The sequence below is a fragment of the Podarcis pityusensis genome (genome assembly GCF_964106645.2).
Source record: "Podarcis pityusensis genome assembly, chromosome: 3".
Lineage (NCBI taxonomy): Eukaryota > Metazoa > Chordata > Lepidosauria > Squamata > Lacertidae > Podarcis > Podarcis pityusensis.
Genome location: NC_138026.1, coordinates 48,443,347 through 48,515,435, shown reverse-complemented (window position 1 = coordinate 48,515,435; position 72,089 = coordinate 48,443,347). Strand labels below are relative to the sequence as shown.

General features: G+C 42.0%; 1 long non-coding RNA gene across 1 annotated transcript; it reads left to right on the top strand.

Annotated features, from left to right (window-relative positions):
* The first annotated feature begins 15,582 nt into the window (after positions 1–15,582).
* LOC308474030 lies at positions 15,583–25,803 on the top strand. The gene is made up of 3 exons (XR_013984466.1): positions 15,583–15,662; positions 17,243–17,299; positions 25,538–25,803. It is a non-coding gene; the product is annotated as an uncharacterized lncRNA (long non-coding RNA).
* The last annotated feature ends 46,286 nt before the right edge of the window (positions 25,804–72,089 follow it).

Sequence of the window (72,089 nt, the reverse complement as noted above, 5' to 3'; positions counted from 1 at the left end):
CTTTCCGCCCAGTGGAAGCATCCTTTAGTGTAACTCTGCTCTGGCAATGCTACTGTTGTTTGAAGCAAAGTGTGAATCCAGTCCCATATCTGCTGCCAGAGCCTGCTCCATGGGTTCCAATTCTGGGGTTCTAAAATATGATGTTCTGGCTGGGGAAGGAAGCTCACAGACCCACTGCCCCAGCACTAACTCTACCTGGTGATACTCTGAGTTTTTCCACAATGCCCACCGCCACTTCCTCACTGAGTATCATAACCCACTTTCGGTTGTTACCCATTACCATGTGCCACCATTTTAAATCTATAGTGGATGTCTTTGTTTAGCAAGGACACCAAGCCTTTGACCATTTCAAAGCTGTTTTCACTTTTGTCCATTAGCTTTGCAAACTCTGCTGCTCAGACCTTTTATCCTTCTCAAGTTCCTAGTCCTTGGTGAATAGACACTATTTGATAGAATTGAGATATACTCTATATAAAACGGTCCAACAGGGCTGATCACGACAGTGCAGCATCAGTGATCCCTAAAACCCCCAAAGCAGAAAGGGTGCATAAAAGGATAACCACGGTTGTCAACTTGTCTCATAAAAGAAAGTGTGAACAACATGAGCATTAAATAATGATTTCTGACAGTCCAAGGCATTTTGTTTAAGACAAAGAATTCATCTTTAAAGTTTATAACACTGTTTCCCCATACTTCCTCTCCCTGCCATAACAGGGCTAAACATGCCATCAATCAGAAAACCAACACAGCAAGACCTTGGGAGAAATCACTCTATAGAGGTGACCAATGATTTGACAGATTCATTAACATTAGCACCTGCTGTCACTGTGAGGATCACTTTTTTTTTTAATAGATACAATTTAACGAGGATGGAATTGCTACCATCAGATTATTCTTTATGTGTCCAATATATGGATCATTACATAATGATAATTTTATGGATAATAATAATTTTGCCTCAGATGTTGCTTTTATTCTTGTTGGTACAGTATTTAATATTGTTTTACTAGTCATGTGTACTTCAAAAACATCTGCAGTACAGATGAATGAATATGCCAATTTTGGTTTCTTGTTTTTCTCATCTTAAGTTCAGTTCTCCACAACTGTTTGAGATGCAACTTTGTCTATTATACACATTTTTTCAAAATATTTTCACTAGGATATCCAGTCCATTGAACCCACTGTTGGTCTCATCTGCTAAATCTGCCAGGACCTGTCTCCACATGCAGAGGAACTCCCTAACTCACCAAGCATTTGAGACCCATCGGCTACTCTCACCTGGTTTATGGAGGTTTCTGCACATACTGTAGAGGGAAGTGAGGGGCAGATCGGGCTTATCAACCTGGGAAGGTAGCTTATCTAGGAGAATAAGACTCTGATCCTAAACCTCTGCTGCCTTGTGGGATATCTTTGGGTAAAGAAAAGGCTAAGGAGTAAACTCTAAAAAAATCTGGAGTGGAATCCCTAAAACAGTTGGATAATCTAGGACTGATCCCAGTTTTATAGCAAGTATGTTTTTGCTTATCATCCATTATACAAAACATGTCTTATAATACCTGCAGCTCATTGTGGTCTTTAGGATATCATGTATTCTCCCTGTATCCACTCATTTCAAAGCAGAGAAACATATCTGTTGCTTGACACCCGCAGATGAGATTTATTTATCTGTAACCTTCTCAAATCAGCTTTCCAACCTCCAGAAGATGTTTGCACTTGTGTGATATTGGAGGATGTATCAGAGGAAAAATTTCGCAAAACAAAGCCATAAACCATGGAAGGAAAAACGACAAAGATTTTTCCACACTGTGCAATGATGGTGATGTCCATGTGTCCATTGTGTCTGTTCATAGTTTCAACTAAGAGGTTATTATCTGAGCCAAACATGGCTCATAAGCATACTGAGGTTTATTTAAAGCATTAAATGCAGAAAAATCCTTCCTCCGCCTTCACACTTAAAAATATTGTTTATATTGTTTATTCCATCTCCAGGCTGTAATTTTCTAGATGCCTTGGTGCTTATTTTCCCCCTAGTCAACAGCATCATTCAACTGTATTATCAAATAAATATAAGACAAAACCACAAAAACTTCATACAACTGAGTTAAATGTATGAAATGCTATATTTTGATATTCCAATGGAATCTTAGTAAGATGTAAAGCACATATGAGAAACACAACTATGTACTCAAGAAATAACACCTTATAGCAAAAAACACAAAAAGGGCAAATTAAGGTTGCAAAGGCAACTGCCAATGTATTAGCTTTTTCAAAAAACTTTCAAGTTGTTGACTTAACAACCTCAGTAACGGTCCTTTAAATGTCATTTTAAAACATGCAGTTATCTAGGTTTTCCTAGGAACAGCAAAACCACAAATCTATTATGTATTTAAAATATGCTTTTCAGAGATCCTCTGTGAGAGCTTTAAATTAAAGATATAAATAAGGAACTGGTATTGGAGATATTAATATTGCACAGTTTGAAGTGACTGGATGCATGAAAACTGACTCCCTTTGAAAGGAAGCATTGTTCAGACCGATTAGATATTATTCAAAAACTTTATTTGCAGAACTTTATTCATAACAGAATTAAAACATCAAATGATACGTCCAAACAGTTTCATAAAACATAGGCTTCTCCAAGCATAGGCTTAGCATCATCTTAGAAATAAAATAACTTGCCACCCCCACAAGCACGCTCGGTAAGGATTAAAGACAGGGCCCTCTCTGTGGCTGGTCCCAGACTTTGAAACTCCCTTTCTAGAGAAATTCACTGGCTCCCTCCTTGTTGTCCTTCTGTTCCATCAGGCTTTTGAGAACAGACTGCATTTAATGAAAGGGCTGGTGCCATGCAATTTATAAACATACAGATGGAATGATAGTTTTAATTCTATCAATGTTGAACTGTTTTTTAAAGACCCCAGCTATGATTTAGCTGTTCTTATTTTTATCTGGAAACCACCTTGAGTCCCTGTCAGGGAAAAAGGTGTGGGTATAGATAAATAAATAAATTTGTACCAGCAGCAGCAGCAGCAGCAACAACAACTGGAGTAGGTAGAAATGACACTCTGCCCTGCCAAGTGCCCTGAAGAAATGAAAATACCCCCTTTCCCAGTCATTAGATTGATCATCCCCTTCCTCAGTGGATCTACACAGATATGCTGAGAAGGTGGGGGGTGTTTGTCCCTGTGGGTTGGCCACACCCACTACTGGCATGTGGTTCCAAGAGAGTTGGCCAACAGTTGGCTTTTGAGGCAGAAGTTCTTAGCCACCCGCAGTATAGAACACCTTATTGTTCAATATGGTAATATTTTCCATTAATACAGCACTATCAGAAGTGGTTTATCTGGTGGGGCGAAGCAAACAAAAAAATGTGAGAGGAGCACTCCAGTAACCTAGGGTTTTTTTTTTAATGAAGTATGTTTGAACATGTATATAGTATAAAAAATTAAGTTACTTCCCTCCTGTCAGGGAACTGACATCGGAGCCAGAGGCGGAGGCTAGGCTCTCAAGCGATGCTGGAGAAGGGCCCAGCAGGGGGAGAGGCGGCTCACCAGCTGGGGAAAGAAATCAGCGTAACACCAGGGATAAAGGGGGGCAGATGGGGGAATCGGTGAGGGGGCTCCAGGACTCCTCGCCGGAGATCAGCGAGGAGAGCACGGGTCCTCCGCTACCCACGCCCTCCCTGCGCAGAAGACTTCCGCGCAGGGAGAGTAGGAGGAGACTTGGAGTCAAACAACTTTTATGCTGGAAAAGGTTTAAGAAATGCCCACTGACGGATTCTGCTAGCGACTGAACAGCCACGAAGTGCAGGGCTGTCCAGACAGAAAAGGTTTAACAAGGCAACCTAGCCAGGAGTGGCACCAACTTGCGCACGAGCAACCCCTACATTTATGACACCTCCAAAGTATGCCTTTTAGCATGAATGATAGTACTTAGAGACGGAAAGATATGTACGTAGGCCGACATGGTTGGGCTCCTAGGGGAGGAGTGAGAGGATGCCTGGAGAGTATATAAACTGCATGAAACCTGTCATTTCTTTGGACTTGCTGTGGACTTGATCACGCAAGTACCTTCTGCTATCCGGAGAGCAGAATAAACTCTTTCTTTGAAGCAACCCCAGTGTCATTTTGACTTCCTCCTGTCCTGGAGCAACGCTGACCCAATCGGTGAATTCCAATAAGGCTACAAGATCTACTTAGTAACAACACACAAAAATAGAAACAAACGCGAATGATACTATTAAACCTGAGTGCAAAAAGCTAAAAAGCCTTGGTTTTTCAGTACATTAAGCAATTAGGATCCCTAATTTAAAAAGGACTATTTTCCTCTCTCATCAATTTAAGCAGATGTAATGCTGCCGCTCTTTCACCTTCCCTTCGGCAAGTACGTGTTAGCAACTGACAATCATCAGACATGCTGAAAAGAGTCCATTTTCATTCTCTTTGCCTTGAACCTATGGTTGCTTTTGGAAGAGAGATGCTTGCATTTGAAGTATGGGTGGTATGAGGTTAAATTCTCCATGTCTAGGCAACGATGTCCTACCAATCCAACTTAGTCATGTTAAAACCTTAATTTTTTTTGGGAATAGATATCAAAGAGGAATAAAAAAATGTTTGCTATATATTTCTTATCAGCAGATGCTGACTGGGAATGCACATCTTTGAGGCTGCATTTGTTCATAGGAACACAGAAATTTCACTCCATGAAATTTAAATTAAATTGTCACAGGTCTAGGTGCTATGATTTGAATTAAATTGGGCTGTTTCCTGGGTTGCATGCTCCATTAAACACATTAATTTTAAAGCGGTTAAAGCAAATAGATATTCTTGCATGATTTTTTTTTTTTAAAAAAAACAGCATTTTCAGCTCAGTCCTATGGATGCCTAGTTAACAGAGTTCCATAGCACTCACTCCTAAATATGAATGCATAACACTTCAGTTTGCACTTCAGTTTGAACTCAGAAACAAATTTCATTCATTTCAATGGGACTTTCTTCCAAGTATAAACATGCTTAGCACAATTCGTATGGCATGTTTATGGATTCATTCCCCAAAGAGATGCACAAGATGGTAGTGTTTATGTCCTCAAATAACATCCCAGTTTCTCCTTGCAGTCTGCCCTCAATTACTTCCTCTTGGAAAAGTATTTTTAGAACAGCAGTCAGTTCCAGACCCTTAATAAAGCACTCCAGACCAAAAATAGATCATCACATGCCTTTGTAATTTTGATCTGTATCCAAATACTGATTGTCACCTGTTTTACTCAAACTGTCACCATGGAGATTGGCACTTGCACATCAAGAGGGCTAAAAGAAAAGGCAGAAAGGAGGTGACATCCTTGGGAGATGATAATTCTGTGAACTCAGTGGGTAAGAATTTGATGTACCGGTACATTGTATTTTCTCCTTTCTCTCCACTTTTCCTTTATGTCAGTTGTTGATGTGTTGATGAATAATTGCATTTTTTAAAAAAATAGCTTATCAATAAGAAGTAAACAAACAAACAAACAAACAAACAAGCAAGCAAGCAAGCAAACAAACTCTGTTCAAATGAATGGCTGTATCTGCTACTCAGAGGCCAACTGATTGTAGATATTAGGGAATAGTCAGTCAAAAGTTCTTCTAAAATGCTATGGACACTTTAGAGTTGGGAACTGCAGGTGCTACAATCCTGTTGTGTCCATGCTCTCACCTTCCACTGCCTCAGACTCAACATTTTACCATGCATTTTGCAATTGAGTACACAAAAGGAATAATTTCCAATGTAGTGACAAATACATTTCATAGCCCAGAACTCTGTGTTATTGCCAAGTTGGGGGGGGGGTGTTTCCCTGTTTTTTAACATTTCACGCATAATGTCAATCAAAGGTGCTGGGCCACCTGATGGTAAATCCTTAAAGTTCTCCTTGACGCCAATTAGTTACTCATTTATTTACTCATTAACAGACTTCAGTCACCTTGTCATGTTCTCAATCAGGATTGATTACTAGGCTCTTTTCCAGTCCTTTGGGAATCCCATAGCTTATGTGTTATGTAAACATCCAAGGGAGCCCAGTCATGGGAGTAGAACTTATTGATCTTTCTAGAAGCAATGTTGGAGAAACCACAGAGCAGAAAGCAACTGCTTTGCCCTAGGCAATTGCACAGGAAGCCTGATATTATAGAGGCGGCTTAGTTGCTACTCCTCTGCAACTACAGTATCGTAACATAGGAGAATGGAAAGTACAGGACAGGAGAATCATATGGAAAGAAGTGTGCTATTAGTACATTACTTCCCCATCTATTGCTTCTGAGCTTGTGTTTGGTTGCACATTTGGGGTTGATGGGGGAGTGGATTCTGCTGGGCAGCTGTTGATGAGTAACAGCAGTTAGAATATCACAAGGTCTTGAAACATGTGGATTGTCCCACTGCCTCCTCATTATGCGCCCATTGACAATAACAATTGTCTCAGAGCTGCCCTGTTACTACCTAGCATCTCAACCAGCCACTAGAACAATGTATTCAATGCTATGTGGACTACTCTAAGACGGCAGTGATTGAGGAAAGCTGCATTTCATCCATTTCCTGCAGTTGTCTTGGAGCCATCCATAAGTAATGGAATCAAAGCCCAGATCACCTCCAAATCAGCTGGTCCAGTTTGAAATTTGGCCAAATCTGGTGCAGACCCAGCAAATTAAATGGTTAGTGGAGTTACATAAAGAAAAAAGATTCAATAAATGACCAGTTGAAAGGCATGAAGACATTCCAGGAAACCTCATAAACCCCTTAATTGCTCTATTTATTATATGATACTTTTTCTTTCTCTGAGAAAAAATGGCTATAAATCCTCTAAGTAAATAATCCAGATTCACAGGGATGACATTTCCCCCCACATAATGGTGCACCTTCAACAAGGTTCTGCACTCATACGGCAGCAGGGTGGCAAAGTGTATATCTATAGTGTTACGGTAAAATCTGGGTGCGGGGCTACTCTGCCACCCAGCTCGTCAGACTAAGTCCGCGGGTCCCTGTGGAAGAAAATGAGCTCAGCCGGAGACAGGAGCAAACTGCAGAAGATCCAAGTTTATTGTGCAACAGGTTCAAGACGAGATTGAACAGCGAGAAAGGGGTGACATGGACTTTTGAAACTTCCCTCCATGTCCCAGAATACAGTGCAAAATACATCCCAGTTACATCATGAATACATTAAGGAGAGGTTGGGTTACACAGATTACATCATGAATACATTAAGGAGAGGTTGGGTTACACCGGATTAACATATGGAGGAGGGAGGGGGGAATATGCAGAGCTGGAGATATGTGCAGATAAGCACTTCCTGAGTGCCGGTGATGGGAAGACAATGGTCCATGTATGCATGGTCTGTCAGCTGGCATCGCCCGGAGGAAGGGCTTGGCAGAGTGATTTGACCGGATTAGGGTCTTCCTGAGTACGTGACGCCTCGCTCGGGGGATCATGGAGGCAGGGGAGTTGTCATGGAGTCCCGAGGAGACTGAGCCGATTGACACCAAAAGCAAGGAAATCGGAGTTGTGGTTGATTTTATACGAATTTCTAAAGATTTTAGTCCATTTTTAGTCCATTTTATATTGGTGATTGAAGTCGGAAACAAAATAGATACATTGTAGCAAGATTTGACACTTTTATGAGTTCACAAGTTTCGGTTCCATTGTTCTCCCAGCGGGGAGCCGTCAAGAGGTTAAATGAGGCGTGCAGGAGCTCGCTGAGCTAGCTCTGCAAAGCGAATGCATGGTTCTGATTGGATAGAACGCAGCCATTGAAGCGAATGGGGGATACAGCTTCGTACGGTCAACCCACAGTAAAGATAGAGCGGGAAAGAGGCATAAGAATTTGGGCTTATTTCGCCCGTAATAGCGGATTGGTGTAGGAAAGGGAAAAGGCACTCTATCTATGGGGCTTGGGGTAGAGTGTGGTGCTTGTGTAATGGTGTGGGGGCTGGGGGGGTCCACGTGGGGTTGGGAGCCCTTGAGGTCATCGCCTCGGACCCTCTGGTTGCCGGTAGAAGGGTGAAGGAAGGCATGCCCCCCCTTTTCCGTATCAATAGATATTATGGAGGGTGGACAACCAGACCATTCCTATCGTGAGACTCAAGTGGCTTTAAAAAAAAAAAGCTGAAAAAATTATACAGTGGTACCTCTGGTTACGTACTAAATTTGTTCTGGAGGTCTGTTCTTAACCTGAAACTGTTCTTAACCTGAAGCACCACTTTAGCTAATGGGGCCTCCCACTGCTGCTGCGCTGCCGTCACACGATTTCTTTTCTCATCCTGAAGCAAAGTTTTTAACCCGAGGTACTATTTCTGGGTTAGCGGAGTCTGTAACCTGAAGTGTATGTAACCTGAAGCATATGTAACCCGAGATACCACTGTAGCACGATTTTCACTACAAACTTTACTTCATGTTAGTATGGAGTAAAGTGTGACTGTGGGTATGGAGTCAGGAGAAGGCAGTTAATCCTATTAATTAAGGAGGAGATCTTGTGTAAATGGCACTACTTTCTTCTCCAAGAAGTTTGCTTACTACACCACATACTTTTCAAAAGCAGCAGCCTATGAAAGAAATTGGAGGTTTCTTTCTGCTACAAAGTACAACTGCTCTTTTACAGCTAGTCATTAGTGGTTAGGCATACAATGAACACATCTGATCTCGCGGCAGTAAATATATGGTGCATAAATGGGGAACTTGCAGAAAGGGTAAATCTGTGCCAACAGTGCAATCAGAATGCTTATGTTTATCACATCCCTTTATATAGCACATTACAAATCGGTCTTCAAACAGTTGAGAATTGGTGAGATGGCAGCCACCATGCAGGCAAAATGGTAAATACTGCATTGTTACATAAGCACCTCAATCTTTGAACAGTGTGCGTTTCCAGATGTCCAGATGCCTTCTCAGGATTCATGTTTCCTTTGGAATCGAGGCACAGTGGAGACTGTTGTATCTTTATGATATATGGTTTCTTTACATATATTTACAAGGCTTGCCCCACAGCTAGTTTTGGGTTATCTGTGCTCAGATTTGATTGGAATGGTGGAAGGCTACCACAGTTACCATTTTCTGTGCCTCTGTTGTTGCCTCCCACAAATTCTTGCTCAGTTGAGGCTTGTGTAAATCATAATCATGATAATTTATACCCCGACAATAGAGCCTAAAGCAAGAATGGCTCACTTGTGGTCCTTCAAATGTTGTTGGATGGGATTTTCCCATCACCCCAGACCATTGACCACATTGGCTGGGGCTGAGGGGGGTTGGGTCACAGGTTAGCTACCCCTACATAGGCATGTGTGCTTCACAAATGTCTCTAAAACACCCTTTTGAGAGATGGAAACATTTGCAGGAGTTAGCTCAAGTGATGTGTACCAACCTGGATGGATTTAAAAGAGAATTACACAAATTCATAGAGGAAGAGGCCTATCAGTGACTATTAACTGTAATGGCTATGCTTCGCCTCCACTGTTAGAGGCTGAATGCTTCTATCTACCAGCTACTAGAGCTCACTGCTGGAGAGCTCACTGTGTGTCAGTGGCCCCAGACAGCCATTACCGGAAAGTCCCTTCTGAAGTTTTTCCTTAAAATAAAAAAATAAGAGCAGGAGAAAGTGAGAAAGTTCCATAGGCTTACTTCATACCAAAGCTGTATCAGTTACTGCCATGGAAACACTTAATCTAGTAACTCTCACAATAGTGTGGGCGGGGTAGGATAATACAGCTTTCCCTGTAAACTAGCAAATAAAAGGAAACCCTATAATTTAACACATTTTGTCATTAAACCCTGTCGTTAACATCGATAAGTCTATTCTTCTACATGAAGCAACCAATCTGGGGTTTGGTCAAGGAGAATGAACTTCTTAATATATACCACCAGTGTGTTTTTCTTGCCACATAGTTTTCGGAACTTGAGAAAACTTGTGTGATAAATACATTATTTTAAGTTGTAAGCATGTGTTTTCTGTAGCTAGTACTACAGTTTGAAAAAGACACATGGGATAGGCCTAGTATTTGTGAGGGCAGCATCATACCATCTCAGCCTGGATGTGGGAGCAAATACGACTGAATTGGTTCCCCAGAAGAGCAACAACACCAACAAACAAGCCCCTTTATATAAAACTACCACACTGGAGGAAAGGTTATTTATTTGTTTTCATTTATTCAAAGGAGGAGGACAAGGCAGGGTGCACAGGGTTAATGGCCAACAAGACCTGCTTAGTAGAGTTGGGCAAGCACCAAAATGTTCTCTCTCTCACACACACACCCCAAGTTATTTGCTGCCCTTCAGAGTTAAAGTTCTTTTGAGTCGGTTTTCTGGGCTTTCCACATCAGTGCTTGCAGGGTACATATCAGCTCTGTACATACTATCCCTGAGTTTGCCCATGATAGGGAAGGAAGAGCTCACTTAAGAACACAAGACGAGCCTGCTGGATCAGGACAGTGGTCCACCCAGTGCAGCATCCTGTTTTCACAGTGGCTAATCAGATGCCTGTGGGAAGCTTACAAGCAGGGCCTGAGCTTTAACAGCATTCACCTCTCCTGATGTTTCCAGAAACTGGTATCTAGGAAGCATTACTGCCTCCAGGTGTAGGTGCACAGCATAGCTGTCATGGTTAGTGTATTTGATAGCCTTATGCTCACCTAGGGTAAGAGAAGTGTGTAGCAAGAAAAGGATGTGTTCGGCAGTGGTGAGAAATGATATGCTGAGCATCTTTTCCCACCAGGAATTATGGGGTCCAATATTGCCAGTGGGCTGCAATGCTCAGAGCACATTTTTCATCAGAAGAGACAGGTTACTGGACATGAACAATAGCTTGGGAATCTTTTCCTGCTGGGGATAATGGGTCTTGTAGACAAGCATCTTCATATTTGGTAAGAAAAAATATTATCAGATATTGTCAGGCTTCGGGGAATCAGATCCCTCCACCAGTGGCAGAAAAGAAGCAGATAAAAAGAAGAGTTATTACCAATTAGTTTATTCAAGAATCACAGTGAGAGACAAAGGAATGTGGTTTTTCTCTAGAAATTGCGTTGCTCCAAGTAAAGTCCCACCCCCTCCATCTCTACTATTCTACGTCACCCCTACGTCGGCTAATCTGAGCTTTCTGTCACTGAGCTTTCTGTTCTACTATCCTCCATGCCCGCCAAGTCTTGGGAGAGGAGGGGTCAGGAATGCTTTCCAAAGACACTGAGTCTGTCAGCTGTCTGCAAACCACTGTTCTAAATCTATGCTGTCCTGTCCTTGGAAAGGTTCAGGAGAAGGGGGCAGCCCCCACCATTCTTCCTCAGTCCAGCCCCTGACCGATATGGTACTGCGTGTCCTACTTTACAATGGACAGTTTTTAAAGGCCTATTAGGGGACTGACCTTTATTTGAAGGGCGATAGTCCTATAGCTGAAAAGGTCATACATTTCAAAGTGTTTGCAGTGGGAGTCCCAATGTAGGTCTGTTTGTTCTCCCAACCGGGCATTAGCATAGAAAAGAAATCCTACCATACTCCTTCCACCCTGGACAGCATGAGGGGCAGGGCTGTGAATGCAGAGGCGGTTCCACCACTCTATTAAGCCCTTCTGCTTCTGAGGCTGATGCTCTGGCAGGGTCAATATTGAAACCATAAGCATTTGATCCACTGGTAGATTCATAACATACAAAGCTGATTTTGGTTCTCATTGATTATAACCATTTTATTGCATCCATGAATGAGATCAGCTAACTTACAGTATTTGTCTTATTTATAGTTTATTAAGCAACAACAACAAAATAACGACAACTTGAACATACAAAGTGCGTGAAGCACATTAATCAAACTTGGTTCTTGTAAAATTGTGAAGAGGGACAGTAGGATAATTTGAACACTAATATGCATCCTGGCAGTTATTTAGAATCTGTTCCCTTTGGGAAAGAAATATGGTAGTACAGAGTATATTGTTATTAAAATTTGGCCTGGCTTTACATGAAAGGATGGGTTAATAAGTTACAAATCTGGGAAGATGCTTCCGCTGACATTTCCATTTATCTCTCAAAGGCAAAAAGTAAGACAAATTGGATGGCTCATACTTGCTTTTTCTGCATCCATTTGGACTAGCGTGTCAAGATGCTTGCTACTCAGGGGTTTAAAATTGATGTTCATTTTTTTTCACCTGATGTTCCAAATGGATGCAGAGAAAATGGGAATTAAATGATTGCTCATATTTTTAAACCATCATCCTATAATTTCAGCTGTTCTCAAAAAGAGGATATATATCTCAGTCTAAAGCTAAAATTTAACAGTCGAGTGCATGGGAGTGGGAAGCAGGCATCACAAGATGACTTGCATTTAGTATGATTTGAGGGGTTTTTTTTTTATTAAAAAGGGGTATTAATTACAAATAAAATTCATAGTAGCATTGTGCATCAACCTACAAACTCTCTTTCAAATCTCACCTCTCTGGGTATTATTAGTTTAATGGATAATTCTCTTTCCATTTGTTTATGTAGAATTCTTATATCTCACTTTATAGCCCCAAGAGGTTCTCAAGGCAGCTTACAAAAAGTGATCACTATTAAAATAACACTAGTATTATTATGATGTATTATTTAATAAATTTCACCCTTCATCTGAGGATCACAGGGCAGTTTACAATATAAATATACATAACACAGTAACTAACAAAAACAACACCCCCAGACACACAGTTTAAAAGACTATAGATGGTTTAATTAGCCAAAAGCCTGTGGGAAAAGGAATATAATATCAGACAGAAACCAGGCAGCAAATGCCACCATCCATGTAACTTCTCCAGCCCACAGCCTCAGCTAAATGTGATTTATCAATGTGTTTTGGTTGTACAGTGGTACCTCAGGTTACATACGCTTCAGGTTACAGACTCCGCTAACCCAGAAATAGTACCTCAGGTTAAGAACTTTGCTTCAGGATGAGAACAGAAATCGTGCTCCAGCGGTGCGGCGACAGGAGGCGGCCCCATTAGCTAAAGTGGTGCTTCAGGTTAAGAACAGTTTCAGGTTAAGAACGGACCTCCGGAACAAATTAAGTACTTAACTCGAGGTACCACTGTATTGTTGAGAAACATGCAATTTTATGTTGGTTTCTATTATCAGATTACTCATGGATCTGGAAAATCTGGATTGATTGTGGGAAAAGTACAGACCCCCACTTGGTTGAGGAGGTTGTTTTCTGGATTCCAGCATAAAAACTGAGACAGAATGAGCTTTGAATCCACATATAGCCAGGTTTCTTCAGGCAGCATTTTTGCCTAATAGGTAACAATAACTTGCCACCAAATTATTTGACTTTTAGGGTGAAATCCAATGCCATCAGGACAGATTTCTGCTCACATAATAAGAGTTCTTCTTCTGCTCCTCCTCCTCCTCCTCCTCCTCAGGAACTATAAGTAAGCCACAACCCACATCTCCCCTGGGTTCTCTAGTGATACATGTCTGTGCAGACCTTCCAAGTGTCCCTATTTTCCAGGGATGTCCCTGATTTAGAGAAGACACCCCAATTTCTTATTTGATCCTGGAATGTCCCATTTTTTTTCTTAGGATGTCCCTATTTTCATTGGAGAAATGTTGGCATGTATGGAGTTATCTGACCCCCGAGCTATCTGAAAGCAATCCTGTATAGGGAAGTTTTTTAAATGTTTAATGTTTTATTGTGTTTTTTTTTTATATGTTGGAAGCTACCCAGAGTGGCTGGGGCAACCCAGTAAGATGTATGGGGTATAAATAGTAAAATTATCATTATGGAATGGGACGTCCCTGGTTTCATCAGAGAAATGCTGGGGGGTATGAAACTCATCCTTAGCAGTTTTAAGCATTCAGAGTTCTTGTTGTTATGCTCTGAATTTTGAACGCTGAACACCCACCTCCCCACCCACTTGCTGGCTGTGTTCCAGAAAGCACAAACAGAGTCAAATTAAAAATAGCTGTAGCGCCAATATGCAACCCAATCTGCTGACAGAATAGCCGTCTGTAGATGTGTCTTGTATCAGTGTCCCGACATGCAAGCGCCAAAGCACCTCTCCACAGGTAAGAAATGAGAAATTTTCAGGGCTGTTGAACACCGCACATTTTCACAGTGGATCAAGACAAAACTATTTAGTCCAGGTGCTCCTGTAATTATGTTACATTGGAAAGCTCAATATTGTTCAATGGGCCTCAAACTCTCATGTCTGAGGTACAGAGACAATGGAGCTATCACTAGAATATTGTGTTGCAGTCATGGAATAAAATACAGGTCAAATGTAGGTGTTTATACTTTTTCTTCTTACTATGTCCGTTAGGAAGATCTAGATGCCAAGGTTTGTACTAAGATGTCTCAGTTCCAAAGGAAGATATTGCAAATAACTAAAAGTTAACGATTCACATAGATTACATTGCTATTGTGTGCTATTAGACTTTTAGACAACAAAACAAGCCAGTAAGATTATCTGTACATAACTATTATTAGAATCATCCTCTGTATGACTCAAAGGGATGCTTGAGAAATTTATTGTTGCAGATTCTGATATGATCTGGTACCCAGTCCAAACTTTCCAGAGTAATGTGCATATCAGAAATTAAGCTACCCATTAGTACTAGAGAAGCTTTTTATTACAATGCTTCACCGTTTTAAATTTTAAAAAGAGAAATGTTTTGTTAATGTGAATATATAACAACAAAATCTCGAGTTAATATCCCCTAGATGTGCTCAGTGAGAAACCAGCCAAATTCTGTATCAGTTCTGTATTGCAGTAGCTATCACCTTTATTTGTTCTGCTTTACACTTCCTTTAACAGCCTATAAAATGTGCATAACAACAAAATAAAAGTCCACACATTTTATTCTTTGAAGACCATTAATGGTTTAACATCTTCCCATATATATATATATATATATTCTTTGCAAGTGTTTGCCTTATATTTCCTTTACTTGCCCATATAGTTAGCACTAACCTTGGTGGTAACTAAAAATAAAAATAACGGCAAGTTATTTCACATGTTTGATTGCATTTTGTGCAGGGGTAATTGACTTATGAATTGGTGTGGAATTCAACTGAATCAAAAATTGACTGTCAGTTAGGCAACTGGATTTTTGAAAGGCTATGTGTAACATTTAAAATAATGGGAGGTTTCTCTATATTCCCCACCCCACCCCTGCTGAAAGCTTCCATATGAAACTACTCTAGGGATGGCTTTACAACTGAAACTGAAACCATTCATAGGATAACATTAAAAACCTGAGGTACTACTTCTTGGCTAAAGTTGTTGCTGTGTGAGTGACAACTTTACAAATTGGCTTCTGAATTGTCTAGACAACTTGAACTTAATCATGGGTTCATAAAAAAAGAAGCAAAAAAGAATATGAGTTAACTGCTTTGGAAAACAGTGTATTGTGATGCTGTGAGCTGCTGCATCCACTTCCAACTTACTTTGTTCCTTGATTCAGAAACTGACCTTGGGGCAAATGTAGGTAAACAAGGAGAAAAGGAGGCCTAGTTAAGAGTGCAGTCAGAGCATCTTTTCTCACCAGGGACTGGGGCAAGGATTACAAAACCTAGAGTTCCCCCCAAGACACTGACATGACAAGCATTGTTTTCATCCAGGAGAAGACCCTCTGAGACAAAGATTCTCTACTAGGATCCTGGGAATCCATGTCATCAGCGTTTGTCCCTGCCACAAGGTACATTTCTGAGCTTTGAGGAATGGGGAGGTGGCAGGAGCAGAAGTGACCTACAGATAACATACAAGAACAAGATGATACATTACATCAGTGTCCTCTGTCAGCCACAAAAGAGCCTTCTCTTCCCAGTGCTAATGGGTGCATTGCTGGTGGTAGTGCTTTAGTTGTGCATCTTCCCTCTGCAGGTATCATGGGTAATGTCACGTGTTCCACAGCCTCGTTGGGATCATACATGAATTGGCAGGCTCAGACAGAGGAGGAGGATGAAGGAGAAGGGGTGTGCATTGTGGGAACTGGGGTTGACTCCAGTTATTATGGAAGGGGGAGTAAGAGCACCAGCTCTCCTCCCTTGCCTCTTCCATAGAGTGTAGAGCCTCACTGGGGTTTGGGAAGGACCTTGACCAGCTTCTGGGAAGGATGAGTAGGAGACAGCAGGGGAGGGCACAGCCTTGTCACTGATGGCCAGGGACCACCTTTGTAGATTGGTACAGACCCACATGACCAAATAAAAATGCAAAGTGAGAGAGTCTCACTAATAAGTTTACCGTGCCTCACCTTTAAAACTTTGACTGGAAGGGCATGGAAATTGTTGGGACATTTCCATTGCTTCTGTCCAGTTCTGAACTTCTTGCTTGGTTCCTGAATTCTTGACCTCTAATGCTAAGCCCGCTGCTGAGCCTTTACTGTTACTTGGCTAAAGAAAGAGCTTTCTCTTACTCATAAATAATAGCCTATGTTGTCATCCTTTAGGTAAGAGGCATGATACGTAGCCAGATTACAATATGCTAGGATGTGTTAATTAGGTTGAAGGTCAGGGAGAAAGTGAGGGGCATTTTATTTTATGTGAAGATTTCTAAACTACTTCACAACAAAAGGTTGACAATGAAGTAAGATGAAATATAAAGTACAAAAGGTTAGAAACCCAGTTAGCTCAAGACAATAAAACTAGTGCATACAGTGCATACAATTATTCCATAAAATGGCCAGATCACACTTCAAGGAAAGTGTGATCTTACTTAAAAATGTCTTTAATGGACACCTAACTATGAAAATGTTAGGGTCTTCATGAATGTAAGTTGCTAACTAATTCTAGAGGACTAAGCCCATAAGAGAACATCTGTTTGATGTAATATACATAGTAAAGGTAAAGGTAAAGGGACCCCTGACCATTAGGTCCAGTTGTGACCGACTCTGGGGTTGTGGCACTCATCTCGCTTTATTGGCCGAGGGAGCCAGCGTACAGCTTCCGGGTCATGTGGCCAACCTGACTAAGCCGCTTCTGGCAAACTAGAGCAGCACACGGAAACACCGTTTACCTTCCTGCTGGAGTGGTACCTATTTATCTACTTGTACTTTGACATGCTTTCGAACTGCTAGGTTGGCAGGAGCAGGGACCGAGCAACGGGAGCTCACCCTGTTGCGGGGATTCGAACCGCCGACCTTCTGATCGGCAAGTCCTAGGCTCTGTGGTTTAACCCACAGCGCCACCCACGTCCTTTGTAATACACATATGGAACAGCAAATACCAACTACACTTTATGCATTGTTTGCTTACATTTTTGCTTTGCACATTTTTCCAGAGCAACACGGAGATTTCTTGAATCAAGAGACTAGAGATACTTAATATGATTGGAACAGTGAGTTTCTTGGACTAAATCACAGCACACCAAGGCATTTTAGTGCTGTTGCTTTGGCTTTTTTAGTTGCCATTTTTATTCTTGGCCTCTTTTACTGTGATATATATCCTGGTACCAATTTTGATGAAGCCAGTGGTATATATGTATGAACAGGGATGCACAGCATATTGACATCCGGGGCCATCAGTTTCTATACAGAGCACCCAGAGATGCTTTGGATGTTTTGGACTGCAACTCCCACCAGCTCCAGCCAGCATGGTCAATGATAGAGAATGATGGGACTGCCATCATTAGTCCTGCCCAACAAATCTAAACAGTGCCATATCGGCTACCTCTGCTTGATCAACTGGATCAGGGACCATGTTTTTATGGCAAAGCTAGCCCTCAAGTGGCACATAAAACACTCATTAATCAGGATTAGAAGTTATTTACATAACATAATTACATGGCTCCAATTTTTTAAATAAATAAAAAATGCGATGAAACTCTCTACTTCAAAAAAAGATTTAAAATACTTTATTAATGGTTTTATACCAAGCACTGTTAAGGGGGAAATATATTTGATTTTCTTAAGTGTGATATAATGTTATATAATTAGCTTCCAATCACAGACAAGGCCCTATTCATCTGGATTAGATGGCATTAGCATAATAGAATTGCTTCTTAAGAAAAAGAAAATGCCGCAAAACACTCAAGGGAGCCTAAATACACCACACAGATATTAATGTAAAATTATAATTAAATTGAAACTATCATAAATTAGCCATACTATCATCATAACATTTCATTAGCCAACATATATTCATTGTAGTGCATGGGCTCAACAAGTTTACACATCACCCACTACAACAATGCCTTGTTTTTCCTGTAACTTCAAAATTATCTTAGAGATGGAATATAGGGTGAAAAGTTGTGTATTATCTCCTTCGGTATCATCATTCCTCTTACCTAGACAGATGCAGTATGACATACAGTGGGATCACAACCTACGCGAACTCCACCTATGTGATCACAGCTTTACCTGAATTGCCCATAGATAGATAGATAGATAGATAGAGGGTAGGACACCCTGAAAAGTACATTAATTGGACCAATGGTTATCTCCTAGAAGTTACTTAAGGTTTTGTTTAAATTGAGCACCATTGCTTTCCTGTCTATTTCCTCCTGAGTTGTTCTTTTATTTTCTTACATAAAGAACTGTAAGAACTTGTTCCCACCAGAGGGGATGCGTCTTCATAACATTTTTAATACAATCAAGATTACTGCAGCATAGTCTCTAATTACGCTAATACTAGCCCTCAGAAGACCTAGTAAATTTACAAAGGAAGCAAGCAAGGAAAAAGGAACTATGGACCACGATTATAACAGCAAGAATGACAGTTACACAAATGAAACCTTACAAGGTTGGCTCCAGAATGCTGGATTCGAACACCGCTGTCATTTCAAACTTCCAAGAGTGTATTGTTTGGCTTCTACTGACCATTATCACCTTGTGTCTATTTAAATATTGTCTGCATGGGAGATATAAAAATAGTCCACAGAGATCTTTGTGATGCTTCAATTTGCAGCTACTCCCATAGCAATAGCTTGCCATTGGAAGACCACAGAAGAGGCTGGCTGCATCTATTTTGGGAAATGGCTCTGTTGCAATGTTTAACACAATAGGGTCACTGTGTAGCACAAGTACTTTGAGACTGTTTGGATGCCCTCCCCAGAATATGAAAATTGGAATCGACAGATGATACGACATCAACTCTCCCATGTTTAATTTTGTAAGGGTGTGATACAAAATGGAAGCTAAAGTTATGGTTGCTTGAGGATACAAGTAAACACTTCAGCAAGTTTTAACTGTAACTCTTTATTGTGCTTGTACAAAAATAAGATTGTACTCTACACAGAATCTACTATTTGTTGTATTTTGGATAATTGTTGTGTTTTTTAAAAACAGTTCCCTCTAGCAAGCTGGAAACTACAGGCAGGATATAGTTGTCTGGAAACTGATGTATGTCAACTACTTTCAGTCAGGTCTGACTATAGTTTGCTTTTAATTCAGTGGATCACTTGTTATTTTATGATCAAGCATGATAGAAACATTCTTTCACATAAATACATTTACATGAAGAATTTTGAGAATGGTAGGGGATTGTATTGGAAAAGGAGATGCTTTCAGGGGACGTAAAATGGACTATAATGTGGAATTCAATTCCTCTATTTAATTATCCTATATTTTTAATAGAAGACATAGCAACAGAGTTCACACACCTGACTTTACTGCACAGACGAATGAGCCCAGCTAAAATGTCATTCAACTCTGGTTAGGACACATGACATTGATAGATGAAACTGAAAATTGCCAATTCAAGTTGACCCTTTCTTGATAAAACATGGCTGCTTTGAGCACAAGTGAGATAACTACCTAAATTAGTCATCATTAGAGTCCAGCAAACTCTGGGAAGCTTGACTTTCGGCTTTGGCACAAACCTGAACTATTTTTATTTGCTCTTCAAAAATAAAGGGGAGAGGGTGCTTAAGCAATACAAGTTATAGCTCTTCTATAGATTTATTCCACAATAAATTTGAGATTTCTTTTTGAAAACTCCTTGGTGTAGTAATCCTATACAGAAATCAACCCCACTGAATTCAGTGAAATTTACTCCAGATAATTTAGGTAATTTACTCCAGTTAATTTACTCCAGGTAATGTATTTAGAATTGTAGCCTAAGATACAAATTTTTAAAACACATTTTCCCCTTCTCCTTTCTTTCAGTGGTGAGCATTGTATAAGGGACTGCTCACTTCATTTCTGTATAAGCCAATGAAGCTTCTGCAGTATTTTGAGAGCTCTTGATGAGGACCAATAAACATCACTGACTTAGCAGATGATGAATGACTCATAACAAAAGGAACTGGTTTCAGACTGTGCATGACAAATTTCTCTCTCTGGGAGACTCAAATCTAGTCTCGCTAGTTTTAATAGGATTTATCACTGTGCAGACATTACTTTCAGCCATTTTCTGTGCTCATAGGCTATTTACCATTATGGTTTGCTAATACTATTTAGAAAACTATTTGGCTACTACTATTGATCATTTATATGGTACATTTTCTATCTGCATTGCAGTGCTTTCCACTCCTCATTGTGTCTGCCCCTCCAGAATAATAAGTGTGATGTAGGTTACTATCATTCCTACATTACAGGCAGTGAACAGAATGTGAGTGATGCTTAGCTTGTATGAATTGATTGCATAGACAAAGTTCATTATAATTACATTTACAAAAAGCAAAAAGAAATCCTACACAAAATACTAAAATTAGTGCTGAGTCAGAAATGTCCCTGGCCCCATTCTTAGGTCATGAAAAAGAGAATTCTGGCTTCAGGGAAAGAGGAAAATTGCAATATTAGGGGTGACTGGGTTTGGGAGCTTCTGCTGCAAAGTGGTAAAGGCTTGTTTCTTCACCTTTCCCTTTTTATACATCTTTCAGGTAGTTTCCCCACTGTAACATGTAGTAGCAGCACTCTCACTTGCTGGATCATTTGCAGGGAAACCAAAATGCTTGTTTACAAAGCTCTTGTACTACCATATGGACCACTTATAAACACCATCTCCAACTCCTCAAAAGTTTCCATCAATGCTGTCTCGGGAAAAATTTACACATCACTTGGGAAGACAGGCAAACTAATGTCAGGGTACTGGAAGAAGCAAAGATCACCAGTATTGAAGCAATAATTCTTCAACATCAACTTCGTGGGACTCGTCATGCTGTTTTGATGCCTGATGATCGTCTTCCAAAGCAACTACTCTATTCCCAACTCAAGAATGGAAAGCGATATACCGGTGGACAACAAAAGAAGTTTAAAGACCCTCTCAAGGCAAATCTAAAAAAAAAAAAAATGTAACGTAAGCACTGATAACTGGGAAACACTAGCCTGTGAGCACTCCAACTGGAGAACAGACTTTACCAAAGGTTTTCATGGACTTTGAAGAAGCACAAACTCAGGGAGAAAATGAGAAATGCGCTAAGAGTAAGGCATGTTTGGCAAAGCCTCACCGTGATCAACTCCCACCTGGAAACCTATGTCCCCACTGTGGAAGGATGTGTGGATCCAGAATTGGCCTCCACAATCACTTATGGACTTGCTGTTTAGCCCATTAATGGAAGACACAATCTCACTTGGCTACGAGTGATCACCATAGAAGAAAGAAGCAGCACTCTGATCAAAGAGCTAATAGTCCACCCAACGACTCCTCTGAAAGGGCACTGAAAGGGCTTCCCCACAAGAATCCTGAGAGCTGTAGTTTGTTAAAGATGCTGAAAGTTGTCAGGAGACCCCTATTCCCCTCACAGAGCTACAATTTTCATAGTGGTTTAAAAATCATCATCACCATAATCATAATCCTCAGTCCCTCTTCACAGAAAACTGGGGGTCTCATAACAAGTCTCAGAACCCTTAACTAACAGGAATCTTGGGAGAAAGCCATGTCTTTAAAGTATTATGATACAGTGGTACCTCAGGTTAAGTACTTAATTCGTCCATTCTTAACCTGAAACTGTTCTTAACGTGAAGCACCACTTTAGCTAATGGGGGCCTCCTGCTGCTGCCACGCCGCCAGAGCACAATTTCTGTTCTTATTCTGAAGCAAAGTTCTTAACCTGAAGCACTATTTCTGGGTTAGCGGAGTGTGTAACCTGAAGAGTATGTAACCTGAAGTGTATGTAACCCGAGGTACCACTGTACTGCTTTAAATGTATAGTGCAGACAAGCTCAATTTTTACCTCCATGACAGAATGCAACATGGGCTATAAAAACCATGCCTTCACATATGCTAATATTTCTTATCGCCTTGTTTTTGCTATGAAATCTATCAGTGCTTGTACTTTCTGTTGGATCAAAGATAAGGGATGGGTGGAGGAGGTAGGCATCTAGCTCTACCTCCTGACTTGTCAGGCTCTGCACCTTGACCTTTGATCTACCAGAATCCATTGGCAGGATGGGTGAGACATGCATAGAGCAATTCTGCTTTTTGAAAGCACCAGCTGCCATGGCTTTCAGTGCACAATGCTTCACACCATAGGCGAGCGAGTCCCAAAAGCTAGGAGGAAAACCAAAGTGCTTAAATAAAAAGCAGCTTGGAAAGTCAGAAAGGGCAACCTTCCATTTCATTCAGTATCAAAAATTTAAATAAATTGTGCCTATAGAAATCCTTTACACATTTTTTGTGACAGACTAAAAAGAAGAAGTTAACAGCTGTTATGGCTATAAAATCTTCCTTTATTATTGGTATACTAATCCCAGGAAGACAAATAAGGCTCAGCACATGCCAGGGATGCAGGCCTTCCAATCATAAATGAAAGATACATGGCATCAGTAAGGAAACCTATTGGCTGTGTCAATCATCTTTTATTTAGCAACACATGTTGGTAATGTAAACAGCATGGCACTAGATCCCTTTGGTAGGTTTAAATGCTTGGATGTGCAAAGCAAATAATAAAAGTAAATCTTGTCATGTTTGGTTTCATGGCCCTATAAATATGCAATCAGTTGTCAGCACAACAGCTTGTAAGTTAACAATATCAAGTTCCCATTTCCAATAAAATGTGGGAAGCATAATGTGTGATTATTTGCTACTTACATTTCTCCGATCTGATTCTATCTGCTGGAGATCTACTACAGAAGGAGACAGGCAGAAATACAAAATCAGCTTTTAAAAACAAAACAAAACTTCAGTTTGTAACTAGGGCATGAAGGTGATAACTTTATCCTGAAATTTCTTACTTGCATCTGGAAGAGATGGAAGCTCTTCAGATGTTATTTTAACCAGGTCAAAGTAACATATGGAGTGGACACTCACATATGGAGGATATGAGTGTCCACTCCTGTCTCCAATGCTCACATCCTCACTTCCCCCACCCTGACCTTCCCAGCTTAAAGGGAAGGTCTTAAGTAGCTCTGAAGGGGAATTCCTTGTGCATTCAGGTGAACCTGCTTAGTAGCATCTAGGTGACCAGAAACCCTGGTTGCATGTGGTTCTTGGTCACAGGGAAGGTTCTAGGTTCATTTAGGCAAAGAATCATCTTTCAGACCATTCAGTTCAGGAATGAGAGGGCTGAAGCTTGCAGGGATGCGGAGGAATAGAGCAATAGTGCACATTGTACACCTCATCTCTTCTGTGAGTTTCTTTCTTTCAAATGAAATGTGGGTGGGATTATGATGTGGATTTGTAGCTGGTTGACTCTCCATCAGCAAGAGTAGGGTGCCACAGGTTTTTGTCCTAGGGCAGGTGTTGTTCAACATCTTTATAAATGATGTCAATGAAGGTCATCAAGTGTGCAGATGACATCAAAATGGGTAGGATAGCTAATACTTTAGAAGATTTTTAAAAAGATTTAAGATTGCCTTGATATTATGGAGAATTGACTAAAGCTAACAATATGATTTTCAGCAAAGATAAATGCAACAGTCTGCATTTAGGCAGGAAGATGGCTAATACTGCCATCTTGGCTGCTGCCAGAGGCTCTATACCATTCACAAGTGCAAGATCATCAGGTATAGCAATTCCTATCACTTCTATCTATGCTGGCGAAATCTGATACAGGTAGGAAATGTGGATTTTCTTCCAGATGTTCAGATCTTAAAAGGTATGTGACCTGTGACAAAAATGTACAAGTCCCGCAAACGATGACTGTTAAGGGTCAAGAAATTGCTTCAACCCAATGAACTTTGTTGATAATTTATAATTACATTGCCACACATCTCCTATGCAAAGACAAGTGATAGGAAAATAGGAAGTTCAGAGCTATCAAAAGTGGATGAGCCATGAAAGTCTAAGTCACAATGAAAACAAAGATAAATTATCTGAAAGAACACAAAATAGTTAGCTGATTTGCACCCAGGGAAACTGAATGACAAAATACTCCTCCCAAGGGTTTCAAAACCAATTAAATGTTTGTGCATGCCCTGGAGAATGAAATGATGAGTGGAAGAGAATAAAGAATGTGACTTAAAAAACCCCCAACAACTCTCAAAAGATGTGGTGTGGATTAGAAGACTGGAGGGATTTAAGTTTACTGCAGTACAAAGTTTTTCTTGCTTTGTGTAGACTTTGCTCCATTTTTATCATTTTTATCATTTTGTTCCTCTGTTTGTTTCCCATTCCTTTTGGTGTTAGCAATGATTACCCCATAGCTACAATGGTTCCCATCTTTCTCTCTCTCACTTGAAGAAGAGAATTAAAATTTCACCTCAAGCATTCATGGTTCCAGAGAATTACTTTCTGTGCAAGAAAACAACAAAGAAAAGACTTTTTTTTTACTGAAGACAAGCTTTTATATTTACAGAAATTAAAGTTGCCTTTAGACAATTTGGCATGGAGAGATGGAAGAGGATATGCTAAGCTCATTACCAAAGAAGAAAGCTTCATTAAAATGAATTGTAGCAGCTCAGAAATACATATTTGTTTAACACAATATAGCTTGGTTCTTTCAAAGAGTATTATGGAAATACTGCATTATAGAGGCACAGCCCTGCTCTATTCTCCTTGCACTACCCCTACACATGAAGAAGACTCATTACTAGTGCCTTGCAGATGGCAAATATGGGTTCGTCACTAATCACTTTGGAAGGAGGGAGAAAGATCAAGTCTTCTGGAGCCTGGATAACAGAAGTGAAATATTGTTCTATGCGAGGATATGGAAACATCTGTCCTTCATCAAGGAAGAGAAGCTCTTCATGCATTATAACATCCCTTTAAAAAGCACACTCATCTTGCCAAGATATAAACCCATATATTTTTATCCCCAAGATTAATTTAAAATGTATTTATAGAGACAACATTTCTTAAAACTTACATTGCTGAAGATACTAAATGTAATTCTTTCCTGTTTAAAAATAATAACCTTATTTGACTCCATGGATGTAATTTCTTATTAAAGTCTGCTGAAAATTCACCATATGAAATTATGAGGAGTTTTCTTTTAAGGACATCTGTTCCATTCATCTTAGAAAGGAAAAATGACTCAGGAGATGAAAGGGGTATCTCTTCTTTCTTTCTTTTAGAAAGTACCATATTTTCAAATAGGACAGCTAGGCATACGCTAACTTTAAAATGGTTTGAGGCTCTCCATGGACATCTAGCTAGTTTCTGTGAGAACAGGATGCTGGACTAGATGGGCCATTAGTCTGATCCAGCAGAGGCTGTCCTTATGCTCTTATGTGCATTGTCTTCTCCTTACTCCTAGGTATACAGCATGAGGACAATGCAGCAGAAGAAATTCAAGGGTGCAGAATCCTATTAGCCTGACCAAACAATACATTCTTTGACCATCCAGTGACCAAGCACTGTACTGACAACTAAACAGCAGCTACCCTTTGGGAGGGATCAGCAATACAGAATAACCCTAGTTTCACTTGAATATCATGGCTAGATTTTCTTCAGCTCACTTAGTGTTGGTATTATGGCTAGAATTATTTATTTTTGCTTTATTTTTTTGTTCAGCCATTTAGAGACCACTTTATCCTTTGTCTCTAAGCAGTGTACCAGTGTGATTAAAATGATACAATAAAAGTAAAAAATAAATTAGAACTAACCAGAAAAATCAGAAAACTTCCTTTATTTATTTCAACAGAAAATGCCATTTCTAAAATTAGTGATGTTACTATGGCTATTAGTGATGTCACTGTTAGTGATGTCACTATGGCTGCATTCCACTGTCATCTGGGAAGATTTACTGGATCCATTCAGAGGCAGTGTTAGAAGAACATAAGCAACATTCTGAACTGTATGGGTCCTAGACTAGACAGTTCTCTATGAGATGAGAAACACACACACACACAGAGAAAGAGAGAGAGAGAGAGAGAGAGAGAGAGGGAGAGAGAAAAACTAGGGCTTGTAGTTTCAGAGAAGAACAAATCTCCTCATGTGACATGAGCTGCAGTCAGGCAGCACTTTATTCAGACTTCCTTACCTATTCAATTCCACATTTCATGTGGAATAAAAGCTACCTCTGGAAATTAAGTCAAATCTAGCAGAAGCTTTGCACTTATTTTTGTGTTGTTTCAAAAAAATAAAAAAATAAAAATCCATTTGCATCCCTGTTAACTTAGAAAATCATGGCAGCTTTGCATTATAATTTTCCAGCAGTTTTCATGATCATGCCACAGCCACTCATTGATGAAATTTGGGGTGGTATCCTGACAAACAGTTCTTTCCTGCTGTTTAAAATTAAGCATGACATGGCAGTACATTGATCAAAAAAAAATATGCATAATACAGTGGTACTGCAGCGTAAAAGGAATATTCAGTATTATGCATGCATGTTCTCTCTTGTGCAGACATGAGTCATGTCTGCCAAAAGCCCTCTTCAGAAGGTTTTTCCAGGATTCTACGATGCACAGGGAGGTTCCATGAGTCTAAGATCTTTCCCACTTCAAACAATAACCCTTTAATTTGTGCCCCCTTTCCATGTTTAGTGTTTAGCACAACTTCAGGATAGCAAAGAGCTGCAAGGTGTCAGATTATCAGCCATTCAGTATTTCTGTTGGTCCCATATATTCATTTCCAAAATGCTTAGTTAAAAAGAACCATCCTATCTCAGTGATTGCTTTGTTTGTTTGCTGTTTGTTTCCTGTTGTTTTTGCATATATACACACTTGTGTGCCCTCAAAGACCGTTGCATGCACCTTTCTGTTTCCCTTTTTTAAATCTTGAGTCTAAACAGACTCCAGTGCATTAAGTGAATTCATGACTGCTGTGAGAGAACCTCATAAAACGTTCTTTCTTTCATGCCATGAGCACCTTTAGGAAACTGATGTCTAATTGCCTTTTTCTAGAAGTCATAAGGCCTGCAAGTGCCAGGCATTTCTGAAAAATCAAACCCTAATTTGCTATTCAATCATTCCTACCAATCTTACCACTTGCCCAGGCAACTTTGAACACTTTCCTCCCTCATACATTTCATATTCTAGTTTATTTCTTTGAAGTTGAATTTCTTGGGCATTCCCCGACAGTGTTTCTAATCTCTCACAGTCTCTTTGAAGTATTTCTCTTCTGGCTAGGTTTTGCTCTTCCATCCAATTTAATATCTTTTTGCAATTTTCTTTATTAGGGCGAACCAGACATTCAGAAGCTCCAGCCCTACAATGAGGTGTGCAAGGTTATGAGGCTCTGTCAATAAACACATTGATGCAACTAAAATATAGTCTTATAGACACCAAGTCTTAACGAAGACATAACATGTTGCTGTCACCAGCAATCTATCACAATTTTACGCCATCTTCTTTGATTCCCTGATTTTGCCATTTGTTTTAATGAGAAGTTAAGCTCAACAATCGTAATTATTTTTAGGAACATTAATTGCAGATATAGATAAAGTCTGAACAGTAATGAGGTAATCTACACTTGTTTGCTGATGGGTAGGAAAGCAATGAAAACTAATGGGCCACAAGGCTAATGGACACAAATCAAAGAAGCTGCTGTATATGCAGGAAGAGACCTGCACTCATGGAAAAAGTGCCCGATTATGGAAATTACCAAGAGTGATGCTCCCACATAGACATAAAGCAAAGCATTTGGGAAAATAGGAAATCATTATCAGTTACTCTACTAGCGAACTCAGATGGTTAAGACCCTTATCAGTTTGGAAGCAAAATGGGGTTTCTCAATACTTGAGGGGCTCTTAAGAAAAGTCATCGTAGATTTATACAGCAATTTTCTATATATGCATTTTAGTTCAATTATGATTATATTTATATTATATCTCACCCTTTTCCCCCTGACACGGTCTCAAGGTGCCTTATAGCTCAAATAGAGACAGCTAAAACATAGGAGGCAAAGCAATAATTAAAAAAAAAATCAATTAAACATTAATAATATATATATATATATATATATATATATATATATATACTATTGAAACATATAGAATATAGATCATTACAATAAAAGCATCATAGCACCAGCTGTTAAAAACAAAACGGTTCCCAAAAGCCTTTTGGAACAGGAAAGTTTCTACCTGCTGGTAGAAAAACAACAAGGAGGAAGCCAGCCTAATTTCTCTAGGAAGGGTTTTCTCAAGACTGGAAGGAGCCACTGAGAAGGCCCAGTTGAATTCAATAGGCCTCACACCCAGGTAAATGGGTGCAGTGTTACTATTTAAGGGAGTAAGTTTCATTGAACCCAGTGACTACTTACTACTTACGCAGTAGAGACAGACAGGATTACATTTTAAGGCTGCAATTTACTTTAAAAACAAACAAACAAACCCATTTATTCAAAAGTTACAATACAGTTACAATACAATATATTTTCAATCAATATATCCCCTCCACAGACACTTCTGTGATGATGGTGGCATTAAAATACCCTGTTCTTCCTCAATAAAAGAGAAAAACGGAGACCAGATCGTATCAAAAGTATCTTTTTTTGGAATTTACCTGAACTCAGCTGGAATTACTTTGAAGTAGGCATGAAAAGGACTGCGCTGTTAAGTTCTGTGTCATACAACCCAACATGGTGCCCTCCAACGGTTTCTGGATTGCAACTCTATCATTCTTGATCACCCGCCATGCAGGCTGGGACTGGTGGGAGTTCCAACAACAAGGGAGAGGGGTACCATGTTTGCTACCTCTGCCACACAAGGTAGGCCGAAATGAAAGACAAGAGAACCCCCCCCCCCAAAAAAACCCCACACAATTCTCCTTCCTGCTTCTTCCACAAATTGGTAGCTTTTTAGAACACTCTCTATATAAAGTGTTTCTTCTGCACACTGGGAAAAAATAGTAACAATCACCTCAAAAAGTAAATAAAATAATAACAGCCTCAAGAGGTTTGGGACATTTCCAGCATCAGGAATTTCACAATTAAATCCTCCTCTTATATATTTAAAGGGGTTAAAATATCTGCCTGCCTATTAGACGACAGAAAGAAGCCTTATTTTGTTGTCCTTATTTGCTCTCTTGACTACCATCTTCTACAGACATAACTCAGATGCCTTCAGGCAAGGATAATTCCACTTGACCCGCACAAAGCTCAGGGCTCTTTTTGCTCTACACCAGACAGTTGTTGCTGCCACCATGTTAGACAAACAGCACAAAATGCTTTTAATGCTCCTCTGTTGCGCAGGCCTCAACTGACAGGGAGCTGCAAAACAACAACATCAAAATGGGATTTCCTTACATTGGTGATATAACCGGAGTTGTCCCAGGCAAACTGGGACAGTTGGCAAGTAAGATAATGCTGATGTTAAAAAGGATGGTAAAATTGAATTGGTGGCAATAGCCTGGCATCAGTTGTGTGCATTGTGGTATGCCAGCAGCATGCCAGTCTTCCAGTCAGGCAGCAAAGCAAGTGGGTTTATGACACTGGGTAAGCTGCTGCATATATCTGGTGGACTATGGTGGGTTTGGTCTCTCAAACTAAATGCCAAAGAAAATAGAAGGATGCGTAGGAAACAAGGGTTTTACTTATCATTCACTTCTATGGGACAGGGCACCTAAGTGTTCTGCCAAAGTCAGTTGTTCATTTGGATTCAAAAGGAATGGGCACACTTATGAGTGAAGGCTATGGGTTTTATTGGTTACACCACAATCATTAGACATTAACATGCTCAATACACATACACAGAGCCTACTTAGATTAGACAAGGCAAACTACCAACACACAACTAGAGTAAAGTCCATCCCGGAGTGCTTCAATCTTATATTCCATCTGCTGCTGGAGAATGCTTGGACACAGTAGCAAATGATCCCCCTGGCAGCTGACAGACTCATAGAGCTCTCTCAGGATCTCCTGGACTATGCTAGAGACAGCTGGAGACAGCATCTCCAAAGCTCACATTTGTAGCCCATATCCTGCTGAGTCAGCTAACTGGGTCATTACTCATGCCCATGTGAGTCACATGCCAGGGGCCCTAGGTCTTTGCCATAAGGATCAAAGGGATGACTCATCCGTGCCTCTCAAAGTCACGGCATGTGACATCATCCAGTTTGTGTCTAGGAGACACCTGTTAATCAGGGCTCATGAACTTTCTGTTTTGTCTGCTATGTATTCCCATAATAAGTGAGTCTAACAACATATAATTAACACTTTCAAAGCTCAAGCTTATGCTATTATAATGACAACAGGCCAATGCTAAGGACCGCTGAGGACATCAAAAAGGGCAATTGCCACACACCATTCCTAATCTCCTCAAGGATGCAAAGGTCTTCCAGATCTCATAACCCATATGTCTCATAGTCCATTTCTTAAAGAGAGTGCTAGATATTTCAGCCATTTTGAGAATAACTCCTTCACCTGCTCAATGCTATAAAATGGTACCAGCACTGAAAATGGTGGTGACAAAATTATGGCTGAAGTAGTTTCAAGGACAGGGAAGATAATGAAGGTATTACCTCTTAGGCCTATGTGAATTGTATCCATATGGGCTTCAATTAGTTGGGACTTAACTGGAAGTTGAGTGCAGAGCCTTATCCATCTCATTTGCTTCTCTACCCTTTTTTTTGGAGCATATTTGCTTAGACGTGGAGGCTTCTTCTTTCTATAGCTCTATGGTCATATGAAATGCCCATTGTTAATAAACATTTTTTCTTTTTACCTGTTTGTTTCTTTATGCTTTTCTCCCTTTTGTTTCTTTCCTTTGGGTTATTTGTTTGTTTAGGTAAAGGGATTTATTTGGCAGTGTCTCAGCCAGACAGGGCTTTTCTTTTTTCAGTACAATATTATATGACATAGCTCTAAGTTCAGAGGCACAGACATCTATGGTTTTGCCACATTTGTTTCACATCAGAGGGAATAATTCTTGTTTTGCATTTCGGGGTGACATTGCACTTGAAAGTGAAGAGGAATGATGAGGCAGCAAAGGAAAGAAATTGCAAACAAGATACACTGTGGATACTGAAATACAGGAAACTTCACAGAGCCAGGGAGGTGGAGATCCCATAGACAAAGATCTTGTCCTAAAAAGGGGGGAAAGGAATACAGTAGTACAGTAGTACCTCAGGTTAAGTACTTAATTTGTTCTGGAGGTCCGTACTTAACCTGAAACTGTTCTTAACCTGAAGCACCACTTTAGCTAATGGGGCCTCCTGCTGCTGCTGTGCCACCAGAGCACGATTTCTGTTCTCATCCTGAAGCAAAGTTCTTAACCTGAAGCACTATTTCTGGGTTAGCGGAGTCTGTAACCTGAAGCGTATGTAACCTGAAGCGTATGTAACCCGAGGTACCACTGTAAAGCGAATTGTATTCCACATCCAGGCACTGACCCATTCAGGTTGTACTGACCCATGCAGGATTCCCTTCTGAAAGAAATCTCATCCTCCTCTTGGCATCACACCAATATTAAGAAGCAGGACATCCTTTTATAATAAGAATGTGATAAAAGGCCATAGACAAGATTGTTGTTGATGTTGCATTCAGGTATAGTAATAAGCTAATTATGCACACAAAGTTGGCTGAACTCGTAAAGAGAGCTTCATTTGCCATTCAGTGTTACAGAAAGGGATGTTTTAATCTTTCATAGCGTTCACATAAACGACATTACAGCATGCCAGTTTGACATACAGTAATGCATCTGTAATGAAAACGTTTTAGTGGTACCCTAAATATTGAAGCAGAGGGTTTGTTTTAATATCTCTTTGGTTGAAAACATTTCATACATGTGGCGGGGGACATGCTACAAGAAGAAGCTTCTAAGCTGTAACAATAATCAATACAAAAAAGCTTCAGGGAATCACCATATGGGCAACAGGTAGGACAACTAAATGTATTGTAGCACTAGGTTGTTGCCTCTAGCTTCTCGAATCTTTATTTCCTCTGTGAAAGTTGCTTCTAGTTTTCTGCCTCATTCTCAAGGCCCCTTCACTCAAAGGATTTCACTCAAAGGATTTTTGGAGTTTCCCTTCCATTGTGAGCTGGCCAAGGGTGTTGCGTATATGCTTTTGGTTTCCAGTACTCTCAAGCCTCCCTTGTTGCCTTAACTTACTAATTTGAAGAAAAAGCCATGACTATTTAAAGTGGTATGGTACTGGTTTAAATGTACAGCGATACCTTGGGTTACATACGCTTCAGGTTAGAGACTCCGCTAACCCAGAAATAGTACCTCGGCTTTAGAACTTTGCTTCAGGATGAGAACAGAAATTGCACGGCGGCAGCACAGCAGCAGTGGGAGGCGCCATTAGCTAAAGTGGTCTTCAGGTTAAGAACAGTTTCAGGTTAAGAACGGACCTCTGGAATGAATTAAGTACGTAACCAGAGGTACCACTGTATAGTGTAGATCGTGCCTTAGGGTTACCTTTGTGGAACTCAAGAGGGAGGAGAATGAAGACAAAACTTAGGGCCATACATCTGGATTTTCCCAGGTATTACCGGAATTCACGTCTGCAGGGAATTTCTGAAAGGCGGCGCTTTGACCTGGATCTTAGGCAAGTCAGTTGAAAAATTGGGGGGGAGCTCAAGAACTTTTGGGGTTTCCTTAAAAAAAGCTCAACAATTTTGGGGTACAGGCACTACTGGGATTGCTCAAGGCTGCTACATCCTCCATATACTATTTAGGGTAAAATGGAGCCTGCAACATGCTTCCTTTATTGAACTCTAGTGTGAGAAACCTTAGGCCAGGCATCCCCAAATTCAGCCCTCCAGCTGTTTTGGGACTACAATTCCCATCATCCCTGACCGCTGGTCCTGTTAGCTAGGGATGGTGGGAGTTGTAGTCCCAAAACAGCTGGAGGGCCGAGTTTGGGGATGCCTGCCTTAGGCCCTCCAGTTGCATTTGAACTGAAACTCCCATCAGCTCCAGCAAGCATGGTCAGTGGGCAGAGATGACTATCTGAAGGGCAAGAAGGTTCTCCACACCTGGGTTAACCAGGTCAGATGATATTATACACAAATAGGAAGAAAATAGCAGTCCTTTGGCACTGTTTCGTAAGGGCAGGACAGATATTTCTGCAACTTTCACATTTAAATCTGAGATCTCTGCGCATGTCTCTGTTTGACACATTTTATTTCCCTTACCAATGTAATTCTCTTGCTCAGATCCTCCTTTGTCCCTAGACAGGTGAATACTGTGTAGGAGAATGCCAGGCTTGTGATTTATTCCCAAAGCTTTTAGCTTTAATAGCTGTGTGCTGTATGTTAAATTATTGTTTTTTGTGATGTACTGAACACGCATGCAGCTGTTGTGCACCGGAGATAAATGTGTGATTTAAGTGAGTGGGCAGCTCTTAGATAAAGGCTTGAGTGTTTTTTAAAAGGAGAAAATAAAATGAGACATGTGATATGTACATGAATGTTTTGTTCTGTCTTTAGCAATCTTTTGTTTTTTTCCTGGAAATATATTGGGGTGGGGAGGGGGATGATAAAGCTTTAATCCTTAATATACTTCCTGCAGAGAAAATCCCATTAAGCATACTGGAATTTACTTTTGTGTAAAGATTGCTCTGTAAGATAATGGCAGGTTGTTAGTCTAGTTTCTTTCACACTGTCTCCTTCAGAAAGCAACACAAACTATTAGATCGTGGCTGGTTTATAGGGAGGCAACATTTGCGGGGAAAGCAATGAGGAAAGCTGATCTAGCTATAGTTTAGGCAGTGGCGAAGGAAGAGGAGTGTGGGGGGAGCACACAGCCCCTGGCAGCGTGATCCCGGTGGGGTTCCATCGCGGCTGCCCCCCCTGCGCTGGGCACCACACCCCCGCAGGCGGCACACCCCGCCCCCGCCTGCTCTCTGCCCCCCCCCCCCCCGTGCCGGAGCATGAAGCTCTGCCACTGAGTTTAGGATGGTAATTGTCTTATGTCTGAATGTAAGATAGCCAATTAGGATTGGCTAGGACATGGGCTTTATCTGGGGCAACCAACCACAGAGCCTGTCAACTAGCCTTTCATTCAGGACTTCCAAAGTGAAGCCCTTCTTGTCCCAGTGGATGAGTAGAACAACTTTACTTAGTGGAAACTACAGTACCACATTGCTGCAAAGTTAATGGGAGAGAGTTCTGCACTGATATGCAGTTGTTGTTTTGCTACTGCTGCCATTTTTGTGATCATAGCAGTGATGGGGAGTCATGCTCCCAGTAGTTTGGGTGGCTGGCAGGCACATTTTTTGTTTTTTGTTTTGTTTTGTTTATCCACCTTGGCTCCAGTGTGATAGCGGCAACACATTGCCCTAACTCTTATTGCTGCATTAGGATGCCATGGAGTGCTGTGCCACTGTATAAAATAAAATAAAAATGAACAGAGTAGCCAAGTTAGAGAAGGCATTTCAGCTCAGCAATACCCAACAGTTATTCAGACAATCAACTGAAATTGTTGCTCTGAAAACAACAACTATGCAACTGGTCACCAAAACCAGCCTCCTTCTTGGCAGATTGGAAGGAAGACAATAGATCACATAATTTTTTTAAAAATAAATCCAATCCTGCAGAAATATCCAGTCCTCCAGCGTCTGTTCTTCAATTTGAAGGTGGAGAAATAGTTAATAATAATAATATATTGTTTTATACCCTGCCCATCTGGCTGGGTTTCCCCAGCCACCCTGGGCAGCTTCCAACAGAATAATAAAAACACAATAAAGCATCAAACATTAAAAACTCCCCTAAACAGGGCTGCCTTCAGATGTCTTCTAAAAGTCAGATAGTTGTTTATTTCCTCAACATCTGATGGGAGGGCATTCCACAGGGCGGGCGCCACTACTGAGATGGCCCTCTGCCTGGTCCCCTAGGGTGGTTGAGTGGGCAATGGGGTTGAAGGAGCCAAGGGCTAGGAAGAGAAAGAGAAAGAGAAAGAGAAAGAGAAAGAGAGTGGGGCTGAAGGGAGTAATCCTAGAGGAAGCAATGAAGAATGAGGAAACTTTAAAATTCTGTTTAATCTCATGGCTATCTGCAAATTCTTTATACCGTATTTTTCGCACCATAGGATGCACCGGACAATAGGACGCACCTTGTTTTAGAGGGGAGAGAACAAGAAAAAAAATTCTCCCCCTCTCTGCCCAGTGCCCCTTCAGCGAAGCAGCAGGAGGTGCTGCGCAGAGAGGGGGAGAATTTTCCCCCTCTTGTTTTCCCCCTCTAAAACAAGGTGCTGTTTAAGGTGCGTTCAGTCGCCTTCAGGCGGCTACCTTGGAAGCCTGAAGAGCGAGAGGGGTCGGTGCGCACCGACCTCTCTCGCTCTCCAGGCTTCAGGTTCCTTTCGACCTGCTCTTTGGGGCTGGCAGGGGGAAGCCCACCACCAGCCCCAAAGAGCAGGTCGGGGAGCAGCAGAAAGGCGCGCAGCGGAGAGGCTGCTGCCATAGTCGCGCTTCACCTCTCCAGCTGGCAGAGGGTCGCGGGGCTATGGCTTCTTTAGCCCCGCACGCGCTCTCCCAGCTGGAGAGGTGGCGCCCGGCTAAAGAGGCTGCTGCAATAGCTGCGTGTCACCTCTCCAGCTGGGATAGGGTAAGCGGGGCTTCTTTAGCCCCGCGCGTGCTCTCCCGGCTGGAGAGGTGGCGCGCGGCTAAAGAGGCTCCTGCCATAGCCGCGCGTCACCTCTCTAGCCGGGAGAGGGTCGCGGGTCGCGGGGCTATGGCGTCTTCGCTCCATAGGACGCACACACATTTCCCCCTCATTTTTGAAGGGGAAAAAGTGCGTCCTATAGAGCGAAAAATACGGTAGTTGTTTAAGTTGTAATTGATGTGAGGTGATTTTGTTTTATTGTTTGCCAATAGATACACCAACCCATTGTGCCAGCTGACAATTAAGTCTGGCTAACTTCCTGATGAGGTGATTGCCTATATGATTAGCCATAAAAAACCAAAACAAAGGGAAGGGGCTTTGTGTGAGATGGCAAATGGGTATGAGTGGAGGTGGGCCCCCTCCCCCTGTTCGCAGATACTGAGAAGGAAAAAATCCAGAGTTTAGAGTTGAGTTTGGGCTGTGATATGACCTAGAAGTAAAGCAGAAAGCTGGAAGGCCAAAGAGGCAAAGCCCAATGTTTGATTTCTGTTTGAATGCAAGGCATTCAGGAGAAACGAGACCCTTTTGGAGTGTTAATGCTGTGATCCCCTCCATCGTAGGCTCAGGTTGTATATTTGCAGTGTTTTTTTCTGGGGGGATGCAGGGGTACACATACCCCTAAACATTTTGTGAATCTAAGTTTGGCCTCATTGAGGGGCAGTATTTCAATATGAGCAGGAAAATGAGCATACCCCTAAACATTTTTTTTTAAGGAAAAAAGCACTTTATATATGTGTAAATAAACCATATATCCTAAAGACACCACAGTCTCTGCTGTGCCTTATTTCCAAAAGGAAACACCAACCCTGTATAAGTGCCTGGAACCTCTGGAATCTTTCTTTGCTCAGAGACTGGGGTGACATATTTTTCTGTTGTTAAAATGGATCCTTGCTATTAACTACAGATTATGCCAGCATTTCCCAAACTAGGCATAGTTCGTTTTCCTCCCGGAACTAAAATTGAGGTCATGATCCTCTTTTGCTTCCTGCTGGCCCAGAACAATAGCCAGGCATTCTACAGAAAGAAGTAGTTATAGTAGCCCTATTCTGGCAGTCAGAATGTAATCACATACCTTTAAAAAGATGTGTGAGAGGGAGAGGGTTCATGAGCATCCATTCCCAGCCTCCTTGTCCTTGGCTGTTGCAGCAGAAAAGCTTCCTATAGTCAGTGAAACCTTTACATGTTCTGGAACTCCACCGGCAGTCACTTGTGTGGAGGGTGAAGGGATGGAAATGATAGGTCAAGGTAGTATGGTTCTGCACACTCTCCTTGTGGCTTTTAGGTAGGCCACATTCTCATTGCCTGAATAGAGCACTGGCCTTCTGGTGCTCTGCTCTTTTGCTTGCCAAGGTGAGTCAGGGAATGGGCAGCACTCTGTGGGCAACGATGATGCTCCTGAGGTTGCCATGCTCATCAGCCATAGGATAGGCTTCTTCAGGAAATCTCGGTCCATGCTTGCTCCTTCTCATGGGACAATCTCGGTGCCCATCTTTTGGCAGAGAGCATCAGCTCTGCATGAAGATTTCCTGTTTCAATGGTTTAATTGAATATGGTGCCTTCATTTTTTTTAAAAAAATGCATGCAGTTCACCTACTTGAGGCATATAAATTTCCCTGAGTGTACAGTTTTAAGACTCCCCAGCTCATCCAAGTGATGTCAGTTGCAAGCAGTCAGAAGCATAGCTCAAGATCCCCCCAGTTTGAGCACAAGTGATGCTTTTCTTAGACCTGGATAATATCACAGACGAAATGGACAATAGTAGTCTCTTGTTTTCATTTTTTCAGCTATCTGTAGGGGGCAGCAGAAGCTAAACTAAACAAAGAGGCAAGTTGTCCAATGTGGGGGAATGGAATCACCGAACTGTGCATCTTCCCTGCATGTAGGTAGATTGTGATGGGCCTGGATTGCTGCAAAATTAACATTTCCTAATTAAAATTCTCCATATTAGCAAACTCAGGTTCCATGTATTCCTTTTTTTATCTAATCTCTTCTTTTATATACAAAGCTACTGAAGCTGAACAAAACCAGTGAGATAAAAATTAACACACAAATTGTTTTTCCTCCCTTTGGGCAGGAAAAATCCTGTTTACAAGGAAAATGCAATTATGTATAAATATTTATGAAAATAAAAGGGGGGAAAAGTCAGACACCAGTGATTGTGGGGGGTGTTTTTGTTTAGGGTAGAAAAATAATCATGAAACAAGGCAACATACATGATATAATTATTGAGATTTCTACTGAGTCCTGATGGGGAGCCTATTTTCTACACTTAACATTTTCTGCTATTTTAGTGCCAATAATTAATTCTAAATGGTAAGTCAGCACCTGACAGAAAAATATTCTGAGTTTTAATTAAGCAGAGATACATAGAAGTTATCTTCCATCTTGAAACTACTAAATGTTTTTACATCTGAACAAGACTTTAAAAACAAACAAACAGATCATATGGTTATGAATTCATGCAAAGGAATTGAGAATTCAAAGGAGAAAGATTCTGTGAAGAGAATGCAATCTGACCAGAGGTTTAAATGAAATTACTTTAAGAGACAACCTTCACCATGTAATGAGACAACTGGATCTATTCCTTTGGCCATGTGAGTGAGAAACCAAGGAATTAATTCACCTTTCATTATTACTTTTCAAAGCCTTTGATGCAGTCATTGCAGCAAAAAGTTACAGCTGAATTTTAAGTTGTACCTGTAGCATATTTATTTTTAAAGGATGTGCTTTTTCACTAAAGACTTCACATTAATATACATTAACAGGAACTTTTTCTGATTGAAATCAATCAGAAATTGAAATCAGATGAATACAGTGGTACCTCGGGTTACATACACTTCAGGTTACAGACTCTGCTAACCCAGAAATAATGCTTCAGGTTAAGAACTGTGCTTCAGGTTAAGAACAGTTTCAGGTTAAGAACAGACCTCCAGAACGAATTAAGTACTTAACCTGAGGTACCACTGTACTGTTGTTGCTGCTGTTGTTTTCTAGATACCTTGGAGAAGAGAACATGTTTCTAAGGCTGAAATCCTATCCTATACACTAGGGATAGCTAACCCAGCATGGGGTCTAATCTGAACTCCCTGAAAAAGACAGTGTTTGTAGCCCACCATGACTCCACTAGCAGCAGTGGCATCCAGGGTTCAGCAATCAAATCTATCATTTGATGTCAGGGACCGTGCTGAGGAGGGCTGCACTGAGGAGGAATGGTGGGAACCTTCCAACTGCTCCTGATCAGGATCCTGAATCTTCACAGAAGCAGGGAAGTAGTATAGACTTGGAACAGTGGTTTGCAGAGGGACATAGTTCAGAAGGCAGAAGCTGGGAAGTACTGGGTGGAGAACAGCTAGGAGGAGGAGAACTGGGGGAGAGAGAGTTAAACAGACTCACTGTCGCTGGAAAGCATCTAGCCGCTTAGCCCAAGGTCAAGGAGAGCAGATAAGGTGGCAGCACAGAAAGAGCACAGTGGTTGCGAGATCAGGTTGCAAGATGTGGAAGTGATGGGGACGGGAACCAGGGAGGAAGTGGGTGGAACCCTTAATTGGGAGCGCCTTCATTCCGAGGAATGGATTCTTTGTTCTCTTGCTGTGAGCATTAAAATTTCTAACTGGTAAGAGACTCCCTTTTGCTTTGTTCTGCTTATGTATGGCCAAAGCGAGCGGGGGGGGGGGGGGGGAGTCCCTGAATCCTGATGAGGGGAAAATAATTTCCTTTTGCAGCTGATCTCTGTGTGTGCCTGTCCTCCATGTTACTGTGCATGCAAGTGTATGGAGTGGTGAATCCTACCAATGGCAAGCAATCCTTGGATTGATGCCCAAAGATAACTGCAGCCCACAGGCCAAAAGGGTATAGCCACCCCTTGTTTTCTCACTAGGGCTGTGCAAGGACCCACCACATCAACCCTGTGATTCCAATCTGCGGCCCCTAGATTAGGTCACTTTGGTCTGTGCTGCACAGGGGCTGCCCACCCTGCTCCGGATATTTCTCTAAAACCATTCAAGGGAGAGGGAAGGGTAAAGGGTTTTGTTTTTGATTTTTTTTTTGTGGGGTTTAAGACTTTAAAAACCAAGTAGACATTTTGTAGGTTCACAGCACTGGGGAGGTTTGCATGCCAGCAGATCCAGCTGCATGAGGTTGGCTGGCCACTTCTCCTTTCTGAGAGGCTTCCATGCATGCAAGGAAAGTTGACCCTGAAGATGGAGTGGAAAGCAGAAAGGGGGGACCTGATTCTGCACAGTGCCTTTCCTTGCAGACTCCCTGCTGCTCCTACACAAGTGACTTTGCTTACATGCAGGATCTGATCCTCCCACTGAGGTAAAGGTAAAGGACCCCTGGACGTTTAAGTCCAATCAAAGGCAACTATGGGGTTGAAGTGCTCATCTCGCTTTCAGGCCGAGGGAGCCGGTGTTTGTCCACAGACAACTTTCCAGGTCACGTGGCCAGCATGACTAAACCACTTCTGGCGCAACGGAACATTGTGACAGAAATCAGTGCATGGAAACACCGTTTACCTTCCCACCACAGTGGTACTTATTTATCTACTTGCACTAGTGTGCTTTCGAATTGCTAGGTTGGCAGGAGCTGGGACAGAGCAACAGGAGCTCACTCTGTCATGGGGATTTGAACCACCGACCCTCCGATTGGCAAGCCCAAGAGGCCCAGTAGTTTAGACCACAGTGCCACCTGCTGAACAGCTTTTCAGCCAAAGCAGCTCCCACATGTTCCATAATATACGCCTCTGCTGAAGAACTGTAGAGCAGAGGCATTGATCCTTCATGATGTGTCACATTGGGCAGAAAAAGGACCCCGGCTTGCCCATCTTGCCTTATAGCGTAGGTAATCCCAAAATTTTCGTATATCAACTGTTTAAAAAGCACAAGAGTAGTAAACCATCACACATCCAAAGCAACACTTCCTGCCCATATCCTGAGATCTCTAGAGAAGGCTTTCCCCCATATTCCACCATAGTGATAAGCTTGCATTGTGTTGATGTGGGATAGAGAGTTCTCTGCAGTGGCATCTTTTTGTACAGCAGGGATGACTAACCTGTGGCCCTATAGATTAGGTTGCAACTAAGTGGAAGAGCAGCTACTTTGCATGCAGGATGCCCCAGATTTAACCCCCAGCAATTTCCGGTAGGGCTGGGTGAGACCTCTGTGCAAAACTTTGAAGAGCTTTTGCAAGTCAGTGTGGACAAAACTGAGCTAAATGGGCCAATGGTTTAATCTGGTATAAGGCAGCTTCCTATGTTCCTAGCTCCCACCATCCCATACCATTGGCGTTTCTGAAAACTGGCGTCCAACAAAATCTGGAAGGCCAAGTCTGGTTTTGCTGCCTTACAGGTACAATTAGCCCTGGCGCTGGTGCCAAGTTAAGATTTATTTCTTCGCCCAAGCATTTTAACTTGGGTAAGCTGATTAGCGTTTAATCTGCTGTGTTGTTTTTTGCTGCTTTATTTGTTTGATGTTGTATTTTAGTATGCACCGTTGTTATTTTATGATACGATCAGTTGTTTTTATTTTATGTTCTGCAGCCTTCCCTGATACCTCTATTGATGAAGGACAGGTGCTAACTATTTTAAATAAACAAATAGGCTTTTGTGAATTTACATCCCCTACCCATTTAAAAGGAAATACAGGCCACTGCCATTCAAACTGATGGGCAATTATTTTGGTTTCTCTCCCCTCCCTGCCCTCTTCTCTTCAGTCTCTGTTTCCTCACTATCACCTTTAGCCCATTCCATTAACTTGGCAAGTCAAAACATAAACAAATCTCATTCTGTTTAATTAACATGATAATCACTCTTCACGCTCGCTGCCAACATCCCAACTGATATCAGTCGACTGCTTAATATGCTTCAAAAAAGTCTTTTATATTGTGGAATCAATACAGAGGAAAGCCCATCCTCAGAAATGCCAAAAGCCTGAGTTTTAGATATAAAATTCCACTGGATAAGAGACTTTTTTAAAGACATACTTGAAGGGCATACAGTTAAGTACATTTATTACTTCTCTTTTAAATGGAGATGGGGACCTCTGGCCCACTCCACCTTTGAAATTAGTCCTTCGTACCTTGCCTGTTGCCCCCAATTAGACTGGTCCCCCAGCCTGCTTTATGTCTGGCTGTTAAAAGAAAAAAAGAACATTCCCCATACCAGTAATAACTAATAGCTTTAAATGCACGTGACTATCAACAGAAGCTGAAGAATTAAACTACAATTTTATGTATATTTTCAGGACTAGAAGCCATTTAAATAAAAATATCATTGCTTTATTTTGGGATGTCTGTCCCACCACCCCATCTCTTGCTAGGACACTCTGTGGCCTTGAGTATCATGAAGATATACATCAACGTTGCAATATCATAATTTCAATATACATATGTAACTAAAAAATCAGCAAAAATGAAAAGCTAACTACCAAACAGAAACGTTGCAGAAATGCACTAGGCTGAAGGTAGGGAACCGCTGTCCTTCCAGATTTTGTTGGACTACTGCACCGAACATGCCTGACCACTGGCCGGGGTGCTTCAGTGGTCATGTGGCCAGCATGACTAAGCCGCTTCTGGTGAACCAGAGCAGCGCACGGAAACGCTGTTTACCTTCCCGCCGGAGCGGTACCCATTTATCTACTTGCACTTTGACGTGCTTTCGAACTGCTAAAAGAAACCAACAACACTGATAGAAATATAAGAGGAATCATGGGTCTTGTGCGTAACCCTACTGCAGAAACTCAGTTTCCCTTTTAAAAAGTTGAAGAGAGTTTAAGTTAGTTTAGTTACTTTTCTTCAAAAGTAATTTTTTGCACTTAACTGGATCACAAAACAGTCCTTCAGAAATTCTGAAAACAAGCCACTTTCAATTAACTTAAACTTCCTAAGATTGGAATTACTTTTGGAGCTATAGGCACAGCCATAATCAAGAAAGCATCTCTCAAGACAGGATTTCTCCGTATCCTAGTTACACTTGGATGCATTTCTCTTTCCAACCAAAGAATTTATCCACAGCTGATATAGCCGGAAGGCTTGTTCTGTGGTGTGAACCTTCACTTGCCAAGGAAACAGTCATTTTATTACCACGAAGACATCAAGAAGGCTCTAGAGAGAATGGTGAAAGCTCCTAAAAGCATTTTTAGCCTCCCCACTTATTCCCCCAAAGCACTATATTTCAAAGTAACAAAATTAACAACCAGAGAATTGAACTGCACAATGACTGCAGAGTATTGCAGTTTGTTTTTTCTGTGGGATTTCTGCCTTGTGCTCTCCATGTGTCTTCTGTACTTTAATGTACATTGTTGTTGTTGTTGTTGCTATTATTTTTTTAAAACAACAACACTGCAAATGTCAAAATTAAAGAACTAGATCTTGTAAAGTCCTGGTTGTTCTTGGCTTCCTCTCACTTCAGATAAAGTTACAGTCATACCTCATGTTACGTCTGCTTCATGTTACATTTTTTCAGGTTGCGTCCTGCAGCGACCCTGAAGTACTGGAAAGGGTGACTTCCGGGTTTCGCTGCATTTGCTGTAGCGTTCAATCGCACTTCGCGCATGCGCACAAGCACCAAATCACGCCACGCACATGCGCAGATATGGCGCTTCAGGTTGCGGGCTTTTCATGTTGCAAACAGGACTCCGGAACGGATCCCGTTCACAATCAGAGGTACCATTGTATTTCTGATGGATAGGTCACCACCCAGTCTTAAAAGTTAGATTTCCAGCACCCAGTCTTGAGATTGTGGCTATTGTTTTGATAGCTTTTGGTGAGAGAAATGCCGTTTTCAACAGCACCTTCTTCTCCAGCAATACAAATTGATTTGCACAGCATACTTCTCTGCTTGGTAAGCAGGACTCCCATTTCTACCAACAGGAGTGGGTGGGAATGTGTAGGTAGGAATTGGTACTAACCTAGGGCATACACTGCAGACTTAAATGAGTTTCATGGTGATCTCTACTTATTCTTGGCACCTATCTGTCTTGAGAGACAATAGAAGAGTGCAATATCAGGGCTAAAGTCAAACTATTGGAGAGGTACAACACCTGCTATGGCTGTGCAGACCAATATGGGAGAGATGGGGGGGGCATGCCCCAAAACAATATTCAAAGCGGGGGCCAGGCCCTCACAAAATTCCATGGTGGACCCACCAAATACAGTAGCGCAAATTAGCATAGGACTAGGCCTTCACTTGCTATGAAGCGGAGCCACAGCACATAAAACTGTCATGGAATTAGATTTTGCACAGAAATAATGGGAGATCCCAAAAGTCAACTAGTCCAGGTTACTTTGCCACCAGAAAGCACAAGAGCTGACTGAAAATATATCCAACCCTGTCAAATTGATTGTGTGATACTAGCTAAAACTGTCTGCCATCTTTGGACAAGAGATTCCTGTTTCCACATTTAGCAATAGGGGAACACATTATGTGTGAACCATAGTGAGTCTTGAAAAAAGGGTCCACGAGAGCTAAGTCAGTGGAGCAGCATTTTCAGTGTATGATTTGCCCTGGTGAAGTAAATACATAGAGCCATAGAGTCAAACCATAGAGTGGAAGGTACCCTAGAAGGGTTCTCTAGTCCAGCTCTCTGCACAATGCCAGATCTACAGCACCGCAGTCTCCTACTTGATAATGTGACTTTCTCAAATATTCCCTTTGCGTGTGTTATTTCAAATATCTTGATTTGCTTGACAAATGCCCTGCATGAAGTTTACAGATTGCTTTGACTACTCAACATTTAACTTACATTGTTTGGGCTGCAAATAGAAAATTCTCTGAAGACTATTAATACACATTTTGAACAACTCCAGTAGACCTAAATTAAATTTTAAAATATTGTGCAGAATGTACATATTACCATGGCACTGCTAGAAATTGCTTGGTGTGTTCATTCTCTTAAAGATCCCTGTAGACTTGATAATGTAATGTACTTAATATTAAAGAATTTACATGAGTAAATAATACCTGTAAGCAAAATGGCGCTTTTGCTTAACAAAGGGAAAAGTAAAAGTTTCTGAGCCCACCAAATACCTGAATTATCTTCTGCGTAATGGGCATAGGTTATGGGTCAACCAACAGCAGCTGTATGGTCAAATTCTTTTCCCCATATTGAAATGAAATATTCTATGTGACTTCATTATTAAGTTCATCTCACACCGGGTAAGCCTGTTTTAATCAACACAGTTGAAGTGTGTACTTGAAGCCTATTGACTTATCTTTGCAGCTAGAGAAAGCAGGTAATGTTGACAATAATTTAAATTAATTTACTGCAAAGTAGCAAGACGCCATATATTAGCTTGTTACTGGGAAACATGCATTCCAAATGCATTTTGAGTATAGGTCAAGGAGATCAAAATAAGAATTATTGGTATCATATGCTCCTTCAATGAGAGTTAGGGCTTTCTTCAGGATTTTGTGAAAAGAACTGTACTCAGCATGCAGCACCCACCACCTCTGATCTGAAATGTAAAAAGCTGAAGAAGAAGAGTGTAACATTATGGAGTTTTTTATTCTACTGTGTAAGATCAAAATTATTTAAATAGCCCTTAAGCTTAAAGTATTGGCTTAAGTTGATATTTAATGGGCTGAAGGAAGAGTAATTTATTTACTTACATTTGTACAATCATGTCCTGGCTTTGTTTCCATCAACAAAGCGTTCTTGTGGTTCCCCAGTGGCCACGCATTCAGGCACTGGCCAGACATAGCTTCAAGAAGCTGGTGCCTTCTGTGCTTTAAGACCATGCTCTGGGGAAAGGTTCTCATATGCTTCCAGTTATTTTTTCCAGATATTTTTTATAATATCATTCTAATAGGGGGAAATAATGTTAAACAGACCAGTGTAGACCAGCCTAAGAGTCTCATGCTCTACCACATGAGCTATCCCAGGAACACTATGATATTAGCAGTTATTTTCAATTCCTTTCATAATGATCCCTAGCATGGAGCTTGCCTGTTTCATAGCTGTTGTGCACTTGAGGTCCACTTTAACCCAAAGGTCTCTCTCCTGGTTAGTCTCAGCTTCCAACAGCCATCACTCTACATTTGTTTACATTGAATTTAATTTTACCAGCCATTCATTCAGTTTGGAGAGGTCCTCTTGGAGTCCTTCACAATCCTTGTTTAAATGACCTTGATTTAGCATCATCACCAAACCTGGCCATCTCACTGCTCATTCCCAACTCTAGATTGTTTATGAACGAGTTAAAATGCACAGATCCCAATACCAGTCCTTGGGGGACTCCACTTTCTCCATCCTTCCATAAGAAGAACTGTCAATTTCTTTCTTCTCTCTGCTTCCTGCTACTCAGTGTTTTACTTCTAGAAAAAAATGAGCTGGTACTCACCATGAAGTTGTTACAGTAAGTGCAGCACTTTTAACCTGTGCTTTTCTTCTATAAAAAGGGTGCCAGTACTGCATACCCTTGAATACGCCCAGAAAAAAAGCACTGCTGCTACTTAACCAGCTCCTGATACACAAAAGTACTACACCTCTTATTCCATGACTGCTAAGCTTACTCAGAAGACTTTGGTGGGCTGCTTTGTTGCAAGCTTTTTGAAAATCTGAATACATTATGTGAACTGGATGACCTCCACCTATATGCTCATTAACACTCTCAGATAACACTGAGAGTGAGACAGATTCCCTTGCAGGAACCATGCTGATTCTGCTCCAGCAAGGCTTATTCTTCTGTAGTTTGGCTGTTTTACCTTTAATAATGGAAAGTATTATTAACAGTTTTTTTGGGACAGATGTTATGCTAGCACACTTGTAATTTTCAGGATCTTCCCCCCACATACATATTTAAAATTTAGGCACACATTGGCTGCTTTCCAGTTGTCTGCCATGAAGGCTGATCTGAGGGACAAGTTACACATTTTTTGTTAGCAGATCAGCAATTTCATCTGTGAGTTCTCTGAGAGCTTTTGAGTGGATGCCATCTGAACTTTGCCTCATTCCTTCACCTATTATGTTTCAACAAGAGCAAAGGACAGACTGAAAGGTGTCCTTTGTCATCAGCAAAAAGTGCAGTCTTGCAGAGTTGGCTATTCAGCTGTCCACAGCAAATGTCTTACTTCCTTTCAAGCACACAAGCCCTAAAATAAAATATTTATATCACCTCTAAACCCACAGAGAGATTTCTGAAGGAAATGCAGGCAATAAAATAGAATACATTTTGAGAGAGCGAGGTTAACACAGCAGAGCAGGAAGAATGACTGATGACAATTTTAGAGTATAACACCCATCTCACCGAGCTTCAAACAATTGGTATTTGCTGTTGCTGTTGCTTTCAGTCTGCAAACACTATGGAACTGATTACTCCCCCTGCTCCATTTGCATTGCGTTTCCTTGCATGGAAATGAATGGGGTGGAATAACTTAACAAGTTACATAATTTTGCCATGGTAGACAATCTAAGGAATCCCTAACTCTCAACCCTATAACCCTGTCTCCTGCTACTAAGTTCATTTGCAGGGGTGAATTCTGAATGACTGCTGGAAACATTAACCAAGAAGAGAGAGAGGGCTCTTTCTGTGGCAGTTCCTAAGCTGTGGAACTCCCTCTCCACAGAAGTATGTCTAGTAACTTCATTGTGCAGCTTCTGACATATGCTAATGACATACCTCTTGACCTTGGTTTTCAGCAGCTAAAACTGTTTTGTGGGATCCACCTCTTTTACTCAATTTATAATGTTCTGTTCCATTTGGAGTGGTTTTAATATTTTATAATTCTAATGATTTTATAATTGCATTTTCTACTGCAGTAAGATAAAAAGGTAAAGGACCCCTGGATGGTTAAGTCCAGTCAAAGGCAACTATGGGGTGTGGCACTCATCTTGCTTTTCAGGCTGAGGGAGCCAGCTTTTGTTCACAGACAGCTTTCCAGGTCATGTGGCCAGCATGACTAAACCGCTTCTTCCACAACAGGACACTGTGATGAGTGCCAGAGCACATGGAAACACCATTAACCTTACCCCCGCAGCAGTACCTACTTATCTACTTGCAGTGGTGGCATTGTGGTCTAAACCACTGAGCCTCTTGGGCTTGCTGATCGGAAGGTCGGCGGTTCAAATCTGCACAACAGGGTGAGTTTCCATTGCTCTGCCACAGCTACTGCCAACATAGCACTTCTACTGCAGTAACCCACCTTGAGACCTTATGGCAAAGGGCCAGTGAGAAATCAAATACATACATACATACATATAAGCTGTGGTTCATGACCAAAGTAAACCTGAATGTCTATCTTGAGTGCAGTTTCTTTTTCTGTTTTTTTGGGGGGGGTGAGAAGCAGAAAAGCTGGCAAGGCCTTAGTTGAACTAAGAAAATGCACAAACACAAAGAAGATGCAATATTTGCTATTTCATGTGACTAGAAGCAGGTCTTCATGAGTTTTCCTGTATCCTGATATGGCTTGGGATCACATTAAGCCCTATAGCAATAGTGAACTGTTTCGCATGTATTTTGTCTCATTCCTGAAATTTACGTATACTGTACTTTTGATTTTTGTTTTATTCTTTTTATATTGACATCATATATATATATATATATATATATATATATATATATATATATATATATAGAAGAAGAGGAGTTTGGATTTGATATCCCACTTTATCACTACCCTAAGGAGTCTCAAAGCGGCTAACAATCTCCTTTCCCTTCCTCCCCCACAGCAAACACTCTGTGAGGTGAGTGGTGCTGAGAGACTTCAGAGAAGTGTGACTAGCCCAAGGTCACCCAGCAGCTGCATGTGGAAGAGCGGAGACATGAACCCGGTTCACCAGATTACGAGTCTACCGCTCTTAACCACTACATGATACTGGCTCTCTATTGAGAAAAGTTCCTTGTCTGTTCACCATGAATTTGGACACCTCTAACCCTGATTTTATATGATGGTTCTTGAGATCAAGGAGCAGGTTTTCATTTATGTTTGGATACAAGTGGATGCCATTTTGAATCAAGATGTTGAACTGAACCTTCCAAATCTGCACTGATTTTAGCTAAACCTGCACCATTAGAAGGGGGTGGGGAGTGTTCCCAAGCAATGCCAGGTATGAGGCTGCTACTTGTTCATAAACTAAAATGTATTCATTTATCTTCTAATGTATTATTTACTTATGTTAGATATTTGTATAGCTCTTAATCATTAGCATTTCTAAGTGAGGTACATAAATGCAAAACATGCATAAAATTAAACACGGAAGCAATAAAAACTATTCTAAAACTGAACACATTAAAATAGCTGCTGAAACAAGAAAGTCAGTCATGCACCTGAAGTTCAGCAAATAACTTAGCTAGGTGGGAGTTCCACAATGAATGCATGGCTTTAATTAGAAGCCTTGTATCTGAGCTATGTAGGAGCACCAATGGAGACTTGGTGATCGGGCCAAAACATAAGTGATCAGAAAGTCCTTCTTTCCAAATGTAGTTAATATCTTACCCACTGAAGCAAATGAAAAATCCCACTTTCATCTCCCATTGGTCAGCTTTGTGAAATTCACATATTCTACATATACTGGCCTCCAAGAAGAAGGGAAATTCAAACCCATTCTTGCCTGCTGTATGGCTACACAGAACATGATGTGGCTGATGCTCTAGCACCATCTTTTCCTCTAGTGTTTGGGAGTCATAATGCTGCTTAAATTCATGCTTGGGGTATGACCATGTTCAGCTTGTGATGCTCACCTGCATTACAAAATGAGGATGATTTGTATATGAGCTGTGCGCCTCCTTTGCACTTTGAATCCCAGGCATTAGGTAGGAAAAAGGAGACAATTTCCCTCTCAGTGTGAGTACACAGACCATTCTCCGTTGTTGCATTTGTAGATTCTTTTTTCTTTTGAGCTAACAACAGCTCGGCTTACATTCTGGGAGTTTTTAAAAAGTTTTAATTTCATTCTAAAAAATATAATTAGGTAATTGTACATTCCATGGAGGTATTAGTTCTTATTGGCAGTGGTCCAGGTAGTTTTTGCAGAAAACAAGCAAAGAGGGAATCTCATTCAAAAGTCCGTTAACTGAATGCTTCCCTGGGGAGATCAAAGAATGAAATGAAGAGCAAATGCCCTAAGTAGAACTAAAGCAGAGAACAAAGTATTTAAGCAGTTTATGAGGACTGCTCTCATTGTCGTCACTTCTTTTGAAAAGCCTATCAGTAGAACTTAGTGCTGCCATTAAGCAATTTCCCACTACACTCTTTTTTTTTTTTAAATTCCTGTAAACATTTAACAAGTTCAAAACTGGACATGGCAAAACTGAGCAAATGCAAAAATGAACCCTAGGATATGTCATTATGTATAAACTTCCAGATGAAGCCCTTGATACAGTGAGATTCTGTGGCTTATTCAAGACATGCATTATAAAGGAACTGAGATGGTGGTCACCTGTCCCATCCCACAGCATGCCCTCCTGATCCGCTCATTTGACATCTTGTTTGCACTGAAACCTATGCAGATGGAGCCCAGAGGATGTAAACCTGGTCCTTTGATCTGTACACCACAATATCAGAATGACTATATGTCCTAGTTGGGGCTACATGTTGAGATGGCCATATGTTTTGTCTCTAGGTCACTTTCACATATATGTTCACTCATAAATCTGTCCCATCCAGTTTCTGCATTAATATCTGATTTTTTAAAAAGTAAACAAAATGGACTGCAGCATGAAAACTCCACTCCAGATTTTAGAAATTGGGTCCTCCCTTAAAGAGGGCACGTAGTGCGGTTAGACATAGAAACCGACACCCTGTGTTGTGGGTGGGTACGATTGGTCAGCCACAACACCCGATTGGGAGGTCCCTCGTAGCTGGGTGCAATCTAGCCAATGGGACGTAGTCCAAATGGTTTGAGGGACCTATTTATGGCCATTCACGTGACCCAGAGCTTCCTTTTTCGGCGCGTGCATTCGGAACACCTGCCCACCTCTCCCTACTTTTAGGGCTTTGCGCTTGACCTTGCTATGCCACTGTGTGTCGTCTGTCATTGGGACAGGGGCACAGCAGGAATTTCCCCCACTTGGCTGATTGGCTGTTGCCATTTGGGTTTCACCTGCCGCATAGCAAATCGTCACAACTTGTAAGGTTGCTTATAAGCTCTGGTTCAGGTGATAGGGATGGGAGAACACTCTCGCCATCCCTATCTGAAGGGTATTCCGTTAAAGGAATCTAGGGACTCGATGATTTGGTTAACCCCTGAGAGGGGGCTGTGCCCGTGCCTGAGTCCAGGGGGACATTTGGGTGGCGGAGATAGCCCGTTCCTGGCTTTCCGCTTATCCAGGTTTTCACCCTTGGCTGACCTATGCTGGAACCCTGGATCAGCGCTACCTGTATGGCAGGGAGCTAGTTGAACCAGAGCCTATGCAACCAATCACTTTCTGTAATCAATAAAGTTGTGGCCTAAATTCTGCCAAAAACCATAACCAAAATTTGAGTCAAGTGTGAATTTATTTAGGGGGGAGGTTTCTGGGTCTGAACACGCAATGCATTTCCATTCAAAATATACTTTTCTTGACTTCTGCTCTCTCCCAAGTCCACATTCCCAGCACGTTTACACTCTTGTCTTAGTGATATCTATGCTGGCTTGGTCATGTCCACAGAATGGAAGATGGTAGGATCCCCAATGACATGCTCTATGGGGAACTGGCTTCAGGCAACAGGCCCGCTGGCAGACCAACTGTGTATTACGAAGATGTCTGCAAACGTGACACGAAGGCTGGCATCATCAACCTCACCATGTGGGAATTCCTTGCAGATGACCACAGTGTCTGGAGCTGTGTATCCACAGCAGTGACCAGAGGAGGAATGACAGCTGGGAGGAGCACAGAGAGAAGAAACACCATGATGCATCTGCAGCAGCACAACCAGATGCCTTCATCTGCCCCAGCTGCAACAAAAGATGTCTCTCCTATATTGGTCTCTACAGTCACAGCAGGTTCTGTAACTCTCCAACGGTTTGACTTCACCCCACCCCAATGGTGCATTCCTCCATTGTCTCCCAAGACAGATGGATGCCAACCAGCCAAGACTTAGATATTAAAATGTATGTTTATATATTTTTGAGCTGAGCCCAGTGCTGGGTCATTTGGAAAGTGTGGAAAAACTAGTGAATAATTAGGTTATAATCTGCATATTAGTCAGGGAGCTATGGATCAGGTCAGTTTGTACTGGAAATTGCAAACATCAAATTCCTCAGAAAATCCTTACTATATCTACTGAGCTCCATGTATGTAGATCATACCACGTCCTGGTCTATATCTGTAATGGATTTGAAATTGTTTTTACATATGGAATTGCCTTCATTGTTAATGCTTATACCATGAAATTGCTTTGAGATACTTTATGGGAATCAACTCATAAATGAAATGAAACAAAAAAAATAAAATGACAAGAGCAAATTAAATTAGTATTCCTCCATTCTTATGAATCCCCCCCCCCCCCTGTTTTCTTCATGGCCTGTGCCATGCTGCTGCAACCAAAAATCAACATTCTGCCCCCGATATTTTTTGACAGGCTGTCAGACGAATTCTATTTGAAGGCGTCTTCCATTTGAAGAGTGGAGCCATCCAAGTCTGGTTTCAAGATAAAGCAGGGGCTTTGAAGTTGCCCATCAAAAGTTAACTCTGGGACAGCAGAATGGAGGACACTGGTCACTGCCTTTTTGATTACCGTGAGATTATTGCATTGTAGGAATTGTTTCTGAATGGGCATCTCAATCAGCATATGCAAATCTGCATCCTCTCTATGCTTCTGTTTTGGTGGTGGTGATGCATAACTAAGTGGCCACCATAAATGGAAAGCTCCCCTTTACCACTCAGTATAGCACTCTGGTCATGGTGGACAGAACGACAGCTGTAATAATAATGTCATTTGTTTGTTTGTTTGTTTGTTTGTTTGTTTGTTTATTACCATATATACTGCCAAGAATTGATCGCCGAATAATTGATGCTTTTGAATTATGGTGCTGGAGGAGACTCTTGAGAGTCCCATGGACTGCAAGAAGATGAAACCTATCCATTCTTAAGGAAATCAGCCCTAAGTGCTCAGTGGAAGGACAGATTCTGAAGCTGAGACTCCAATACTTTGGCCACCTCATGAGAAGAGAAGACTCCCTGGAAAAGACCCTGATGTTGGGAAAGATGGAGGGCACAAGGAGAAGGGGACGACAGAGGACAAGATGGTTGGGCAGTGTTCTCGAAGCTACCAGCATGAGTTTGACCAAACTGCGGGAGGCAGTGGAAGACAGGAGTGCCTGGCGTGCTCTGGTCCATGGGGTCACGAAGAGTCGGACATGACTAAACGACTAAACAACAACTGCCAAGTAAGCCTTGTCTTTTGGGTGGTCTACAAGTCGCCCATGTGAAACCCTTTCTACAAAGCTGAAAAGATGCAGAGATCTGGACAAGAAAGGATGAATATCTCTTTTGATCAGCTGCATTTCAGCATTTTAAAAGCAGCTGCATAGATACAGCCCAACTGATGGACTGGGCTGAGAAAAAGGAAGTGCAGCATCAGGGAAACTCATCTGGAATCATGCTTCCACACCTGTGTAGCTGGATAAGAGCATTGCCCTGCAGCAGCTAAGCTCTTAGGATGGCTTTTTCGGTCTTCAGGATTTGAATTAAGAAGCTTGGGAGCAAATGGGGTGGAAGTGAGCCCTTTCTTCTATGGCAGAGCATTGATGTCTTTTGAATGATGCAGATCAGTTTCACATTATCTGAGCCTTTTAATGCCAGGAGACAGACAACAGTTGTTCTTTATGTCAGTGAACATTTACATGTGCTTCATTCCTCATTTAGCAGGAGCTTTTTAATGGGGGGGGGGGTGCACCAGCACCAAGACAGCTTTAAATAACAGACTACAGCTGTGTGATCCCATCACTGATCTTTCCAGTTTGAAACCTGCAGGATCAAGCAGTTGATATGGAGCGAAAGCACTACAGTCTAGGTGCAGATTCCCATGAGTCAGTGTATTAGAAGAGAACTGCAACAAAGATATGTTCTAGTGTGTACATCCCCACTCGGCCCTCCAGATGCTTTGGGACTACAACACCCATCATTCCTAGCTAACAGGACAAGTGGTCATGGATGATAGGAACTGTAGTCCCAAAACATCTGGAGGGCCAAGTTTGGGGATGCCTGGATGGTTCAATGTTTTCAGATGTTTTAAATGTTTTTAGATGTCTAAAAAATTTAGATGTCTTAAAATGCTTTAAAATATATATTTACCGTATTTTTCGCTCTATAGGACGCACTTTTTCCCCTCCAAAAATGAAGGGGAAATGTGTGTGCGTCCTATGGAGCGAATGCAGGCTTTCCCGGGCTTTTTGCAGCTCCGCGCCACTCTCCAGACACCCGCGCGAAGCCGCGCGGGGCTCCGGAGGGTGGCGCGGAGCTGCCTGCGCCCCAGGGCTTCCTGCAGCTCCGCGCCACCCTCCCGATCCCGGCGCGAAGCTGCGCGGGGCTCCGGAGGGTGGCGCGGAGCTGCCTGCGCCCCAGGGCTTTTTGCAGCTCCGCGCCACCCTCCAGACCCCCGCGCGAAACCGCGCGGGGCTCCGGAGGGTGGCGCAGAGCTGCCTGCGCCCCAGGGCTTTTTGCAGCTCCGCGCCACCCTCCCGACCCCCGCGCGAAGCTGCGCGGGGCTCCGGAGGGTGGCGCGGAGCTGCCTGCGCCCCAGGGCTTCCTGCAGCTCCGCGCCACCCTCCCGATCCCTGCGCGAAGCTGCGCGGGGCTCCAGAGGGTAGCGCGGAGCTGCCTGAGCTCCAGGGCTTTTTGCAGCTCCGCGCCATCCTCCAGACCCCCGCGCGAAGCTGCGCGGGGCTCCGGAGGGTGGCGCGGAGCTGCCTGCGCCCCAGGGCTTCCTGCAGCTCCGCGCCACCCTCCCGATCCCGGCGCGAAGCTGCGCGGGGCTCCGGAGGGTGGCGCGGAGCTGCCTGCGCCCCAGGGCTTTTTGCAGCTCCGCGCCACCCTCCCGACGCCCGCGCGAAGCTGCGCGGGGCTCCGGAGGGTGGCGCGGAGCTGCCTGCGCCCCAGGGCTTTTTGCAGCTCCGCGCCACCCTCCAGACCCCCGCGCGAAGCTGCGCGGGGCTCCAGAGGGTAGCGCGGAGCTGCCTGAGCTCCAGGGCTTTTTGCAGCTCCGCGCCATCCTCCAGACCCCCGCGCGAAGCTGCGCGGGGCTCCGGAGGGTGGCGCGGAGCTGCCTGCGCCCCAGGGCTTCCTGCAGCTCCGCGCCACCCTCCCGATCCCGGCGCGAAGCTGCGCGGGGCTCCAGAGGGTAGCGCGGAGCTGCCTGAGCTCCAGGGCTTTTTGCAGCTCCGCGCCATCCTCCAGACCCCCGCGCGAAGCTGCGCGGGGCTCCGGAGGGTGGCGCGGAGCTGCCTGCGCCCCAGGGCTTCCTGCAGCTCCGCGCCACCCTCCCGATCCCGGCGAGAAGCTGCGCGGGGCTCCGGAGGGTGGCGCGGAGCTGCCTGCGCCCCAGGGCTTTTTGCAGCTCCGCGCCACCCTCCAGACCCCCGCGCGAAGCCGCGCGGGGCTCCGGAGGGTGGCGCAGAGCTGCCTGCGCCCCAGGGCTTTTTGCAGCTCCGCGCCACCCTCCCGACGCCCGCGCGAAGCTGCGCGGGGCTCCAGAGGGTAGCGCGGAGCTGCCTGAGCTCCAGGGCTTTTTGCAGCTCCGCGCCATCCTCCAGACCTCCGCGCGGGGCTCCGGAGGGTGGCGCGGAGCTGCCTGCGTCCCAGGGCTTCCTGCAGCTCCGCGCCACCCTCCCGATCCTGGCGTGAAGCCGCGCGGGGCTCGGGAGGGTGGCGCGGAGCTGCCTGCATTCCGAAGCCTGGTGCGCACTGAAGAGCGCGTCCGGGCTTCGCGCACCTCTCCACAAGCCTGGGGAGACCGGCTCGGTTCCCTAGGCTTGCGGATAGCAGGCTGTTCTGGGGGCTGGGGTCGGGGGAAGCTCGGGCTTCCCCCGCGCCTGCCCCGTGCCTGGGGAGGGAATTTTTTTTCTTTATTCCCCCCCCCAAAAAAATAGGTACCTTGAACGCACCTTGTTTTAGAGGGAGAGAACAAGAAAAAAAATTTTTTCCCTGTTCTCCCCCTCCTATGATCCGGTGCGTCCTATGGTCCGGTGCGTCCAATGGTGCGAAAAATACGGTATCTTAACTTAAGCTGTTTAAATATTTTGATGTCTGCTGGCCTGGGCTCCTTTGAAAGGATAGGATACAAATTTAGTAGCTAAATGAACAAGCACATGCCCTTAGAAGGTTATTGGGCTGCAATCAAGGATACTTGAAATACACTAAAGCCCCATGAAAAGCAATCCGATCTACCTATTATTTAGGTATGATTGCGTCTCTATGCCCCTATCCAGAATCCTATGCACACACACACACAGGGCTTCTGAATGTATATGCTTTCATATTGCATTCAAGGGATAAAGCAGCGACATACACATATGTACAAAAAAGAAGAATTCCTTGTGGTAGGGGTAGTTCCATAGAGATATTGCAGCAATCATTCACTGTAGATCACAACCTTTAACAAATGTTAGCAACAGATATGACCCTCTGGAGATGATTGGCTAGGACTGGAGGTTACAGGTAGTTTCACGCTGTTTTTCACTTTTCCAATTTTAAGTTCAGCTCCCCACATTTCCCCAACAGTTCATTTTTGAAGAAGTCCTCATGAAAATTCATTATCAATATAGGGCACCTTTCTCCTGATGTATACTTTTCTGCATGCAATATACACATCTTTGCAAAGCTATTTTGCCTAGTATGGTGCACCTTTGCATGTCGTTTTTAGTGATTAATACTTTTACACAGTGGTTTTTTTCTTTAAAAAAACATGTTTAGAGGTACTCTCATTTTGACTCAAGAAAACCACCATTTTATAGTTCAAATCGGGAAAAATAAATACAGTGGTACCTCTGGTTATGAACTTAATTAGTTTCGGAGGTCCATTCTTAACCTGAGGTACCACTTTAGCTAATGGGGCCTCCCGCTGCCGCCGCGCCACCACCGCACAATTTCTGTTCTCATCCTGAGGTAAAGTTATTAAACCGAGACACTACTTCTGTGTTAGCGGAATCTGTAACCCGAAGTGTTTGTAACCCAAGGTGTTTGTAACCCAAGGTACCACTGTACAGTAAATGGACAAAAGTACAAAAAACATACATTACCTCATATTATACAGCTGATGGCTCACAGTAACTTCCACATTAGCATGAAGCTGTGTGCACTAACATCTTCCCGATTCCTCTGCTTGCTGTTGGTGTCCATCGCCAAATACTTTCAAAAAGTATGAGACTCAGGAAACACCGGGAAAGGAAATGAATCCTCCATCGGAGGTGGTAACAACAAAACTGACCAACCACCATTCTAGATTCCAACTCCTACTTCACACATTAAACGCTCACTTCCATCTGAGACTCAGGAAACACCATGACAGGAAATGAGGCTGCCATCAGGGGTAGCAACGGAACAGACGGTTCACCATGCTAGAGATGAAATTATTTTTTAAAAATTGTTTCTTCTCCCATTAGATTCACAAAATGTTTAGGAGTACGCATACCTCTGCGTCCCCCCAGAAAAAAAGCACTGCCTTTACATGTATATTTCACCTAATATAGCTGTTCATGTTCACTGTACATGGCTGGGGAATGACACTGCAAAATTCAGAAACTATATTTTGCAACTATATTTTGGTTTGCATCTTGTTTCAGAAAGCGTGAATTAGGTGGGGCCAACTTTAAATGCAAGTTAAATCTCATTTCCCACCCCATGCCTGGGTACAGGAGGAGCAGAAGAGAAAGTATAGTTGCATGATCTGCCTTCCACTTACTTAACGATTGGAAACAGCCCTGTGTTGTTAATTAAGCCTCCTATAAATACCATGGGGGAATAGTGAGGTCAAATAATCTCTTCAGATCGGCTGAAGTGGATTTTTAGTGAGTTTGTGGTCAAATTACTCCTATTGTTGACGTAGTGGTCATATAGCTCCTTATAATACTTAACCTCAAAGTGCTTCAAACTTTGCCTTTTAACTTTTTGTTGTAGAAAGAGGCTTGTGAACTTGTCAGTGGTTGTCCTCCAAAAGGAAGAAGGGTTCATTTGTACTTTCTGAAAACGCCAACTAAATTATACAAAAGAGATATAAAATGGGTGTCATCTACATATAAATTGCTTTTGGAACCTAAGGGGGCACAGATTCTGTCTATATTATGTTAAGATTCCATCACATTACCTAATGGATTAGATTTTATTAACTACAATAAAGCAGCGTGATATTTTCTTCAAGAGAAAGCAAACTAAAGTGAAACTAGATAATTAATTACAATAAAGCTTTATTTGTTATCCAACGTGCACATAAACAGGTTTTACAGAATAACTGTCTCTTGCCCACTCCATCATAAAAGAAGCTTTTAACGCTCTATTTACCAAAGAATCAAGTCTTTTTGCCTTTGCCATTAGAGGTCATGAAGGGTAATAGTATAAACTGGGTCTGAAAAAGGGATTCAATGCATGAATGGATGATAAGTTCTCCGATGGCTATAATCTAAGAAGGTCAGGATATGTAACATTTTCATTGTGTTTCTATCTAATGGCTTATTACTAGAGTCTGCATGAATGGCAGTGGATGTATCTAGCAGTGTGGACACTGTGGGAAAAACATAGCCATCTTTTTTCCCCCTGGCTCTGCTCTTGTGCTCTTATTTATTTATTTATGAAAACAATGAACCTTTGGGGTGACAAAGGTGTTTCTAAATAATATAAAACAACACATTATACAAATGCATGGCAACAGAATGCAACTAAACTTGTGAATCAGTTTTTTAAAAAAAGAAAAAGAAAGACCCAGCTCAAGCAAAAGCAGGAGTTCAAACATGCCAAAAATATTTGACCAGCTTTAAGTTAAATTCCAACATATTCCAATGGAAGAACAACTGTATTTTAACCAAGTACTGAAATCTCAGGAAAGTTGAAATATTTTGCACCTCTGACAGGGACAGGGTGGTACAAGTAGAGTGAAGGTCCAATCCTTTATCACTACCCAAAAGGCTAGACCCACTGGGAGTACATCAAGAAGCTCCTCCCCCTTTCAAACTCAGAGCCTGGTCGGTTGATATAGGGACAAGTGCTCTGACAAATTCCTGGGTCTCAGACTGTGAAGGCTTGCCACACACAAATTAGGCACTACATGTTTAATTAAGTACCTGTTAAATCTTGGATTCGTTAGCAGGAAGAAAAGCAGGGATACTGTATGAAGCCATAGCTATTATCTACACCTAATCCATTTCTCTGCTTAAGTAGCTAATTAGTGATGATACATCATTAGGTGTACTTGACATTCTGTGCAACTGTAGGAGCGTACATATTCAGTCCTGCCCAGTACATTCAAAGCATTTTGAGAGACAGAGGATTCGCCAAATCCTATTGTTGTTAGGATCCTTGGGGTGGTTCTTTCTCCTCTCCTATGCTTCTCATTTCCATTCCACTTACATCAGGGCGGGGTTAGAGAGGGCTGCACCTAGGCCAATGGAGCACCCATTGGCCACACTCTCCCAACAGAGGTCACCAATCAGAGTGACCAAGGCTGCTTGGGTGTGAAAACTGAATCTGAAACCACTTGAAATTGCGACATTTTGTTGCAGGTGCCATTGGTAGACAAGCAGATAAGTGCATTAGAATGAATGGTCATCAGCCAATCACATCACACCTTGTACTGCCTCTGCCTTTCATGTGATGAAGCTACATCCACATCAAGGTGGGTCCTACAGTAAGGTGGGTTCAGCAGGTTGGGTGATTCTGATGAGATTCCATCTTCAGTGCCTCTTCCTGACCCAAGTGCTCAAAAACATACATTGAGGCAAGTGGGAAGTAAAGGAGGCAGAGGCAGGTACTTCCACTCCCTGGTACAGTATCTTTTCCTGCTGGGAACTAATGCTATAACTTACAGAATCCACAGTAATAGACGGGCTTCTGGGCATCCTGATGAGAAAAGACAGTCTTCCCGAGACTGCAGAAACCACCACTCTCCTTGCCACCGCCATGCCTCAAGTATTTGAGCCCTTGGGACAGTAAAGTACCATAAGAGATGATGGTGCTGAATGCTTAGAGATCACGTCAAAACTGGAATACACTCAAAGCATCAGTCCCTTTTGCGGTGAATGGAAGAATTCCCATGGAGAATTGAGGAGATGGCTGATCAAAATCTCTCTGCTCCAACTCACTGGCTGTACCTAGTTTCAGAATATCTGCATAGAACATCTGGCTATGCTCCCAGCTGTGCAGGTGGGACCCATGCTTAGAATCAAAATGCTCAGGGTTATACCAGTATAACAACAGATGCTTGTGAAGCCTACAGGTACCCCTCCACTTCCCAGCTGGATTGGCCTGGCTCCATCAGAAGGATCCGACTGTAGGAAACTTTGTCACAGCATATAAAAAGCAGGGCTTAAGAGAGAGCCAACAAAGCCTTCAAATATATTGTTTCCAATTTCACATGTACAGGGGGGGAAAGAGTGCTACTGGAAACCTAACATAAATTGCATGCAGGTTTGCCACTGGGCAAGAGGGTCTTTAACTACTAGAATGTCAGCCTATTGATCAGCAAAAGCCATGTAGTAAAAAGGTCCCCCAGCTAGCAAAGTGGAGGTTTAAAGTGATTACAAAGCAGGTGAACATACGTTCTTCTTAATACCTGTGTGCACCTGTTTCAAATAAATCAGATCTGAACCCTGGAAGGGGTCTAGCTAAGAACTGAAGTTATTTACCACTTTTCATTACTAGGAATGCTATGGAACAAACACTGATTTCATCAGAGCATGGTTAGTAATGAGGCTCCAAGCTAGTGAAAAAGTCCAGTAACAGAAAATGTAAGAATATTGCACTTTCCAGCTTTATTCTTGCGGGAAGAGATCACACCCCTTGCTGGCTTCAAAGTTCAGATTCTCCCCAGTCATGTTCGTTTAATCTCCCCTAGAACTAAAATGTGGAAAATAAGTCTGCCGCCATAGTTTTATAAGGGTGAAGAAGACAGACAGACATTCTGAGTGCGGCAAACATAGTTCTGAGAGACATTCTCTCCCCCCCCCCCCAAAAAAAAACTGCCTTGAAGTGCAACAACTAAGTGTTCCTAGTTCATCACACTTAGGTTTTTGCGTGCTGAGGTCCCCCAAAACACCCTTATCCCAAATAACTCACACTTCACACATAATTTTTGTTTAAGGTTTTTGGCATAATTTTTTGGCCACAACTTTATTATCATACAAAATTGTGAGTGGTTGCTTAGGCATTGGTTAAGACTAGCTGTCCCCCCGCCATGGGGACAGCACTGACTTCCGGATTCCAGCGAAAGCCAGTGTGGAGGAACAAGATCAGGGGATAACTGGAGCTGCGACACAGACCCTCAGCTTCTCCCCACATGCTCCTAGGGGCTTACACGGCCCAAACCCGATTCCAGGGGTTTGGACGAAAGGATGGTAAGCCCCTGAATTCCTTTAACGGAATTCCCGTGCAGCAGCATCACCTGAGGGGCAGGCACAGCCAATCCATACCCCTCCACCAACCAATTTAAACCAATGCCTAACCGCCAACCTTACAAGTTGTGACGATTTGCTACGCGGTAGGCAAAAACCAGATGGCACACACTAATCAGCCAAATGGCAAAATTCCTACCAGGCCCTCGCACCAATGCAAACGACCCCATGACAGGCATAGCAAGGTCAAGCGGAAGCCCAACAAGGGAGGGCGGGCGGGTGATCCGATGCCCACAGCGAAAGAGAAAGCAACTCTCTGTGGGCCTTCCTTAAATATCCTCTGATCTCCACCCCCAAAGTGGCAACATACAAATTGCCCCAGCAACACCATCACCAATCCTTGCCAGGCCCTTTCCTTCAATTTTGCCTGGCAACTACAGGGTGCTTTGCCTAGCCCCAGCCGCAACACGTGCTCTCCTTTAATGAGAACACGCTATACAGCAGTCTTTCCTCAACAATATAGGGATAGAGGAAGAATCTTTGCATCAAGTGCCTCCTTGTTCTTGAACAGCTCATGTACTGTGGGTGATCCCTCCCACTAGGTCCCAGAAAAATAATCCATGAATCCTTTGCACTATATATCTTAAGCCATTTTATATGACTTGAAACAGTCATAGCTCCTCCCACAGAATCCTGGGAGCTGTAGATTGTTAAGAGTGCCAAGAGACCCCTATTCCCTTTGCCGGGTTACAATTCCCAGAGTGGTTTAATAATCAATCCTTCTTCCCAAGGAACTTGAGGAATTGTAGCTCTGTGGGGGAAATAGGGGACTCTAAACAGCTCTCAACATATTTAACAAACTACAGTCAGACTAAGTCAGGCAGCATTGGGGCATGGGGTCTGTTGCATTAGTTTTCCTGGATATAATGCTAGTGCTTCTCTCCCGACTTTTAACACTTCATTTACGGTACTGTACCTGTTACCTTATGTAAATGTAGTTTTTTGGGCAACATACCATGATGTCATACAAAATTCTAAACAGTGTGAAAGAACTCTATACCCCAAATATCATGACATGAAATTACTGTTTTAAGTTCCAGCCATTTTCTGAGGGTTACAAACAGACCCTCCCCCCCAAAAAAACCATTAAAATGGAAATGAATGCTAAACTTCCACTGGATTTCCAGACCTTTTTTTTAATGTTTTGCAAAAGATCGATAAAACACAGAAATGATCAGATAAGTAAACGCCAGGAAAATGGAATAAAATGCTATCTGAATGCAACCTCAGTGAAGATGGAATGGAAGCAGAGAGGGACAGTGAGGGAACCGCAAAACAACTGACAGAGGAAAGCAAAGGGAGAAATGGGAAATGGGAAATGGGAATAGATATGATGTGGGGGTATGAAAGTGAAAAAATGAGCTATGTGGGGCATCCAATAATTAATTCATAAAATACTCTGTGGAAGGTTCCTAACTTAATATTGTATTGCATCTACTAGTAAAAGAAAGATATTTATGAGAATTTTTGCTATTTATTGAAACAGCAAACTTGCCAGGCATTGAAAAGGTAATGATTTAGAAAACCTGGAAAACATGTAACTTGCAAAGCGCCCAGTCTGTGCTTGTTGCACAAATATCAGACAAAAATATATTCTTTAAAGCATGGCAGGCTGTTATGGTAACCATTTAATCTAAACTAGATCACATCAAATTATACTATGATAGGCTGTATTGCTTTTCGTTTGTAAGTATTTTGTTCACTTTTGAGCATAACGTATTATGAAACCACATTTGCTTACTGTCTGTTTCTTATATTGATATAATATCTACAGAATGCTTTGTTGTTGTTTGTGAAAGAAATGGTTTTGGAGCAAACTGCTGATGACAATGGAGAGGAACCACACATCTGAAATATGCAACTACTTAGGTTAAAATACGCCAATTTCTAAAAATATTGGAGATGAGTTAAGTTGTTGATTTCTATCACATGGAATGTATAAGGCTTAGGAGTAAAGCCTTATAATTTTACACTTATAGGAAATGTATAGCTCGTTCGTCAAAACACATTGTTAGGGAACAGTACCTAGTGGTCTTGTAAACCATAAAAGTACCATCCTTTAGTGATTAATCTTGTCGCTGATAAGAGTGTCTTCTCTGCTTGACAGTCACAGTTTATCTTTTCAGTAACCACATTTTCTCTTTTGGAAAATTGACAAGGAGTACATCCCTTATAGCTAATGGCTTTTATCACTCCAGCTTATAGGTGATGGATTTGCTTCTAAATACCCTCAAGGGTGAGCTTAGCTGTCAGCATTTTCCTTGCTTTCATTCCCTGAATTTGGAAATGGTGGCAAAGGTTTTCCAGGCCCTCAGTAGAACCTTCATTCCATTCTTCCAAAGCATATAGTGCATTGTTTCAGAGTTATACCACATGTACTGTGAGTCATTCTCCCAAATGGCAACGCGAAATGACTTGGTGATCTCAGAGGAAGGGGAAATAAAAGGCTGCAGTCTTATGCACATTAGGTTCATAGGAAGCTGCCTTATATGAGCCAGACCACTGCTCCAGCTAACTCAGTCTTGTTACACTGACTCTCCAGAGTTTCAGAGATAGGTGTGTCCTGGCCCTGCCTGGCGATACTGGGGATTGGACATGGGCCCTTCTGTATACAAACCAGGTGTTCTGCTACAAAGCTACAGCCTTTCCCCACTAAATTGGGAGGAAGCACCATAGAATTCAGTGGGGCTTCCTTCTGAATGCATAAGGTCATAAGAATGTAAGGTGAGTCTTCCGAATCAGGCCAATGGCCCATCTAGTCCAGCATCCTGTTCTCACAGTGGCTGACTGGATGTCTGTGGGACACCCACAAACAGGATTGGAGCACAAGAACGCAGAACTTGGATCAATGTAGAATAACTACAACCCACTAAAAGATAGTTCAGTGAATATCAGGTTCTTCCGCTGCTAAAACGTGACGTCCTGATTTCTCCTTACAATATACATTTTGACTGAAGGCACCTGGCCTTTACATTTTAACATTTGGAAAAATTGAAAGGACAGAGATTGCTTTGCCATCTTAATTTATTACAGAACCTTCTACACTCAATGACAGTACATGGAACATCCTCCTTATTAGACTATCAATATCCTGCAAAGCAAGCAAACAAGTCAAAAATTCATTCTGCCTGACCAGATGATTGTTTCCCATAATGCCTGAATCTATTTGAGATGGAGGATGTAAATATCACCAGAAGGATATTACATGCCTAGGTCCTATGTGCACCAGAAGGTGTGTGAAGCCTTCCTGTGTATGTAGCACTCTGTGTATAGGAGACTGGAGGGTGCATTAGGGGCTGGATTATACACATTATTTACACGGTACCCTCAGTCTGTGTATCACATTATACAGTAAGATAAGCAAAGGGCAATTTCCCTTCCCAAGAAGCTTAGCAGCATTGAGGGTTAAGAGGGAGGAAATAGGGGGAGGCAAACAAGGTGACAGCAAATTGACAGTTTTAGTTTAGTTTAGGTAAAGGTAAAGGGACCCCTGACAGTTAAGTCCAGTTGTGAACGACTCTGGGGTTGCGGTGCTCATCTCATTTTACAGGCCAAGGGAGCCGGCGTTTGTCCGCTTCCACAGACAGTTTTTCTGGGTCATGTGGCCAGCATGGCTAAGCTGCTTCTGGTAAAGCCAGAGCATCGCACGGAAATGCCGTTTACCTTCCTGCTGGAGCGGTACCTATTTATCTACTTGCACTGTGTGCTTTTCAACTGCTAGGTTGGCAGGAGCTGAGACCGAACAACGGGAGCTCATCCCATCGTGGGGCCTCAAACCGCTGACCTTCCGATCGGCAAGCCCAAGTGGCACAGTGGTTTAAACCACAGCGCCACCCGCGTCGCACAGTTTTAGTTTAGGAAATGGCTAATGGGAAATCATTGTGATCACAATTCTTTCATCAGCAAAAATGACAGTCCCATATAAACTGATTTCATGAATCCAGTATTGGTTAATACACCCAGTTCATGCTCAACATCACCTGCCACACTTTGGTTGGATAGAACGGGCAGTTTCCACAGGTGTTTGTATTGCAATTGTTCTCACAAGTCTCAGAGGTACAGGACTATGCTACTTCCTAATTGATTAGATCAGGTATGGGAAACCTTTGGCTCTCCAGATGTTACTGAACTACAACTCCCATCATCCCTGGTCATGCTTGCTGGGGCTGATAGTTCAGCAACATCCAGAGAGCCAATTTCCCTACACCTTGTTTAGATGAACTCTGGCTTGGCAACTTTTGCAAGGTTGTACTATTTCAGATTGCAGTTCCCTGCATTAAGAATTAGTATGTTGGCAGGCAGACTAAGCTAGAACTCTTTTTTTTTATTTGGTCAATTTGTTTATGCCTTCATATGCAAACATCTGCAAACTCCGACATAATATGTGGCAGCCAAGCTAAAATGGTATAATATGTATGCTGGGTGAAAATTATGTCAAATCCCTAATACCTTACTAATAGTTAAAAATGCAGTCTCTGCATATTTTTAAAGCAATCATATAATACACATTTGTTGGAATGTTGCAAATACACCATTTTCCGGTTAAATGATTGCTCCATTCTACAAAGGCTGTTCTCCTGCTGAGGTACATGCATTGTATCATTAATGTTGATGGGATTTCCATAAGCACATCAAAGCAAAATGAAGCCCTGTGTGCATTTGCTCTGGCAGCACAGATGAGAAGAGCAGGAGCTCTTCCTGTGTGCATGCTAAATGATTTAAATTTTGAAATGCTTTTGCCATTGAACCAGTTTGAAAATGACATTTGGATTGATTCAAAATATAGACCCACATCACTCAGGTATAAAATTAGCTGGGACAGCAAAATAAATCTAAAGATAAGTAGTTGCAAGAGGGTTGTTAAATCACAAGGAAAGGAATATTCTTTATTGGTATTTGCAACCCACTTTGAAAAAACAAGGTGCTGTAGTTTGGATGTTTTATTTTCTGTATTCAAAATGAAAATCTGACCTCTGCATAGTCATTAAAAGTCATGCTCTTACTTCCCCCTGTTTGCTTTCAAACTCTAGCCCTTACATAGCTTGTAGGAAGAAGGCAGTTTGCAGTTTTCAAAATTAGTGAGCAATTAACAATATGAAAAATGAAGGGGAGGGGAGAAAAAAGGAACATTGTTGTTGTTTTTTGGTGTGTGTGTATATATATATATATATACACAGTGTAAAAGGTACCCCTGCCCGTACGGGCCAGTCTTGTCAGACTCTAGGGTTGTGCGCTCATCTCACTTAAGAGGCCGGGAGCCAGCGCTGTCCGAAGACACTTCTGGGTCACTTGGCCAGCGTGACGAAGCTGCTCTGGCGAGCCAGCACCAGGGCAGCACACGGAAATGCCGTTTACCTTCCCACTATAAAGCGGTACCTATTTATCTACTTGCACTTAAGGGTGCTTTTGAACTGCTAGGTGGGCAGGAGCTGGGACCAAAAGACGGGAGCTCACCCCGCCGTGGGGATTCGAACCGCTGACCATACGATCAGCAAGTCCTAGGCACTGAGGTTTTACCCACAGCGCCACCCGCGTCCCCATACAGTGTATATATACAGTGTACCTACACACAAATAGACATATATTTATAGGTAAATAGAGACCATCAGGGTTCAAAACTCATGCAAAGCTTTCATTTAATCTGTGGTAAGTAATATTTATAAATCCTAAACCTCTGTGGTAGAATTCTCTTCATTGTTCAATTTAAATTGTGCATCACCCAAAAACAAAGAAAAAAACCCAGTCCAGTATAGACTTCCACACACACTTAGTGAGATTTAAATATTTGCCAGATAATATGACAGACCAAAAGAACTGAACCTTAGCTATTCACAATAGTTTTCTACTTCAGTGGAAAGCATATAAAACATCAGGCAGCTCTCATGGTTAACTGTTACTAGGTGAAATCGGAAGCAACCTGGAACTAGAAACAAAACATTTGAGCTGGTTTTGACTAAGAGTGCCCTTGAATGTAACTCAAAACATGTTGCGCACAATCCACCACAAAATATAAAATCATGTTCAAATTGGCACGCCATCGACTGATCTTTCTGACACATACACACAGACACATACACACACTGTATCCCATTTGCCCAGGTAGGCACATTATGTGACCCATGAGAGCAGCAAAATAAACCAAACTACAATAGCGATGAGATAAAATCAGGCCTGTTCTGTCCCACAAGGGTTCAGTTATTTAGTGTTAGGCTGGGAAATGAAGACGCAGTAATATTCTAGTTTCTATTGGCTCTGCTCAGAGCGGAAAAAACCTTCCTCTCTCCTTTGCAACCTAGTTCTGTTTAGTTCTTACAAGCCCAGGAAGAGAGGCAAACTCACTTGTTCTCACAGAACAAGGCCAATTCTTTACTGACAGCAGTAGGCAGAACAAGGGTTGGCATAGCATTGGGGCCAGGACCAGTTCATCATTCCACAAACCCCACATTGATGGAATGGGTCTGCCGGGTTTGGGAGCCAGCCATTGTTGGACCTTGCCAATGTGCAAACTAAGCAGGCAAGATCTCATGGCACCATTTGTCCTGTTCCTTCCTTGGGGGGGCAGGGTAATTTGAAAACATAATGAAATAAGCTTACATGGAAATAAATGTTGTTGAAAACTGATTCTTTTTTCCAACAAAGAAGAAAAAGAGTAAAGGAAAGGAAATTAATAAATTCCCTTGGCAATTTTAAGAATACTGAAAAATGAAAATAGCATATTAATTAAATGTACTCAATTCCCAGACAAAAGAAGCAAATGAGAAAGGAAATGGATATAAAATTAACCACCATGTCATCCTATTTTCTTTGGCTTGGATCCAGCATTCCTATAAGTGGAACTCTGCTCCGAAGACATTTACACGCAATTTCCTCTCATTTCTCTTTCCTCTTCCAGCTCTCCTGTGATCCTTGAAAATTTGAACCACATGGTCAGAGAATCCTCCAAAATAGTGTGAGAGAAGGTTCATGGGGACAGAAGGGAGAATGAACAAATGTGGCTTCCTTCCTTCCTTCCTCCAGCAGGAGCCTTCGCCAGATTGGAGTCCCTTCTGGGAATGGAAGGAAGCCTTCTATTTAGGAAAGGGGAACTCGGGATTCATTCTTTATATTTAATAATATGGTAGCAATGCTTTAAAGCAGGAATGGGAAACCTTTGGACAACCATTCTGATCAGCCCCGGCCAGGCATGATGGGGCTGGTGTGCAGCAACATCTGGAGGGCCATAGTTGCCTCTCTCTCCCCCCATTTTAAAAGGAGGATATTGTAATGATTAGCTCCTCCAACCAGTAGATGGTGTCATGCTGTTCCCTTACTGCTTACGCACTGTCCTGTCTCTGTTACCACCTTGTATGGCTCTGGGAAGTATCTGTTAGCCAGGCTACCATGTGGATTACTTGCAGTAAAGCCTGTTTCTTTAAACAAGTGTTACAAAACACATTAGAAATCTGAGAAATGGACAATTCAAGGAAATACTCTTTTGTTTGTTTTTAATTCTGGGCTTAGCAGAAAACTGCTATGCTTTTTATGCCTTTAAATCTCTTATTTGGCTGGAAATGTTTTGTTGTGTTGCCTGCTGAGCATGTGTGGGTGCTGAGAAATAAGCAAACTAATTAATGAAGAAGTTTGATTATATAGTAAGAGAAAAGCAACATTCCATGTGTCATGTTTCCACTGGGGTATTCCAGCATTTAGCTGATGAAGTGTGAAATTTCATAATGTTGTTCTTAAAAGCTACCTTTGGACAGCTTGTGGAAGGGGAAAAAATTGTGCAGGGGAACTGATCCCTACAGACGTCGAATGATTGCATTTCTTGATGGACTGTAATACAAAGCTGGAGGCAGCAGTCACCAAACCTCCAAAGGCCTATTACAGGACAGCCATTGGAACCGGAATATCAAAATAAGTTGTTTACAAATGTATGTTAATCCATTCTGAGAAGTCTTTGTACACAATGCCTTTCTGTTTTCCCTCTCTGATAGATTGCAAATATAAAGCAGAATAAACAAGGCACTTGCTGATCACTCTGTCCCCAAAGCTTTCCTGCATGTTCTCTCCCACCCAAAAAGTAATAATTCATTTGATGACAGTAATTCTGCCCCACCTGCAATAAAACATGTCTTTTCTGTATCAGTCTCTACATCCATAGCAGGCACTGTAACTCTCTAATGATTTGACTTGACCTCAAAGGAGCATTCTTCCAGTGTTTCCTGAGGCAAGGGATGCAAACAGGAATACTTGATAATCTGGTTTGAAATATTGGGATGTCCTCGTACTTTGAATAAATATATTTGCCTTTGAAATATTATTGGCAATGTATTTAAATTATTGTAAGTAAATAATTCTTTAAAAGATACTAGGGTTCTTTTAGGTAGATAGCCCTGGAATAATAAATTTCCCCTCTTTTGGCCTCCTCTGCCATTATTCTTAAAGGTATATATTTATTTCCCTTTGAGAATTGTTTGTACTTTTTTTAATCCCTTTCCCTTGCTCTCTTAAATAATGAGTTTAGAAAGAGCTGACATCTTTACAACCAAGGAAATTGTGTTTCTTGAGGGAAAAGAAAAAAGAAACGAGGCAGAGAGTCTATTCTTCTTTGGTGAACACTGATGGTGAATCAACTAAGACAAGGCAGGAAGGCGTCGCTTCAGCTGTGGTCTCAATCTGTTCTGAATGTAGATAAAGCTAGGATCTATATTTGTAGGTAATTAATTCAATATAGATAACTTTTGGGTGTCCTGGAAAAGAGAGTGAGAGAGCGAGAGAGAGAGCTTTGAACTGATAAATTTGAAAACACAATTTGACAGGCTTATTTTTGCTGTGGGCAAGGGCAGTTTAAGTCATGCCAGAGATAAGGTAGGTGGGGGTGAAACTCTCAAATTGACTTGACATAAGTGATAAGTGCTCACTGTATTTACCCTCTTTGTAACAGCACCTTCGGATGCCGAGCTCTCCAAGCACTGCAAAGCACTGCAATTATAACAAGTCCCCCCCCCAAAGCTGTTATTAATGGAGTAGTGATTGTGTGAGGACTGCACCAAAGGACAGAAGAGTTATTGGTATTTCAGACAGAAACAGGAACGTTGGGAATGACAGTAAAGAATAATCAGAGGGCTGGCCCACTTAAATGCGAAGCAAAATGGCACTGTATGTGTGTACTGTATCCAATAGCTCAATTTGACATGAATAAGAGAATGTGCATTCAAATAGGACACAGCCCAGCCACAATTAAGCAGTTTAATCCCATCCTGATTGTGTATATTCATAAGTAAATCCTTCTATGGTTACTTCCATCTAACCACGCACACAGCATTGCAGCCTTAAGTATCTATCAGGCTTTGCTTTGACCAAACTATGGCAAATGATAGTGTTCATCTGAAGAAGTGTGCATGCACATGAAAACTTATACCCAGAACAAACTTAGTTGGTCTCTAAGGTGCGACTGGACATTATTATTATTTTTTTATTTATTTCGATAGTGTTCATGGTTTGTTATGTAGGGTGAAATCCCAATTTTGGAACTGTCATGCTGAGAAGCTAGGTAGAATGGACCCTAGTCATAGTGGGCAACGAGTTGCATATGTTCCAGTACTGCCTGCCATTCAAATAGAAAAGTGGAGCCCTTTCATTTTAAATACTTTTCACCTGCTTTTCATCACAGCAGTCCTAGGACAAGTCCAATAATTCCATTTAAAAAATAACAATATAATATGATATTATAAAATAAGATCAGGTAAACACACAACTAAAACAACCTGCTAAAATGACAGGACCATTACTTACCTGGTGTCAACAGTTAACATTCTACCTATGTCTGAATGAATGAACATGTTTCAGTTGGTGGTGAAATACAAAAAGAGATGGTGCCAGCCATACCTCAAAGGGTTATTCCATAGGGTTATTCTCAAAGGAATATTCCATAAACAGGAAGTCACCACAGAGTAGTCCTTCTCCCAGATCACACAATAAATTTCTCTTGGCATTGAGATGCTAAGTAGGGCCTCCCTGAAGGATCTTCACATTTGGGAAAAGTGAGATGGGGTAGGCTTTTCTAGAGTAAAACTCTCTCTCTCACACACACACACACACAGAGAGAGAGAGAGAGAGAGAGAGAGAGAGAGAGAGAGGCTTGAACATTCATGTCAAGATGTCCATGTTCAATTAGATATGGATTTTGGGTGAAGCAAACAGGGTGAAGAACTGCATTAAGTGGGCATTTCTGCTCAGCTCTAGTTCCAATGATGTATTGTTTCATGTTTCTCAAGCATCGAAAAATTACAAGGTGGAATAAATTATTATTTAAATAAATCTACAGGCAGCTAGAATTCCAGAACATATCAAAGGTGCTATATCACTTTTGTTAACTGGGATGCCCTTCATTAGTTTGCTTGCATGGTGGTTCATGGTATCTCAGCATTTTTATGTAGAAGACTTTATGTCAGGCTGTGCAAGCAAGAGTACATAGACATGAAAGCTAATGCTCTTTCCACCTGTTATTCTACATGTGAATAGTGGTGGTTTTTTTTAAAAAAGGCTCAATACTTAATGAACTGACCTTATTATTGAACAAACTCTTTCTACCCAGGCCTCTGGGGACAATCTAATACAACTTATTATAAAACAAATCCAGATTGCTTTAGTTTTCTGCTTCAGTAAGTAATCCTTTACTGTGACTAACAAAGGCAGAGAGCTTGGAAGAAAAAGTATATACTAATAGGGTTTCGCGCAAATTAAAACACATCACATTTCTCACTGGGAGCATAAAGATGCAATAATAAAGCTTGTAGCTCCCCAAACTGCCTGAAATAAATAATA